Source organism: Procambarus clarkii, chromosome 8, assembly GCF_040958095.1.
Source record: "Procambarus clarkii isolate CNS0578487 chromosome 8, FALCON_Pclarkii_2.0, whole genome shotgun sequence".
Lineage (NCBI taxonomy): Eukaryota > Metazoa > Arthropoda > Malacostraca > Decapoda > Cambaridae > Procambarus > Procambarus clarkii.
The window spans coordinates 52,832,512-52,904,600 of NC_091157.1; the positions used below are offsets into that span (position 1 = coordinate 52,832,512).

A 72,089-nucleotide genomic window follows, 5' to 3' on the forward strand; every position below is an offset into this window, starting at 1 on the left:
TGCAAATTTGCCGATGATACGAAAATCGGTAGGGAAATTAATTCGGAGGAGGACTCACTATCACTTCAAGTTGATCTAGATAGGGTTTTGAAATGGTCAAAGGATTGGCAGATGCAGTTTAATGCTGATAAATGTAAAGTTCTGAGGTTAGGTAATGATGATAGAGTTACAAGATACGAGCTAGATGGTGTTGTGATTGCGAAGTCGGATTGCGAAAGGGATCTGGGAGTTATGATTAGTAAGAATTTAAAACAAAAGGATCAATGCATAAATGTTCGTAATAAGGCAAATCGGACACTTGGATTTATTAATCGCAGCGTTAGTAACAAGACACCTGGTGTGGTTCTCAAGCTATATCTTGCTCTAGTTAGGCCCCATTTAGATTATGCAGTTCAGTTTTGGTCGCCATATTATAGAATGGATATAAATTCACTTGAACGTGTCCAGCGTAGGATGACTAAGTTAATTCCCCAAATTAGAAATCTTTCATATGAAGAAAGATTAACAAAGCTTAAGTTGCATTCACTGGAAAGGCGAAGAGTTAGGGGCGACATGATAGAGGTTTACAAGTGGGTGAATGGACATAACAAGGGGGATATTAATAGGGTATTAAAAGTATCAACACAGGACAGAACACGAAACAATGGGTATAAATTGGATAAGTTTAGATTTAGGAAAGACTTGGGTAAATACTGGTTCAGTAACAGGGTTGTAGATTTGTGGAACCAATTGCCGCGTAACGTGGTGGAGGTGGGGTCCCTCGATTGTTTCAAGCGCGGGTTGGACAAGTATATGAGTGGGATTGGGTGGTTATAGAATAGGAGCTGCCTCGTATGGGCCAATAGGCCTTCTGCAGTTACCTTTGTTCTTATGTTCTTATGTTCTTATGACTCGATTACAGTCTTGATATAATCATATTTTTGGCTGGCGATCCTTATGGAACGTGCTAGTCTATAGACGTCACCTGGGTCAGTTTCGACACAGAAATGACATTTCATAAGCAGTTTTCCTAAAGGACCTTGAAGAGCTGTCAAGAATCTTGCATTCCTTTCTAAAGGATTCATTCTTGCGGTAAATTGAGCCTGATAGGGCTTATGTAGCTAGTGGTATAGCTATAGTCTTCTCCTTGATACAGAGCAGGTATAATTATTGACAGCCTGATAGGGCTTATGTAGCTAGTGGTATAGCTATAGTCTGCTCCTTAATGCAGAGCAGGTATAATTATTGACAGCCTGATGGGGCTTATGTAGCTAGTGGTATAGCTATGGTCTGCTCCTTGATGTAGAGCAGGTATAATTATTGACAGCCTGCTAGGGCTTATATAGCTAGTGGTATAGCTATAGTGTCTGCTCCTTGATGCAGAGCAAGTATAATTATTGACAGCCTAATATTTCTTGAGGCTGGTTGTAATTTACCTCATTTAGAGGTTAGCTACCTACCTAATAATAAGCAACTAAGATTTGAGTGGTACCTTGGTCTCACTACAGGTGTTCCTCAGCTTAGCTCTTCTAAATCAGCCTCGGATGGGTAGCAGACTTACAGTAACACTCAAAGACATACAAGCAATATGCAATAAAATAATTACACAATAAATGGTTAATCCCACCCTTGATAGGGTCAGCACAAAAGAATAATATATGTGTCACTAACTAGCTCAAGCCTAGTCGTGAGAATTTCTACTTGAGAAACTACAACTATATTTAGTCTGTGTTTGTGCCAGATTCAACACAATCACAGCCTAAATTGCTACCTAATGAAGGTTGGCAAAGATTATATTATGGTGCAGCAATGTGCAAATAATTGTGCTGTGTTTTTGTTTTTTTTGTATTTTATATAATATACACTTGTGTAATTATGTGTATAAGAAATTAAATGAACACAGAGGAATTAATTGTGTTTGGCAAGTATTCTACTGCCGTAAATATTATCTAACTCCTGAATGTACTCCTAATTGTGGAATAAAATGTTATCAGGGTTAGTAATGATTAACTAGTATGAGATCAGTAATTTATATTAGTATATTGGATCCCTAAATGTTAATGATCCACTGACTTGAGTGAAGCAGTAACTTTAACATGGATTCAGGCTATAATGGACAGTCTGCTGACAGCCATGTATTGAAACATTGGTATAGCCTAAATGGTTAACACTTAATTGGTGTTAGTGATTAATATAAGGTTATGAGCTGTTGCTCTTGGTGACCTAAAGATTCTACTTCAGTATGAAGTGTAGGTCTAAATGTTGTGGGTAATTGGCTATAACCCACTAAAGCTATGTATAAGGTAGCTATGTTAGTGTGATCTAGGCTAACTGATGTGTTACACTGTTAGTTGACACAATTAATTAAATAGTTAGTCTAGCTTCTATCACACAAGGATTAGTTATTAATGGTTAATATTTTAATTATAAATTTAATGCCTATCCGGTTCGAAGGACCATAATGTGGAATATTTGGGTTTGATTCTGATTAATTAATAATTAAAGTAGTAAATTAAATTACGAAGGATCACCCGCTTTTAAAGTAAAGAGGGAAACTGAGAATTTCAGATCATTAGATAAAATTCTAGAGAAAACCAGTGACTATGGATATGACTAGAAAGTATGATCATAAGAATAATTAATGGGCTGTATTATTAAAAACCAAACCTCAAACACCTACATTGGGGGTTATTACTGGAGGTCAGTACGTCCAGGAATCAGTGTGGTTCGTTCACTAATTCAATTAATAATAATCTAATCCTATAAATAATGTTGAATATAATATTATTCATACAAAGAAGAACATGAATATGAGCATAGTAATGAGTTACAGTAAATCACACATTATGTTGAACATTCTGAATGTATCAAATTGCTAAAATATAGGAAAAAGAAATAAGCCTTAGCTTGTAGTAGGTTCCTTTAGATAACTCTGGACGTCCTCTTAATCTCCAAGTTTGGCACATTGACGAATGGCACGATTAACATGGAGAAGGCAGCATGAGGAATCCGTCTCTCAAGCTGCAAGATAAATAACTACCAGTAGCAATTGATTTAACTACTCAATTCATATTCAAGATTATTGATATCTACAGATAGAATTCTAATCACCTGTTATTAGGTGTTGTCTTGCCGCGTGACGTGCAATCACCCCGCTATTAATAAACTTATAAATGATGCATCAAATAAAAAGTACTTAGCTGTGGGCACTGTGTAAGTATTAAGATTGCCGTAATTACGCATCCCAAGTTCCGGTGAACCTATCCTGGATTGATGCGTTTCAAGCTGGCTGATCACGTGTCGTCAGGAACCAAGTCTAGGGGTCCCTTATTTAACACCAGCACTAGTTGAAGATATTATCTGCAAGGTCGTTCACGCCTCACAGTGGCGGCGTTCATCTGTGGATGGACACACTTGTCCTATTTGCTGGACAATGGCGTCTTTTGTGAGTACGGTAAGCGCAGCTTTGCCTCCTTCTGGCCTTGCACGTGTCCGCTTCCCAACTGAGGATGGCGTCCCCCTACCCACGCCGAGTCGACGTTCATTACACAAATGTCTTGAACATTAATATTTCTCGCATTCGCGCTTGAAACTCTAAAGACTGGACGGGTTTATTATTGAGAGGAACGAAATATTATTATTTAACTATTTAAGGATAGTAAATATATACGGGAGAGGAATTAATGTCTCCCCATGGCATTCATTGATGACGTAACTCTATAGTGAGGTAGACGCTATGATTCTAATGCTCTATTCGGCTTTTAGTTAGAGAACAATTCGTCTGCAATCAGTTGTCATACAGAATGCTTTAATTATTAAGAATCGTATTTAATTCTCACACAAATTGAATATAATGTGTTTTACTGTAAAGAAATCTGACGCAATACTGGCGTCAGGTGACGTGAGAATTCTAGCCTAATGCACAGATGAATTATTAGAACATGAGAATTCTACGAGTTGTTAATTTCACTTACTACAATATTAATATGGTTAGTAATAAGTAATGAGAATACAACAATGCTGTATTCGATGTTGGAAATATCCAACAGGCCATCTGCAGTTGCCTTTGTTCTTATGATTAGTAAGAATTTAAAACAAAAGGATCAATGCATAAATGTTCGTAATAAGGCGAATAGGACACTGGGATTTATTTATCGAAGCATTAGTAACAAGACACCTGGTGTGGTTCTTAAGCTATATCTTGCTCTGGTTAGGCACCATTTAGATTATGTAGTTCAGTTTTGGTCGCCGTATTATAGAATGGATATAAATTCACTTGAACGTGTCCAACGTAGGATGACTAAGTTAATTCCCCAAATTAGAAATCTTTCATATGAAGAAAGATTAACAAAGCTTAAGTTGCATTCACTAGAAAGGCAAAGAGTTAGGGGTGACATGATAGAGGTTTACAAGTGGGTGAATGGACATAACAGGGGGGATATTAATAGGGTATTAAAAATATCAACACAAGACAGAACACGAAACAATGGGTATAAATTGGATAAGTTTAGATTTAGGAAAGACTTGGGTAAATACTGGTTCAGTAACAGGGTTGTTGATTTGTGGAACCAATTGCAGCGTAACGTGGTGGAGGTGGGGTCCCTCGATTGTTTCAAGCACGGGTTGGACAAGTATATGAGTGGGATTGGGTGGTTATAGATAGGAGCTGCCTCGTATGGGCCAATAGGCCTTCTGCAGTTACCTTTGTTCTTATGTTCTTATGTTTGAGTAGCAACATTTGCAAATTTGCCGATGATACGAAAATCGGTAAGGAAATTAATTCGGAGGAGGACTCACTATCACTTCAAGTTGATCTAGATAGGGTTTTGAAATGGTCAAAGGATTGGCAGATGCAACTTAATGTTGATAAATGTAAAGTTCTGAGGTTATGTAATGATGATAGGGTTACAAGATACGAGCTAGATGGTGTTGAGATTGCGAAGTCGAATTGCGAAAGGGATCTGGGAGTTATGATTAGTAAGAATTTAAAACAAAAGGATCAATGCATAAATGTTCGTAATAAGGCAAATCGGACACTTGGATTTATTAATCGCAGCGTTAGTAACAAGACACCTGGTGTGGTTCTCAAGCTATATCTTGCTCTAGTTAGGCCCCATTTAGATTATGCAGTTCAGTTTTGGTCGCCATATTATAGAATGGATATAAATTCACTTGAACGTGTCCAGCGTAGGATGACTAAATTAATTCCCCAAATTAGAAATCTTTCATATGAAGAAAGATTAACAAAGCTTAAGTTGCATTCACTGGAAAGGCGAAGAGTTAGGGGTGACATGATAGAGGTTTACAAGTGGGTGAATGGACATAACAAAGGGGATATTAAAAGGGTATTAAAAGTATCAACACAAGACAGAACACGAAACAATGGGTATAAATTGGATAAGTTTAGATTTAGGAAAGACTTGGGTAAATACTGGTTCAGTAACAGGGTTGTTGATTTGTGGAACAAATTACCGCGTAACATTGTGGAGGTGGGATCCCTCGATTGTTTCAAGCATGGGTTGGACATGTATATGAGTGGGATTGGGTGGTTATAAATAGGAGCTGCCTCGTATGGGCCAATAGGCCTTCTGCAGTTGCCTTTGTTCTTATGTTCTTAAAAGTATATGTTCGTGGGAGAAATGAATTGAACATAAGAACATAAGAACATAAGAACAAAGGTAACTGCAGAAGGCCTATTGGCCCATACGAGGCAGCTCCTATTCTATAACCACCCAATCCCACTCATATACTTGTCCAACCCGTGCTTGAAACAATCGAGGGACCCCACCTCCACAATGTTACGCGGCAATTGGTTCCACAAATCAACAACCCTGTTACTGAACCAGTATTTACCCAAGTCTTTCCTAAATCTAAACTTATCCAATTTATATCCATTGTTTCGTGTTCTGTCCTGTGTTGATACTTTTAATACCCTATTAATATCCCCCCGGTTATGTCCATTCATCCACTTGTAAACCTCTATCATGTCACCCCTAACTCTTCGCCTTTCCAGTGAATGCAACTTAAGCTTTGTTAATCTTTCTTCATATGAAAGATTTCTAATTTGGGGAATTAACTTAGTCATCCTACGCTGGACACGTTCAAGTGAATTTATATCCATTCTATAATATGGCGACCAAAACTGAACTGCATAATCTAAATGGGGCCTAACTAGAGCAAGATATAGCTTGAGAACCACACCAGGTGTCTTGTTACTAACGCTGCGATTAATAAATCCAAGTGTCCGATTTGCCTTATTACGAACATTTATGCATTGATCCTTTTGTTTTAAATTCTTACTAATCATAACTCCCAGATCCCTTTCGCAATCCGACTTCGCAATCACAACACCATCTAGCTCGTATCTTGTAACTCTATCATCATTACCTAACCTCAGAACTTTACATTTATCAGCATTAAACTGCATCTGCCAATCCTTTGACCATTTCAAAACCCTATCTAGATCAACTTGAAGTGATAGTGAGTCCTCCTCCGAATTAATTTCCCTACCGATTTTCGTATCATCGGCAAATTTGCAAATGTTGCTACTCAAACCTGAATCTAAATCATTTATATATATTATAAACAACAGAGGTCCCAGGACAGAGCCTTGAGGCACTCCACTTACAACATTTTCCCACTCTGACTTGATTCCATTTATACTAACTCTCTGTTTCCTTTGGTATAGCCATGCCCTAATCCAGCTTAATATAGCACCCCCAATACCATGAGACTCTATTTTTTTAATCAGTCTTACATGTGGCACTGTATCAAAAGCTTTGCTAAAGTCAAGGTATACAACATCGCAATCCTTACCACTATCAACTGCCTCAACAATGCTAGAATAAAAAGATAACAAATTTGTTAAACATGAACGGCCATTTATAAAACCATGTTGCGACTCAATTATTAATTTATGTTTTTCAAGATGAAGACGAATTTTATTTGCTATTATAGATTCGAGTAACTTTCCCACAATAGACGTTAGGCTAATTGGTCGATAGTTAGACGCAAGTGATCTATCTCCTTTCTTAAAAACTGGTATCACATTAGCAACTTTCCAAAACTCTGGCACTCTGCCTGACTCTATTGATTTATTAAATATGGTTGACAGTGGGTCACAAAGCTCCTCTTTGCATTCTTTAAGCACCCTAGCAAACACTTCATCCGGCCCTGGGGATTTGTTTGGTTTGAGTTTTACTATTTGTTTAAGAACATCCTCCCTGGTAACTGCTAAACTCGTCAACCTGTCCTCGTCCCCACCCACATAGACTTGTTCGGCTGAAGGCATATTGTTAAGTTCCTCTTTAGTAAATACAGATACAAAATATTTATTAAAAATACTACTCATCTCTTCATCTCTATCTGTTATTTGACCTGTCTCAGTTTTTAATGGACCTATCCTTTCCCTAGTCTTAGTACGATATAACTGAAAAAACCCTTTAGGATTTGTCTTTGCTTGCCCTGCTATGCGAACTTCATAGTTTCTTTTTGCTTTCCTTATCTCTTTTTTAACATTTCTAACTAGTTGTACGAATTCCTGTTCTAAAGTGACCTCCCCATTTTTAATCCTTTTGTACCAAGCTCTCTTTTTACCTATAAGGTTCTTCAAAATTGGCAAAATGATCAGGGAAAGGATACATAAGAACATAAGAACAAAGGCAACTGCAGAAGGCCTATTGGCCCATGAGAGGCAGCTCCTATTTATAACCACCCAATCCCACTCATATACTTTTCCAACCCGCGCTTGAAACAATCGAGGGACCCCACCTCCAGCACGTTACGCGGTAATTGGTTCCACAAATCAACAACCCTGTTACTGAACCAGTATTTACCCAAGTCTTTCCTAAATCTAAACTTATCCAATTTATATCCATTGTTTCGTGTTCTGTCTTGTGTTGATACTTTTAATACCCTATTAATATCCCCTTTGTTATGTCCATTCACCCACTTGTAAACCTCTATCATAAGAACATAAGAACATAAGAACAAAGGTAACTGCAGAAGGCCTATTGGCCCATACGAGGCAGCTCCTATTCTATAACCACCCAATCCCACTCATATACTTGTCCAACCCGTGCTTGAAACAATCGAGGGACCCCACCTCCACAATGTTACGCGGCAATTGGTTCCACAAATCAACAACCCTGTTACTGAACCAGTATTTACCCAAGTCTTTCCTAAATCTAAACTTATCCAATTTATACCCATTGTTTCGTGTTCTGTCCTGTGTTGATACTTTTAATACCCTATTAATATCCCCCCTGTTATGTCCATTCATCCACTTGTAAACCTCTATCATGTCACCCCTAACTCTTCGCCTTTCCAGTGAATGCAACTTAAGCTTTGTTAATCTTTCTTCATATGAAAGATTTCTAATTTGGGGAATTAACTTAGTCATCCTACGCTGGACACGTTCAAGTGAATTTATATCCATTCTATAATATGGCGACCAAAACTGAACTGCATAATCTAAATGGGGCCTAACTAGAGCAAGATATAGCTTGAGAACCACACCAGGTGTCTTGTTACTAACGCTGTGATTAATAAATCCAAGTGTCCGATTTGCCTTATTACGAACATTTATGCATTGATCCTTTTGTTTTAAATTCTTACTAATCATAACTCCCAGATCCCTTTCGCAATCCGACTTCGCAATCACAACACCATCTAGCTCGTATCTTGTAACTCTATCATCATTACCTAACCTCAGAACTTTACATTTATCGGCATTAAACTGCATCTGCCAATCCTTTGACCATTTCAAAACCCTATCTAGATCAACTTGAAGTGATAGTGAGTCCTCCTCCGAATTAATTTCCCTACCGATTTTCGTATCATCGGCAAATTTGCAAATGTTGCTACTCAAACCTGAATCTAAATCATTTATATATATTATAAACAACAGAGGTCCCAGGACAGAGCCTTGAGGCACTCCACTTACAACATTTTCCCACTCTGACTTGATTCCATTTATACTAACTCTCTGTTTCCTTTGGTATAGCCATGCCCTAATCCAGCTTAATATAGCACCCCCAATACCATGAGACTCTATCTTTTTAATCAGTCTTTCATGTGGCACTGTATCAAAAGCTTTGCTAAAGTCAAGGTATACAACATCGCAATCCTTACCACTATCAACTGCCTCAACAATGCTAGAATAAAAAGATAACAAATTTGTTAAACATGAACGGCCATTTATAAAACCATGTTGAGACTCAATTATTAATTTATGTTTTTCAAGATGAAGACGAATTTTATTTGCTATTATAGATTCGAGTAACTTTCCCACAATAGACGTTAGGCTAATTGGTCGATAGTTAGACGCAAGTGATCTATCTCCTTTCTTAAAAACTGGTATCACATTAGCAACTTTCCAAAACTCTGGCACTCTGCCTGACTCTATTGATTTATTAAATATGGTTGACAGTGGGTCACAAAGCTCCTCTTTGCATTCTTTAAGCACCCTGGCAAACACTTCATCCTGCCCTGGGGATTTGTTTGGTTTGAGTTTTACTATTTGTTTAAGAACATCCTCCCTGGTAACTGCTAAACTCGTCAACCTGTCCTCGTCCCCACCCACATAGACTTGTTCGGCTGAAGGCATATTGTTAAGTTCCTCTTTAGTAAATACAGATACAAAATATTTATTAAAAATACTACTCATCTCTTCATCACTATCTGTTATTTGACCTGTCTCAGTTTTTAATGGACCTATCCTTTCCCTAGTCTTAGTACGATATAACTGAAAAAACCCTTTAGGATTTGTCTTTGCTTGCCCTGCTATGCGAACTTCATAGTTTCTTTTTGCTTTCCTTATCTCTTTTTTAACATTTCTAACCAGTTGTACGAATTCCTGTTCTAAAGTGACCTCCCCATTTTTAATCCTTTTGTACCAAGCTCTCTTTTTACCTATAAGGTTCTTCAAATTCTTTGTTATCCACTTTGGGTCATTAGTATTCGATCTATTCAATTTGTATGGTATACTACGTTCCTGTGCTTTGTTTAGAATATTCTTAAATAAGTTATATATTGAATCCACATCGAAATCCCCATTTAAGTCACCTATCGCTGGGTTCATGTCTCGCTCCAAGACCGGCCCACACCCCATACCCAAGACTTTCCAATCAATTTGACCCAAAAAATTTCTTAGGCTATTAAAATCAGCTTTTCGAAAATCTGGCACTTTAACAGAATTTTCTCCTACTGGTCTATTCCATTCTATGCTAAATCTGATTTCTTTGTGATCACTGCTCCCTAGCTCACTCCCTATTTCGATGTCATTAATTTGCGTTTCCCTGTTAGTTAACACTAAATCTAAAATATTATTTTCCCGTGTTGGTTCCTTAATGTGTTGCGTAAGAAAGCAATCGTCAATTAATTCTAGAAAATCTTCTGCTTCACTATTCCCTGTTTTGTTCAACCAGTTTATTCCGCTAAAATTAAAGTCACCCATGACATAAATACTGTTAGATCTAGATGCTCTAGATATTTCATCATGTCTCCCCTAGAAAGGGGCCTCAAAATAACAGTTCACTTAGGGTATATTACACTAACAGTAGAAGTCTAAGAAATAAAATTAACGAATTAAATGCTCTTGTCTGCACAGAAAAAATAGATATTATTGCACTTACCGAAACGTGGATGAATGTAGAAAATAGAGAACTATTAGCTGAATATCAAATAAATGAATTTAAACTATTTCACACAGATAGATATATTAGACGAAGAGGGGGAGTAGCCATATATGTTCGGGACAATTTGAAATGTAGTCTCAAAGAGGGAATCAAAACTGAGCCACACACAGAAACTATTTGGATAGAATTAAACGAAAAAGCAAATAATATTATAATAGGAGTTATATATAGGCCACCAAATTTAGACAGAATGGAAGCAAAGCATCTATGGGTTGAAATATCTAGAGCATCTAGATCTAACAGTATTTATGTCATGGTTGACTTTAATTTTAGTGGAATAAACTGGGTGAACAAAACAGGGAATAGTGAAGCAGAAGATTTTCTAGAATTAATTGACGATTGCTTGTTTACGCAACTTATCAAGGAACCAACGCGGGAAAATAATATTTTAGATTTAGTGTTAACTAACAGAGAAAAACAAATTAATGACATCGAATTAGGGAGTGAGCTAGGGAACAGTGATCACAAAGTAATCAGATTTAGCATAGAATGGAATAGACCTGTAGGAGAAAATTCTGTTAAAGTGCCAGATTTTCGAAAAGCTGATTTTAATAGCCTAAGAAATTTTTGGGGTCAAATAGACTGGAAAGTCTTAGGTATGGGGTGTTGGCCGGTCTTGGAGCGAGACATGAACCCGGCGATAGGTGACGTAAAAGGGGATTTCGATGTCGATTTAATATATAACTTATTTAAGAATTTTCTAAACAAAGCATAGGAACGTAGTATACCATACAAATTGAATAGATCGAATACTAATGACCCAAAGTGGATAACAAATAATTTAAACCTTATAGGTAAAAAGAGAGCTTGGTACAAAAGGATTAAGAATGGGGAAGTCAGTTTAGAACACGAATTCATACAACTGGTTAGAAATGTTAAAAAAGAGATTAGGAAAGCAAAAAGAAACTTTGAATTTCGAACAGCAGAGCAAGCAAAGTCAAATCCTAAAGTTTTTTTTCAGTTATATAGAACTAAGACTAGGGAAAGGATAGGTCCGTTAAAATCTGAGACAGGTCAAATAACGGATAATGACAAGGAGATGAGTAGTATTTTTAACAAATATTTTATATCTGTATTTACTAGAGAAGAACTTAACAATATGCCTTCAGCCAAACAAGTCTACGTGGGTGGGGATGAGTACAGGTTGACTAGTTTAGCAGTTACCAGGGAGGATGTAATTAAATAATTAGAAAAACTAAAACCAAACAAATCCCCTGGGCCGGATGAAGTGTTTGCCAGGGTGCTTAAAGAATGCAAAGAGGAGCTTTCCGAGCCACTGTCTACCATATTTAATAAATCAATAGAGTCAGGCAGAGTGCCAGAGTCATGGAAAGTAGCTAATGTGGTACCAATTTTTAAGAAAGGAGATAGATCACTTGCGTCAAACTATCGGCCAATTAGCCTAACGTTTATTGTGGGAAAGTTACTTGAATCAATAATTGCAAATACAATTCGTCTCCATCTTGAAAAACATAAATCAATAAATGAGTCGCAACATGGTTTTACAAATGGCCGTTCATGTTTAACAAATTTGCTAACTTTTTATTCCAGCATAGTTGAGGCAGTTGATAGTGGTAAGGATTATGATCATGTGTACCTTGAGTTTAGCAAAGCTTTTCATACAGTGCCACATGAAAGACTAATTAAAAAAAATAGAATCTCATGGTATTGGGGGTGCTATATTACATTGGATTAGGGCATGGCTATTCCAAAGGAAACAGAGAGTTAGTATAAATGGGGTTAAGTCAGAGTGGGATAATGTTGTTAGTGGAGTACCTCCATGCCCCTGTCCTGGGACCTCTGTTGTTTATAATATATATATATATATGATTTAGATTCAGGTTTGAGTAGCAACATTTGCAAATTTGCCGATGATACGAAAATCGGTAGGGAAATTAATTCGGAGGAGGACTCGCTATCACTTCAAGTTGATCTAGATAGGGTTTTGAAATGGTCAAAGGATTGGCAAATGCAGTTTAATGCTGATAAATGTAAAGTTCTGAGGCTAGGTAATGATGACCGTGATCTTGTAATGAGTTACAAGATTTCATTTGACATTTTCCTTCCTTTACAAGCAGGAAATCACCCTACTTGAAGTGTGTAATATGAGCTATATTACTGGTGAACTTCCTCCCCGCGGATCATCATGCATCGTTTTGGTTTGGATCATCGTTTTGGTAGGGACACAAGTCTTATTTTCCTCGGCGTCACCCCTTTTATATGAAAGGAACCGTCGGAAATGCATCCGAGGTGCCGTGTGCTAGATGGTGTTGAGATTGTGAAGTCGGGTTGCGAAAGGGATCTGGGAGTTATGATTAATAAGAATTTAAAACAAAAGGATCAATGCATGAATGTTCGTAATAAGGCGAATAGGGCACTGGGATTTATTAATCGAAGCGTTAGTAACAAGACACCTGGTGTGGTTCTTAAGCTATATCTTGCTCTGGTTAGGCCACATTTAGATTATGCAGTTCAGTTTTGGTCGCCGTATTATAGAATGGATATAAATTCACTTGAACGTGTCCAACGTACGATGACTAAGTTAATTCCCCAAATTAGAAATCTTTCATATGAAGAAAGATTAACAAAGCTTAAGTTGCATTCACTGGAAAGGCGAAGAGTTAGGGGTGACATGATAGAGGTTTACAATGATTCCGATTGCATTGATAAATTAATTTTTCATAGACTTTGATATATTTTCATTTTGATTGAATTATTTTGTGTGACATTGCCTTGGAATTGAGCTGCGTTGTTTGCCATAGTGTTCATTTTGTGAGTATAGTTTATATGTTTCTTTTTTCATTTTTCTTATTTTTCAGTGCAATTGGTGGTGAAATTGACCTGTGGAGATTGATCGACTTTTGAATTGAAATATTTCGTTAGTATTTTTTGGTTTGGTTTTGAAAACAAGAAATTGGAAAATACGTTTATCTCACAGCTGCAAATCTGCTACAGACAGCTATGAATCCACCAGCTACAACGGTTACTGCTTTCTTCATGTTATGTCAAACCAGGGTTTTATACAACTCTCCCATGCACTCGAGTTATGTTAATAGGCCGTTCTCCCTCTTCGCCCTTACTTCATTACACACAGAAATTACAAATCACAACTCTTTTGACCATGTCGTAGCTCAGTCGATTAAGGCAGCGTCTAGTTTGCTCTCGGATGCAAGTTCGAATCCTCATCACGTCCCTTGTGGATTTGTTCATTTAATGTATCACGCAATTGTGATTTCTGTGCGTAATGAAGTAAAGGCGAAGAGGGAGAACGGCCTATTGGCATAGCTCGAGTGCATGAGGGAGTTGTATAAAACCCTGGTTTGTGCCTCGGAGAGGCTGCAGGATCCAGTAAGTTCAGTAGAACTTTGGTTTCAACTCTTTTGACCATGTCGTAGCTCAATCGATTAAGGAAGCATCTGGGATGCTCTCGGATGCAGGTTCGAATCCTCGTCACGGCCCTTGTGGATTTCTTCCTATAAGAGATTAACTTTTTTTACTTTGAGAGTATTCTTTTATGTTGATATACGACAGAGAGAGTATTCCTAATGTTTTTGAGAGTGTCATTGGCGAATAAAGATTCTTTGAAAGTATCATTTTGATGTATAAAGTCGTGTAAAAGAGTGCCAATGACAATTAAAATGAGCATGGAAGATAGTAATGATGTATAGGACTGAATTTTTAATGCATAAAGTTGTCTTAGAAAGGCGTATATATTATGTAAACATCTTTTGGATAAGTGGATAGAAACTCTGTATGTGTTTTTTTTTTTCAACATCATTTGGATAAGATGGATAGACAATTCTTGATACATATTTATTTTTGTAAACATCGTTTGGAGAAGTGGATAAAGAACTCTGGATGCGTATTTATTTTTATAAACACCACTTGGGTACGTGGATAGACAACTCTGGATGTGTATTTATTTTTGTAAACATCATTTGGATAAGTGAATAGACAACTCTTTACACACATTATTTATTTGAACAGATACATTAGGTGAAAGGAAACGGTTATCCAAATCTCGTTTTATGAGTCCATATAAATAATACACATACAATACTTTTAAACACGACACACGGACATCATCAACTAACAGACTATGAGAACAGATACATAGGAGACATGATTGGTTAAGTTAAGGAATGTATATTAAATAGTAATAATACACATACGTACTTTAAAAGATCTGAGACACTTCGTTTAAAACAATATGTAGTGTCTGACGCAGTTTCACAATTAAATTTGGGGGAATTGATATATTAAGTGCTTTGTAACTAACTAAAATATGCAATTTAAACTAGCTAATGATTAGTTACTGAAAGAAAGAAATAACAAAAAAAAAATTTGATAATGAAAATAGACTGAATTGAACATGTATTGAAAAAGTTTTGAACATGTAATAAATATAAATATCGAAATGAGGTTTTTATACTGACTAGTAATCAAGAGTGTAGTGTGTGTTGTGTATAGAGAGAGTGAGACAGAGAGAGTGTGTGTGTGTCTGTGTGTGTGTGTAGTAGTGTGTGTGTAGTGTGTGTGTGTGTGTGTGTGTGTGTGTAGTAGTGTGTGTGTGTGTGTAGTAGTGTGTGTGCAGTGTGTGTGTGTGTAGCAGTGTGTATGTGTGTGTGTGTAGTGTGTAGTGTGTGTGTGTAGTGTAGTGTGTATGTAGAGTCTAGTGCATGTAGGTAGTGTGTGTGTATGTGTAGTGAGTGTGTAGAGTGTAGTGTAGTGTGTGTATGAATTCAGTGTGTAGAGTGTAGTGAATGTGAAGTGTGTGTGTAGTGTAGAGTGTAGTGTGTGTAGAGTGTAGTGTTTATAGAGTGTAGTGTGTGAGTGTGTAGAGTGTAGTATTTAGTGTGTAGAGTGTAGAGTATTGTGTCTTTGTGTCTAGTGTGTGGAGTGTAGCGTGTGTAGTGTAGTGTGTATGTAGAGTATAGTGTGAGTGTATGTAGTGTGCAGAGTGTAGTGTGTGTGTGTAGTGCGTAGAGTATAGTGTGTGTAGTGTAGTGTGTTTATGTAGTGAGTGTGTAGAGTGTAGTGTGTGTTGAGTGTAGTATGTGTGTGTGTGGGGTCACGTGTGCAAGCCGCTGTGAGCAAATTATATACAAACCTTGATGACTGGCAGGCCTAGCTGTCGGTCCTAAAGATCTCCTTAGTGCATGCGAGACACACTAACGAAATGAAGACGCTGATTCATCCGTTGACAGATATCAACGCTCATCGTCATGCCCCTACCTATTCTTTCAGCCAACAAGAATAACACTAATATTTATTTTGTGAGTGTTATATTGAAAACCGTCTAAGACAGTCCATATTTTAAAAATGGGCGGGGGTGAAGCAAGGTGTCGAGAGGCGATGCATACCTTAATGACACGTGTCTACCTGGATAACCCAAAATGAAGAGTCATCCAATTAACCCAGCAGGGGACTTTGCCGACCCGTTAAGAAAGTAACCATATTTAATTCATTAAATACAGTGACCGGGCATTGATTGGGCATGGAGGCGCGGCATGGTGAGGGCATGTAGGAGTGGCGCGGTGCGGGCATGGAGGGGTGATCATTGAGGTGCAGCACAGTGCGGGCATGGAGACGCGGTCATGGAGGTGTGGCATGGTCATGGAGGCACGGCATGGTCATGGAGGCGCCACCCACCTGACTGTGGGAAGTGCGGTACCACCAACCCACCAAACCATCCTAGGCAAATCGTTGATGCTCAAGCACCATGAACATCTGTCATCTATCCACACAACACCCATCTCCACTGATTCAGTGAGGGAGCCTCTACAGTACATAATCAAGAGGGTTGGAGGTTGTCTGAAAACCACACATATTACCCAGGGACAACCGGAAACCATACCCCAGATTATCACTCCTCATCCATCATTTATATGTCTTCCCCATTCCACCAGTGAAGGGGACGGTTGGCAAAACAAATCTACATTTTTTTAAACATACATTTTCAATATATTTCCAATCCCTTGAGGTTAACCACTAAACACTCATCAGGACCATGTAATTAATCACACTTATTCATCGAACTTTATCTCATCCATTTCATCGTGTAGGGGGGACACTCTACACCACATAAGCTCACATTAAAAGACCATGGGGTAACCGGAAAACCACACCCGGGTCACACAATTATCAATCCTCATCCATACGTCACCTATCTCATCCATCTGCGACTTGCACTGGTCTACGAGCAAGAGTTTCTAAAATATATTAGTTACCCCCCAAAAACTCACTTCGAGAGTGAGAAGGAAATCAGGAAAATACCCCCTTGGATCAGGCGATTATCACTTCTCACTATCTCTCATCCATCTCAGAAATGGAGAAGACCCTTGTAGTTATGGACAAAACCAGCGGAAAATTCACCTGAAGCTGACTTCCCAGTCCATGAAATCGCATCCGGACAGCTGCATCTAAAGGGAAGGGAATATACATCAACGAGTGTTTAACTAGCTTTTTTATGCAGACAAGTATAGACCCAGAACTAAACCTCTTATCCACTATCTATGACAATCATCACTTTAATGATCTAAATTGCAGATATTTTGCAGCACATGATGTAAACAATGTATTAACACATAATCACAATATCTATGTAATCAACTTGAACGTTAGATCCCAAGGTAAACACTTCAATGATGTTAGTGCCTTGACTGAAACTATTGACAACAAATTCCCTTCTATTATACTTACTGAAACATGGTTGAAAGAGGATACTACTCAACTCTTTAACATGCCTAACTACTCGGCAATTCACAACTGTCGTCAAATTCAGAGAGGTGGTGGCACTGCTCTTTACTACCACCAAGAACTAACATGCTTAAAAGTAATTAGAACTAGAGACTGCTGTGGGGAGTATATCTTCGCCAGCTTCAGAGTCAAGGGTGCCGAGTCTGTCCTGTCTGTGGGTGCAGTCTATAGAATTCCTAACACTGATGTATCCGAATTCAGCTCAAACCTTAGAAATCTAATACTCGATAACAGACTGAACAAAAACCATCTAATTATCGCAGGGGACATTAATATTGACCTCTGCGAACCTGAACACCCTACTGCTGTTAGCTTCCTCAACTGTATGAATTCCTGCTTCCTCATACCCTTAATCACTAGACCTACTAGAATCACTGATAGTACATCCACGACTCTAGATCACATCTGGACAAACATAACCTCTCCGCTTACTTCAGGTATAATCACCGATAGCACTACAGACCATTACCCCACATTTCTCTTAACTAACATTAACAAACTACCTCTAGAGTCAAGAGAGTTAAGTTTTAGGCTGCACAATGAAACCGCTATAGACAATTTTATAACTGCTGCTGATAATGTCAACTGGGAGTCCGAGTTAGGTAACATAGGGGACATCAACCTAGCAGTGCAATCTTTTCTTCAAAAAACTCTTAGCCTTTATAACACCCACTATCTTATGCTTACAAAACAAGTCACAATCAAAAGGCTTAACAATCCCTGGCTTACAAAGGGAATACTTAAATCCATTAATAAAAAACATGACCTTGAAAAGAAATAAAGGTTACGAATTGTCTCCAAAGAATTCTCAAAGAATTACTCGTTATTGCTATCTAAGATAATTAGACGAGCCAAAACTTAATACTACAAAGATAAATTTACCCAAATAAAGAGCAACATTAAAAAAACTTGGAGCACAATTTCACAAATATTGGGATCAAAGAAGATTTTAAATAACAAACCAACACTCCTGTCCAATAACGATGGTCAGCTTTCAGCCTCAGATTCTGCTATGGAGTTTAATAGGTTCTTCTCTTCCATTGGGTCATCCCTTGCAAATGATATTCCATCTTCCAATACTGATGTTCAGGACTATCTTACAGGTAACTATCCACAGTCTCTGTACTTAAAGCCTATTAATTCCACTGACGTCAATGAGATAATCCTTTCCCTTAAAACCAAGTCTAGTGCGCTTGAGGAGATACCAACCTTAATTTACAAAAAAGCCTCCAGAACTTTAGCCCCTGCTATTGCATTGCTCTTTAACAAGTCACTTGAACTCCAAACCTTTCCAGATATCCTAAAAAAACGAGAGTTACCCCTGTACACAAATGTGGTGATCTCACAGATGTTAACAACTACAGACCTATATCAATCATGCCTAACTTGTCAAAAAATTTTGAAAAACTAATCTACAAGCAGCTTTACTCTTATCTAGCCAAACACAATATACTTAGCTCTTGCCAATATGACTTCAGACCCAATAAAAGCACTAATGATGCACTTATTAGTATGATTAATTTGATTCATGCAGCTCTTGATAAAAATGAGTTCCCTGTTGGGTTATTTGTGGACCTGCGTAAGGCTTTTGACACTGTCAACCACCAAAACCTTCTTCTTAAATTACATCATTATGGAGTCAGAGGACACTCCCTGCAATACCTCAAAATCCTACCTTACTGACAGGCTCCAGTATGTTTCTGTGAATAATTCAATTTTTCCCACCCTACTTATCAACATTGGTGTTTCTCAGGGCAGCATACTTGGCTCTCTCCTCTTTCTCATCTACATTAATGACCTTCCAAATGCCTCCCAACACCTCAAACCAATTCTATTTGCTGACGACACAACCTTCATTTACTCCAGTCCTGACCCCCTTGCTCTAAATGCCACAGTAAATACTGAGCTAAAGAAAGTCCATCTTTGGCTAACTGCCAACAAAGTCACCCTTAACATTGACAAAACTTTCTATATTCTGTTTGGCAATAAATCCTCTAATCAAAAAAATCTCAAAATAAACAATACCCAAATTTGTAACAAATTAGATGGAACATTCCTTGGCATTCTCATTGACCACAAGCTGAATTTCCAGGGACACATTCTAAATATATCAAAAAAAGTTTCAAAAACTGTTGGCATTCCTTTTGAGATCAGATATTATGTACGCCGCCCTGCCTTGGTGACTATTACTCCCTCATCTATCCATATCTCAACTATGGTATTTGTGCTTGGGGTTCTACTACCCAAAATCATTTACGTCCTCTAATTACTCAACACAAAGCTGCTATTAGGACAATATCCAACTCTGGCCCCAGACATCACTCGGCTCCTACTCAAATCTCTGAATATGTTAGATATTAAGTCACTGCACATTCTCTCATGTGTATTATACATATATAAAACGCTGAACTGTAATGCCAATCCTGACCTCAAAAGCTTCATAGAAGGTTGTAACAGAACCCATGAGCACCACACAAGAAATAAATACAGTTTTGATATTCCTAGAGTACGACTTAATCAAACTAGAAATGCTCTACAAATCAAGGGACCCAGAATGTGGAATGACCTTCCCAACCATGTTAAAGACTGTACCTCTCTCAACCAGTTTAAGATAAAAACGAAGCTATACCTATTAAATTCCCTGTAACCTACTTTACCCCTCTATTGTCAACCAATGTCTGTTTTTTTTTTTAATGACGCTGTTTGTCGACCGAATTGTATTTGTGCTGCTTTTCAGCCATGTTCCCCCCTTTTTATCTCTTTTTTTATTTGTTCTCAACTCATTTTATTCTTTATGCTCAATTAGTAATAAGCTTTAGTCATTTGAGTTTTTCATGCCCGAAACGCTTTGCGTAATAGTGGCTTTAGGCATTGTATGTAGTAGCCCTATATATAAATCCATCACTCTTTGTAAAATCTCTAGTATGTATGTACCTTATCTAAATAAACATTTGATTTGATTTGATTTGATTTATATATCCCCCATACCGGCTTCAAGTGTGACACCTTCAATCACGCCTCTCATACGACACCAGTTTACAGAAGGGTTTAGACACTCACTATTACAGAAGGATATCAAGAGTGAGACCTTCAGTCACACATTTCATATGACACCAGTGTGCTCTCACTATTACAGAGGCTTCAAGAGTGACACCTTCAGTCACGCCTCTCATACGACACCAGTCTGCACTCATGAAGGTTCCTCCTCTCAGGCTGTCCTTAATGGACTCTGCCATTACCAAGGGTCAAAAATTGGACCCCATTTGACACTCACACACGTCCGAGAACTAAGAGGCATGAGTTAAGAGGAAAGGCTGCAGGAAATGCACCTTTCGACACTGGAAGAAAGAAGAGTAAGGGGAGACATGATCATAACCTACAAAATCCTCAGGAGAATCGACCGGATAAACAAGGATAAACTATTCAACACTGGTGGGACGCGAACAAGGGGACAAAGGTGGAACTGAGTACCCACATGAGCCACAGGGACGATAGAAAGAACTTTTTCAGTGTCAGAGTAGTTAACGGATAGAATGCATTAGGCAGTGATGTGATGGAGGCTGACTCCAAACACAGTTTTAAATGTAGATATGATAGAGCCCAATAGGCTCAGGAATCTGTACACCAGTTGATTGACAGTTGAGAGGCGGGACCAAAGAGCCAAAGCTCAACCCCCGCAAGCACAAATAGGTGAGTACACACACACACACACACACACACACACACACACACACACACACACACACACACACACACACACACACACACACACACACACACACACACACACACACACACATACACACACACACATATATATCCATATATACACACACCATATATACACACACACCATATATACACACACACACACACCATATATATCACACACATGTATATCCCGATATACAAGAAAGGGGATAGACAGGAGGCACTGAACTACAGGCTAGTGTCCCTAACCTGCATACCATGCAAGCTGATGGAGAAGATTGTGCGAAAAAAACTAGTGGAGCATCTGGAGCGAAGGAACTTTGTAACACAGCATCAACATGGGTTCAGGGATGGCAGGTCCTGCCTCACAGGGTTACTTGAATTCTACGACCAGGCAACAAAAATAAGGCAAGAAAGAGAAGGGTGGGCAGACTGCATATTTTTGGATTGTCAGAAAGCCTTTGATACAGTGCCACACAAGAGGCTAGTGCGAAAGTTGGAGATGCAGGCTGGAGTGAGAGGGAAGGTACTCCGGTGGATAGAGGAGTACCTAAGCAACAGGAGACAACGAGTCTGTGTGAGGGGTGAGGTCTCAGATTGGCGAGACGTCACAAGTGGAGTCCCGCAGGGGTCAGTCCTTGGACCTATACTGTTTCTGGTATATGTAAATGATCTCCCAGAGGGTATAGATTCGTTCCTCCCAATGTTTGCCGACGATGCAAAAATTATGAGGAGGATTAAAACAGAGGATGATAGTAGGAGGCTACAAGATGATCTGGATAGACTGAGTGAATGGTCCAACAAATGGCTGTTGAAGTTCAACCCGAGTAAATGCAAAGTAATGAAACTAGGCAGTGGAAACAGGAGGCCAGGCACAGGATACAGAATAGGAGATGAAGTACTTAATGAAACAGACAGAGAGAAAGATCTAGGAGTTGATATCACACCAAACCTGTCTCCTGAAGCCCACATAAAGAGAATAACGTCTGCGGCATATGCAAGGCTGGCTAACATCAGAACGGCGTTCAGGAACCTGTGTAAGGAATCATTCAGAATCTTGTACACCACATATGTAAGACCAATCCTGGAGTATGCGGCCCCAGCATGGAGCCCGTACCTTGTCAAGCACAAGACGAAGCTGGAAAAAGTCCAAAGGTATGCTACTAGACTAGTCCCAGAACTAAGAGGCATGAGTTATGAGGAAAGGCTGCGGGAAATGCACCTTACGACACTGGAAGACAGAAGAGTAAGGGGGGACATGATCACAACCTACAAAATCCTCAGGGGAATCGACCGGGTAAACAAGGATGAACTATTTAACACTGGTGGGACGCGAACAAGGGGACACAGGTGGAAGCTGAGTACCCAAATGAGCCACAGAGACGTTAGAAAGAACTTTTTCAGTGTCAGAGTAGTTAGTAAATGGAATGCATTAGGAAGTGATGTGGTGGAGGCTGACTCCATACACAGCTTCAAATGTAGATATGATAGAGCCCAATAGGCTCAGGAATCTGTACACCAGTTGATTGACGGGTGAGAGGCGGGACCAAAGAGCCAGAGCTCAACCCCCGCAAGCACAATTAGGTGAGTACAATTAGGTGAGTACACACACACACAGAGGAAAGGCAAAGGGAGCTGAACATCACAACCCTGGAAAACAGAAGAGTAAGGGGAAACATGATAACCACCTACAAAATTCTCAGGGGAATTGACAGGGTGGACAAAGAGAAACTCTTTAGCACGGGTGGAACACGAACAAGGGGACACAGGTGGAAACTTAGTACCCAGATGAGCCACAGAGACGTTAGAAAGAATTTTTTCAGTGTCAGGGTAGTTAACAAGAAAAATGCATTAAGTAGTGTTGTGGTGGAGGTAGACTTCATACACAGTTTTGAGTGTAGATATGATAGAGTCCAATAGGCTCAGGAACCTGTACACTAGTTGATTGACGGTTGAGAGGCGGGACCAAAGAGCCAGAGCTCAACCCCCGCAAGCACAATTAGATGAGTACAATTAGGTGAGTACACACACACACACACACACACACACACACACACACACACACACACACACACACACACACACACACACACACACACACACACACACACACACACACACACACACACACACACACACACACTAGTGGAGTGGGAGGGGTAATCAGGCAACTTCGAAGTGAAAAAGACTATAAGTGAATGTACAAGTGAATGAAAAAACCTTGGGTTTTGACCAGAGCCATAAGGTAGTGAAGAAAAACAGTTTAATTAGCGTAATTCAAAATAGTTGAGGAAATACTGTGCAGTGTGGAAGCAGACCTCACCGACCTCTGACCGCGTGACCTCACCTCCCGGCAGCAACCCTTATACCACCACGTGGGACGACGATTGGAGATTCACTCACCTATTGTGTTAGCAGATTGTGCAAGGTATTGAGGAGCGCCTTTTTGGCTAGATTGTTACTGCAATGACTAGAAGGGGTTCAAGGTCAATCACCAGCAGGGATGAGGAGGAGGACAGATTTATAGACAAATTAATAGGGAAATTTGTAGAGAGAAGGAGTGATTGGTTGGAGGATCTAATCCAGGGGATTAAAAGTGAGGTATTTCAGCAAATACAGGATGCGGTAGAGAGGCAGAAACAAGAACTTATGCTCTATGTTCAGGAAGAGATTAGGAAGGGAAGAGAGGACTGGGAGAGGGAATGTGTTCGTATCACAAACGAATTAGGAAGGATTAGCAGCATGGCTAAGGATAGAGGATTAGTGGGGGATGGGTTAGTGACTGCGGTTGGGATGGGGAATCCCCAGGGGACAGGCTACCAGCATGACAATGAATTACTGAGGAGACGGTCTATTATAATACATGGATTATTCGAATCTAGGGCACCAACAAGACAAGAGAGAATAGAAACAGAAAAATACGAATTGCAGGAGATATTGAGGTGTATTGGAGCAGAGATGGCAGAACGCGAGGTGGATATCAATCGACGGGTTGGACCTTACAATTGTACCAAGAATAGACCTGTTCTGGTGCAATTCTCCAATGAGGAGGCAGTGGAGTACATAATGAGGACCAAGCATTTACTCAGAGGAAGTGAAACCCATTACAATGTGTTTATAGAGAGGTTTATGACGAAAGATGAGCAAACAGCCCACAAAAATAGATAGCAACAACGACATCGAACTAGCCTCTCAGGTAGTCTCACCTCCCAGGTCACATCCCAGGTCACCTCCCAGGTCACCTCCCAGGTCGCATCCTCCCCAACTCAGCCCTCCTATACATCCCCCCTGCCTCAGCCTCCCAAAACCCCCCTGTCCCTTCCACATTTGCACCTCCACAACGATTCCCCTGCCCCTGCTACATCACACTTGTCAGCGACCCCAGTGGGTCAAGCCATGCCCTCCCCAAACCCACCTTCCCATCCCCCCTCCCCAAATACCCCTTCCTACTCCCCTGCCCCTTCTACCCCATTGACTTCAATTCCATCTACTCCATCCCAGCTTCCACTGCACCCCTCTTCCACTCACCCCCAAACCCCACCCAACCCTCACCCCTCCTATGCACCTCCAGCCCACATTTAACCCCCTCACCTTGTGACCCCCTAACACCTTCCCCCATCTCCCTCTTCCCCTCTTCTACCCCAAAACCCCCACCTACCCCCGATTCCCCCCTAACTAATATACCCTCTCTTCCACTCCCAGCACCCATGCTCCATTCTCATCTCAGCTCTCCGCCCTCAGTATCCCTCTTCCCCCCAACCTCTCAACCTCTATCTGACTCTCAGTTTCACTCTATTTCTCAACCCCCCTATGCTATTCAGACCCCTAACTTTCAGACCCATTATGCCCTTCCTACCCCCCTAGATGCCCAGACCCCATTCGCCTACCAGGCACCCCCCTAGCACCCCCCCACTCACCCCCACAGCCCCCACTTGCCCCCCAGACACCCCCCAGTTCCCCCCAGACCCCTGGTGAAAGGGGGAACTCTGACACCCGAGTTTCCAAGAAGAGTCTCAAGGTTTGGTGCACCAATGCTGATGGGGAAGCCAATAAAGCAGAAGAGATAAAAGAAAGAGTTAGTGAGGCAGACCCAGACATAGTGGCAATAGTGGAAACTAAAATAAATGGCATGATCTCGGATGCAATCTTTCCAGAGGGGTACCAGGTGATAAGAAAAGAAAGGACACAGAGACAGGGAGGAGGAGTGGCACTACTAATAAAGCGGAAATGGAGGTTTGATGAGCTGGAAAATCCGGGTACCAATGAAAGCACAAGCTTCATACATGGAACTCTGACAGTGGATGGGAAGAAGAGTGTAATCTTGATACTCTACAATCCCCCACCAAACAGTAGAAGGCCCAGGCAGGAGTACGAGGACAGCAACAAGACATGTATGGATGAACTGCAGAGGGCAGCAACTTTAGCGCATAGAATGAGAGCGAAGCTGCTGGTCATGGGGGACCTAAATCACGGAGAGATAGATTGGGAAACGAGGAATCCCCATGGCGGGGAGGAGACCTGGGGAGCGAAGCTGGTAGACGTTATTGACAGGAATTTCCTAACACAGCATGTGAAAGAAGATACTAGGGAAAGAGGAGGGGATACGCCCAGCCTATTAGATCTCATTATCACTCAGAATGTAGAAAACATCGAGCAGTTGGAACATGAAATACCACTAGGAGCTAGTGACCATTGTGTCCTAGTCTTTGACTACATGATGGAGCTTAAAATTGTGACCAAAGGACAAGAGGTCCGGGAAAGGAGACTTGATTACAGAAAAGGGGACTACAGAAGGATAAGGGACTACCTGGGAGAAGTGCAGTGGGAGGAAGAACTTAGAGGAAAAACAGTGCAAGGTATGATGAACCAAGTCATATTGAAATGCAAGGAGGCTGAAGATAGATTTATTCCAACAATAAAGGAAAAAAGCAGGAGGGAATATAATAACCCATGGTTTAATAGACAGTGTCAGGAAGCAAAGGTGAGAAGCAGGAGGGAGTGGAGGAAGTACAGAAGACAAAGGACAGAGGACAACAGGATTAGATGTAACAGAGCTAAGAATGATTACATTAACATAAGACGAGTGTCGGAAAGAAATTATGAGAACGATATTGCAGTCAAAGCGAAAAAGCAACCAAAATTACTACATAGCCATATAAGAAGGAAGATGTCGGTAAATGACCAAGTGACAAGACTGAGGAAAACAGAAGGGGCATATACAGAAAGCGACAAGGAAATCTGCGAGGTACTGAATGCAAAATTCCATGGAGTGTTCACAACCGAGCCTGAGCAGCTCCCATTGTTAGAAGAGATTACCCAAGATGAAAGACTATCAGATATAGAGGTGACAGCAGAGGATGTAATGAAACAGTTGACAACACTGGATGCAAATAAAGCTGTTGGACCAGACAAAGTATCACCGTGGATACTTAAAGAGGCAGCGCAGGCTCTCAGCGTGCCTCTGGCAATGATCTTTAATGAGTCACTTATGTCGGGAGAATTGCCCAGTTGCTGGAAGGAGGCAAATGTCGTACCGATTTTCAAAAAGGGTGATAGGGAGGAGGCGCTTAACTACAGACCCGTATCACTGACAAGCATCCCCTGCAAAATACCTGAAAGAATAATTAGGCTAAGACTTGTTGAGCACCTGGAGAGCATTGGGTTTGTAAACAAGCACCAACATGGGTTCTGGACAGGGAAATCATGCCTAACAAACCTTTTAGAATTCTATGATAAAGTAACAAGGATAAGGCAGGACAGAGAAGGCTGGGCAGACTGCATATTTCTTGACTGCCAAAAGGCCTTTGATACAGTACCGCACATGAGACTGCTATACAAACTTGAGAGGCAGGCAGGAGTAAGCGGAAAGGCCCTAGTATGGGTGAAGAACTACCTAACAGGAAGGAGCCAGAGGGTAATGGTAAGGGGCGAGAAGTCGGACTGGCGAACAGTAACAAGTGGAGTACCTCAAGGATCGGTGCTGGGACCAATCCTCTTTCTAATTTACGTAAATGATATGTTTACAGGATTGGAATCATACATGTCAATGTTTGCAGATGACGCAAAATTAATGAGAAGAGTTGTGACAGACGAGGATTGTAGGATCCTCCAAGAGGACTTAAACAGGCTGCAGAGATGGTCAGGGAAATGGCTACTGGAGTTTAACACCAGTAAATGTAAAGTTATGGAAATGGGATCAGGTGACAGGAGACCAAAGGGACAGTACACAATGAAGGGGAACAGCCTACCTGTAACGATTCGAGAAAGAGACCTGGGAGTGGATGTGACACCTAATCTAACTCCTGAGGCACATATAAATAGGATAACGACAGCAGCGTACTCTACACTGGCGAAAATTAGAACTTCATTCAGAAACCTAAATGAGGAAGCTTTTAGGGCGCTTTACACTGCCTACGTGAGACCCGTCTTAGAGTATGCCGCGCCATCATGGAGCCCCCACCTGAAGAAACACATAAAGAAACTGGAGAAGGTTCAGAGGTTTGCGACGAGGCTTGTCCCAGAGCTACGAGGGATGGGATATGAAGAGCGGCTGAAGGAACTGAACCTTACGACACTAGAGAAAAGAAGGGAGAGAGGAGATATGATAGGGACATATAAAATACTCAGGGGAATTGACAAAGTGGAAATAGATGAAATGTTCACACGTAATAATAACAGAACGAGGGGACATGGGTGGAAACTGGAAACTCAGATGAGTCACAGAGATGTTAGGAAGTTTTCTTTTAGCGTGAGAGTAGTAGAAAAATGGAATGCACTTGGGGAACAGGTTGTGGAAGCAAATACTATTCATACTTTTAAAACTAGGTATGATAGGGAAATGGGACAGGAGTCATTGCTGTAAACAACCGATAGCTAGAAAGGCGGGATCCAAGAGTCAATGCTCGATCCTGCAAGCACATATAGGTGAGTACATATAGGTGAGTACACACACACACACACACACACACACGCACGCACACTCACACACGCACGCACGCACGAAAAATTAAATGCAGATGAGAAACCCATGGTTTAATCAGAGTTGTAAGCTAGCAAAGAAACTAAGTAAAAGGGCATGGAGAAACTATAGAAACAACAGAACACTAGAGAGCAGAGAAAGATACCAGAGCGCCAGGAATGAATACGTCAGGGTGAGAAGAGAGATAGAGAGGCAATATGAAAATGACATAGTGAGCAAGGCAAAGACTCAACCCAAGCTGATGCATAGCCACATCAGGAGGAAAACAACAGTGAAGGAAAAGGTAATGAAACTGAGGATAGGAGCAGAAAGATTCACTACAAACGAAGAGGAAGTGTGCGAGGAACTCATTAAGAAATTTCAGGAGGTTTTCACTTCAGAGCAAGGAGAAGTCCCAGAGATAAGGGAGGGAATACCAAACCAGATACCACTAGAGGAGTTTGTGATTACCAGTGTGGAGGTGAGGAAGCATCTGCTAGATTTGGATGTGACAAAGGCTATAGGCCCGGATGTAATCACACCATGGATTCTAAAGGAAGGAGCACAAGATCTGTGTCTGCCACTCTCCATGGTGTACAACAAATCACTGGTAACAGGTGAACTGCCAAAAATTTGGAAGACGGCTAATGTAGTCCCAATATACAAGAAGGGTGATATTGTGTTAAATACATACAAGAAGGGTGATAGGCAGGAGGCACTGAGCTACAGGCCAGTGTCCCTAACTTGCATTCCATGCAAGATGATGGAAAAGATTCTGCGAAAAAAGCTAATGGAACATCTGGAGCGGAGGAACTTTGTAACACAACATCAGCATTGGTTCAGAGATGGCAAATCATGCATTAATTGGTTTAATTGAGTTCTATGACCAGGCAACAAAAATCAGGCAAGAGAGAGAGGGCTGGGCAGACTGCATATTTCTGGACTACCAGAAAGCTTTTGACACACTACCACATAAGAGACTAGTGCACAAACTTGAGATGCAGGCAAGAGTGAAAGGGAAGGTACTCCACTGGATAAGGAAGTACCAGGACACAGCGAGTCGCAGTGAGGGGTGAGGTCTCAGAGTGGCGGGGAGTCACCAGCGGAGTCCCACAGGGATCAGTCCTTGGACCTATACTATTTCTGATATACGTAAATGATCTCACAGAAGGAATTGACTCGTTCCCCTCGATGTTTGCTGATGATGCAAAAATTATGAGGAGGATCACGACCGAGGAGGATAGTATGAGGCTACAAGAAGACCTAGACAAACTGAAGAAATGGTCCAACAAATGGGTACTAAAGTTCAACCCAAGTAAATGTTAGGTAATTAAACTAGGAGGCCAGTCACTGGATACCGAATGGGAGATGAAGTCCTTCACGAAACGGACAGAGAGAAAGATCTAAGAGCTGATATCACGCCAAACCTGTCTCCTGAAGCCCACATCAAAGGAATAATATCAGCGGCCTATGCGAGGCTGGCTAACATCAGAACTGCTCTCAGAAACCTGTGCAAGGAATCCTTCAGAACCTTGTATACCACATATGTAAGGCCAATCCTGGAGTATACAGCCCCAGAATGGAGCCCGTATCTAGTCAAACACAAGACAAAGCTGGAAAAAGTTCAGAGGTATGCCACTAGGCTAGTCCCAGAACTAAGAGGCTGACTTATGAGGACCGACTACGTGAACTGCACCTCACGTCGCTGGAAGACAGAAGAGCTAGGGTAGACATGATCACAACATACAAAATGGTCAGGGGAATTGACAAGGTGGACAAGGATGGATTATTTTAGGCGGGTGGCACACGCACAAAGGGACACATGTGGAAGCCGAGTACCCAAATGAGCCACAGAGACATTAGAAAGAACGTTTTCAGTATCAGAGTAGTTAGTAAATGAAATGCATTAGGAAGTGGTGTGGTGGAGGCTGACTCCATACACAGTTTCAAATGTAGATATGATAGTGCCCAGTAGGCTCAGGAATCTGTACATCAGTTGATTGACGGTTGAGAGGCGGGACCAAAGAGCCAGAGCTCAACCCCTATAAGCACAATTAGGTGAGTACACACACACAAGCAAGCACGCAAGAAAGCAAGCACTCAAGCAAGCACGTACCCACGCATGCACTCACGCACGCACTCATGAACGCACACACACACACACACACACACATACACATACACATACACACACACATACACATACACACACACACACACACACACACACACACACACACACACACACACACACACACACACACACACACACACACACACACACACACACACACACACACACACACACACACACACACACAGGAGGTATCACAGGAAAAGTAAAATAAACACAAATAAGACATAAATGAAAATCAAACACTCTAACATTGGAAAAATTATTGAAATGGAAATAATTTTCTTTTTCTTTTACAGAATTCTTCAAAGTTTTCATGATCATTTAATCATGGTGGTGGTTCTGGACCTAGACGACCGGGGAAAGACCATCATTAGAAACCAGGGACCTATGGCGTTTTAAGACAATCAGATTGGCTAAAACGCGGATCCTCCTTTTTGTTCTTTTAATAGCACCCTGCTGTTCCTGAGAGAGAAACAAACATTATTCTAATCTTACAGTAAACAATAATTATGTAAGTCTCGATTTAAAAAATCTTGCCCAAACGTTCATGATTGTTTTTAAGTGTACTAGGTAAGATAAGTGTCTTGCTTCACTATCATAAAACACAAGTCTTATATGTGGCATTTTGGGAGAAGCCGGAGTACAGTACTGTATAAGTCTGGTAGTTGGGGGGGGGGGGGTTGCTGCGATACAACCCCATGTAATTCCAGAGAAGACGGGCACGTATACAACCCTTACAGTCACAATTATATTTTATACAATTATAAAACAAGTGTGTGAGGATGGGTGGAGCGGACATGCAATACAGGACCAGTGTGAGATGTGGGAGGGCAAGACACAGTCCAGCAATCACTTCCGGAATCAACACAGCAAATTTACTGTTTTACCGAAATCCAGCTGAAAAACATCCTGAAGATCATGGCAGAGACCATTATCAATTGCCTACAGAAGATGAAGAACGCCTCACAACAACAGACTCAAGAAATCACTTGTGTAATAATGGACAAGATCCTGCAGCAGACCACAGTTACACAAGAAACAGAATGAGACAAGACAGAGCACAAGAGGACAAACAACGCGACATGGACATACAGACAACCAACAACAGTCGGGTAGTCAAGACGCCAGACCATAAAAATCCACAAAAACAACTGCAAGAAGTAGTGGCAACTCAAGATCAACGGAATCATTCAACACAAGAGACAGACAATAAACTTAAGTCAGTGAACCATCACTTGGCCAAGTCCCAAGTCCAAACTGGATTGGTAACTGACAAATTTAAAAAACTCTTCACAAGTCAGAGTCTTTCCTTGTGTAGCTTCTGGGGTTCAATGGCCCCTCGGCCCGCCGGTTAGTCGTATGGTCAAAAAAAGATTTTGGACGCGGCTGCTCGCAGCCTGACGTATGAATCACAGCCTGGTTGATCCGGTAATTCTTGGAGGTGTTTGTCAAGGTCTTTCTTCAATTATTTGAGCGGCCGGCTTGTTATGCTACTTACGTGTAGCTGGAGTGTGTGTCAACTTTTGAGCGGTCCCAATAATTAAGATGACTTATAGAGTGCATTCTGAAGTAGAGTTGAAGTAGAAATTCTGGTTGCAATTCTTTTAACCATGTCGTAGCTCAGTCGATTAGGGCAGCGTCTGGGAGGCTCTCGGACGTTGGTTCGAACCCTCGTTACGGCCCATATGGATTTGTTCATTTGATGCATCACGCTATTGTCATTTCTGTGTGTAATGAAGTAAGGGCGAAGAGGTAGAACGGCCTATTGACAGAGCTCGAGTGCATGGGGTAATTGCGTAAAATCATGGTTTGTGTCTCCGAGAGGCTGCAGGGTCCAAGTAAAGTCAGAAGAACTTTTGGATGCAATTCTTTTAACCTTGTAACTCAGTCGATTAAGGCAGTGTATGGGATGCTCTCGGACTTAGGTTCGAACCCTCGTCACTGCCTTTGTGGATTTGTTCATGCAGGAAATTCTGTAGTTAGTTGGAGACTCTCAAACGGGTGTTCAACTTTACAAACAGAAATGCTAGCCATTCAAAAGGCTTTGGAACATACTCTTGCTGAACACAGACAACATGTTAACATACATACAGATTCGAGAACTGCCACTGAAGCCTTCCAACAAGAACACATACGTGATAACATCCATCTGACCACAAACGTCATAGCATTAATGTAAAGATTCAAAGGTCAAGGCCGTCGGGTACTTATCAACTTGGTTCCAAGTCATGTGGGATTAATAGGGAAGGATATTGTACACAAAGTTTCAAAACTTGCAACTAAGAGAAGAAATATAGACATTTACATTTCACAGAGTCCATCACGATTTAAGTGAGTACAGTTAATTTAAATAGAGTAATTCAGAAGATGTACAGTGACCACAACAAAGCAGCAGCAACATCAGGATCTGCGGTTTTGTGCAAGAATTAAACTAACTATGAACCACTTATTTTGATAAAAGGAAGCCGTAGAACAACATAAGTACACTTATATAGCATCAAGCTTCGATACCCATGTGCATGGAAAATAGGCATACAGGTTCCAGAAGTTGGGAGGAAATGTCAGCACTGTGGAGAAATGCCCGACACACACCACTGAAACATTATCTAACACAGTGCAGTCACAAACCAAATATGATAACTATGATTCAACAGAGCAGAAGAAGTTGTCAAACACATGCAGCATATTCATACTGAAACGAACATACAAGTCATAAATACTCATACTCTGCCTAAATAAAGCAGAAACAAAAACAAGTAACACATAGTGGGCCAGCCAGAGGCTTAAGGCCTATGCCAGAATAACACTGAAACAAATAAAAATAAAAATGTGTTAGTCTACTGTACTTTGAAGAGTAGGTGTTAGTTTATTGAGCTTTGAAGGGCAGGTGTAAGTCTACCGAGCTTTGCAGGGCAGGTGTTATTCTACTGTGCTTTGAAGGTCAGGTGTTAGTCTACTGTGCTTTGAAGGTCAGATGTTAGTCTACCGAGCTTTGAAGGTCAGGTATTAGTCTACTGTGCTTTGCAGGGCAGGTATTAGTCAACTGTGCTTTGCAGGGCAGGTGTTAGTCTACTGTGCTTTGAAGGTCATGTGATATTATACTGTGCTTTGAAGGTCAGGTCTTAGTCTACTGTGCTTTGAAGGTCAGGTCTTAGTCTACTGTGCTTTGAAGGTCAGGTGCTAGTCTACTGTGCTTTGAAGGTCAGGTGCTAGTCTACTGTGCTATGAAGGTCAGGTGCTAGTCTACTGTGCTCTGAAGGTCAGGTGCTAGTCTACTGTGCTTTGAAGGGCAGATGCTAGTCTACTGTGCTCTGAAGGTCAGGTGCTAGTGTACTGTGCTTTGAAGGTCAGGTACTAGTGTACTGTGCTTTGAAGGTCAGGTGCTAGGGTACTGTGCTCTGAAGGTCAGGTGCTAGTCTACTGTGCTTTGAAGGTGAGGTATTAGTGTACTGTGCTTTGAAGGTCAGGTATTAGTGTACTGTGCTCTGAAGGTCAGGTGTTAGTATACTGTGCTTTGAAGGTCAGGTGTTAGTCTACTGTGCTTTGAAGGTCAGGCGTTAATGTACTGTGATCTGAAGGTCAGGTATTAGTGTCGTGACGCTGAACCCCGGTTCATTCCGAACACAGCGAATACACAACACATAACATCTTGCCTCAGCAACCGTTACTACCACCTATACTCCTACACACACCAGACCCTTGAGGCGTACCACTCGGTTTGTACTGGAACACAATGAATGAACATATGGAAGGTATTTAAAGGCCGTCGGGTTTTGTCATTTAATTACAAAGAATAGACTCTGACAAATAAATACATATTAACATACTATATTAGGTCAATACACTTCCAATACCCATAGACCACTTGACCTCCGCGATCACCAGCCACACTCGTAACTTCCGCCTAAGTCCCTAATACGGAATGATTACTACAACGCTCCACACCCGGTTAGTCTTTCATTCAATACTCACATACTGCAGACTTAACTTCGTCACTAAGATCACATCAGGTTCTCGCATAGCTGTCTGCTACACTTCGCTGCTGCCGCAAACGGGGATCCAGAGGACTTGCCAGTTCAACTCCCACAATCAGACAGACTTTAGCCAACCATGGCCTCAAACATTTCACCACGCCTCTCGAGGAAAGTATAATCCGATTAACCTTATCCCTAGAGCGGTAATCTCGTTCCTAGAAGCCTGACGAAGAATAATTCCTCTTTCCAGGAATTATTAATTTGGCTAAACAGCTTCGGTCTTAATCCATTGACCTTTCTTAGATATGTGATCCGTAGTCTGTCTACTTAACATGTACTTCCAATCATCATTCGTTAAGTGTTGTAGTAATGATCCTCTAGCTAATAATTCCTACTAACTTGTGGATTACAACATTAGTCTACTGTGCTTTGAAGGGCCATTGTAAATCTACGGTGCTTTGCAGGTCAGATGCAAGTCTACTGTGCTTTAAGGTCAGGTGTTAGTCTTCTAAGCTTAGAAGATCAGGTGTTAATCTTATAAACCTTGAAGGTCAGAAGTGAGCCAACTGTGCTTTGAAGGACAAGTGTTTGTCTACTAAACTTTGAGGGTCAAGTGAGAGCAAACTGTACTCTGAAGGGCTGGTGTTAATCTACTGTGCTTTGAATGGCAGGCATTAGTATATTTAGCTCTGAAGGTCACGTATTAGTGTATTGAACTTTGAAGGTAACTTATTAATCTATTGATCTTTGAAAGTCAGGTATTAGTCTACTATACTTTGAAAGTAAGTTGTTAGTCTATTGTGTTTTAATTGTTGTCTTAGTCTTCTCTGCTTAGCAAGTACGGTTTTGGCTACTAAGATTTGAAGATCATGTGTTAGTCTACTAATCTTTTGAAGTTAGGTGTTAGTCTACTAATCTTTTGAAGTTAGGTGTTAGTCTACTAAACTTTTGAAGTTAGGTGTTAGTCTACTAATCTTTTGAAGTTAGGTGTTAGTCTACAAAGCTTTGAAGGTCAGGTATTACTCTACTCTGATTTGAGGGTCTGGCGTTAATCTAATAATTTTTTTAGGTTTCGATGTGAATCTGAGATTTCAAAGGTCAGGTAATAGTCAACACAGTTTTTAAGGTCAGGTCTTAATCTTCTGATTTTGAAGGTTGTTTATTAGTCTACTGAGCTTTGAAGGTCAGGTATTAGTTTACTGAGCTTTGAAGGTCAGGCACTAGTTTACTTTGCTTTGAAGGTCAGGTATTAGTTTACTGAACTTTGACGGTCATTTAGTAGTGTAATGTGCTTTGAAAATAAGGTGTTTGTCTACTAATCTTTGAAAGATCATGGGTTAGGCACCAAAGCTTTGAACAATAGATTTCAGTCTAATGAGCTATTTAGGTCAGGAAATATTCAACTGAGCTTTAAATGTCTGCTATTAGTCTGCAGACCTTTGTAACAAAATAATTACCCATCTCATTGCGTTCTCGTTGTAGAGGGTTGATTCGTGCTGCTTCCCAGTGATCAACCTTAAGCGGGAGGCTCGAGCAAAGATTTGCATTTCAGCACCTTCTATTCCAGTGATTCTGAAACAATATTATTCATGAAGAAAAATATATGAATTTCAATAGAAGAATAAAGGTAATTAAAACATTAATATTAATGCTTTGTTAGTTGATGCACCGCTAACAACTCACACACCATTAACAGCTCAGAGCACCACCAACAACCCACAGCCTCACTAACTCACAGTACAACTAACAACTTGATGCCCAAGTAACAACTCAAAACACCACTATCAACTCACAACATCACTTAAAACTCACAGCACCACTAACATCTCACAGCACCACTAGCAACTCACAGCACCACTAACAACTCACAGCACCACTAACAACTTACAGCACCACTAACATCTCACAGCACCACTAACAACTCACAGCACCACTAACAACTCACAGCACCACTAACATCTCACAGCACCACTAACATCTCACAGCACCACTAACAACTCGCCGCACCACTAACAACTCACAGCACCACTAACAACTCACAGCACCACTAACAACTCACAGCACCACTAACAACTCATAGCACCACTAACAACTCACAGCACCACTAACAACTCACAGCACCAGTAACAACTCACAGCACCACTAACAACTCACAGCACCACTAACAACTCACAGCACCACTAACAACTCACAGCACCACTAACAACTTGATGCAGCACTAACAACTCACAGCACCACCTAACAACTTGATGCACCACTAACAACGTTATGTACAATTAACAACATAATGTCCCACTAACAACTCAAAACACCACTATCAACTCACAACATCACTTAAAACTCACTGCACCACTAACATCTCACAGCACCACTAACAACTCACAGCACCACTAACAACTCACAGCACCACTAACAACTCACAGCACCACTAACAACTCACAGCACCACTAACATCTCACAGCACCACTAACAACTCACAGCACCTCTAACATCTCACAGCACCACTAACAACTCACAGCACCACTAACAACTCACAGCACCACTAACATCTCACAGCACCACTAACAACTCACAGCACCACTAACAACTCACAGCACCACTAACAACTCACAGCACCACTAACAACTCACAGCACCACTAACATCTCACAGCACCACTAACAACTCACAGCACCACTAACAACTCACAGCACCACTAACAAATTGTTTCTCACCTGGTGAGGCTTGTGACTACTGCGTTTGTTGCACACCCGTCGCTCATATATCCTCCGGGAAACCGGTAACCTTTATCAGATATGTAGTATGACAGTGCCTAAAAATTATATACAAAATTAAGTATATTCAAGATTATGTGACATCTTTCTCCTATATAAGAAATATAATATATCATGTATCATTACTATTTTCAAGTCCGGCAATTATATATTACACAAAATTACCACTTAATATATATAATACCTTTGAACAAAAATCATGACAAGAGTTTATTAAAAAAGTGATTGCGAGGGTACCTTAATTATGAGCGGGGAGGGCGAGGGGGTGACGGGGGCGTGGCACCACAGACACACAACGCTCTCCTGGACGCTCTTCCTCGCTACTAACACGTCCAGCTCGTCATGGGCGGAAAGGAGGGCATAGAGAACCGCATTGTTGATGGTTAAGAACTTCTTGGCTCGTGTCGAGGACACATACGCCTGCCTCGACATTTCATCATTATATGCATATAAGTCATGTAAGTTGAATAATAGGTTAATAATGCCATCTGTCAATATAACCCAGTCCCAGTCAAGTCCTTTGGCCATGTGAACGGTACTGAAGCATATATCTGCCTCGGATGCCTCTGTGTTGCACCTCTGAGTAAGCAGTCACGTGATAGGGTGTCCTACTCCCACTGTAATGGAACATATTAATTTTGGAAAGTAGCTCCCGGTCTTCACACGTTTTAGCAAAGTTCGTAAGGTCGGCTATGGTTCGAACTTGGCCACTAATGGATTCTGAATATTTGCTGATTCTCTTGTGGTAAGACCCTCCTGAATTTGATTTAAATTAAATATGTCCATAACATCGTCATATCCATACTTACTCAATCCACCAGCAAATGTCATGGATGCTGCAGTGTACTCTTTATCCTCACACATCTTCGTGGCTATTCTATAAAGTTCCGTATTTGTCATAGCTATATAAGCCCTTTTGAGTTTTGAGCTTGGGTCAAAAAGTTTAGGATCTGGAGCATGGACAAATGAGTCTTTTTTTCTTGCTCCGACGACAGTCCGGTGGGGAACCAATAGGCGAGCCTCCAGAGCACATTGTGCTACATATGACACCTCCGGTCCGAACCTGAAGGACTGGCTGAGGGAAAACTTGTGAGTGGCTGTCACCTTATCCAGGGCGCTGACTGTCCCTCCGAAGAAGCGCAGCTGTTGGCATGAGTCTCCCACAAACACCTGAAACATAAACAACAACACAATTCAATGACAACTGTCACCAGATGAAAATCTGCGCACAATAGATATATATGAAATATCACCCAGTACCAAGTAAATGAAGGGTGACGGAGTATAGGGTTGATGACAGCCAGCACCACATCATAGAAGGGTGATGGAGTATAGGGTAGATGACAGCCAGCACCACATCATAGAAGGGTGATGGAGTATAGGGTAGATGACAGCCAGCTCCACGACAAGGAAGGGTGGCGGAGTATAGGGTAGAATACAACCAGCACCCGTTAAGGAAGGGTGATAGAGTATTGGGTGGATTAGAGCAAACACCACATAAAGGAAGGGTTACGTATTTTAGGGTAGATAATAGTCTGCACCACTTCAAGAAAGGGTGACGGTGTATAGGGTAGTTGACAGTCAGCACCACATAAAGGAAAGTGACAGAGTATATGGTAGATGACAGGAAGCACCGCCTAAAGGAAGGGTGACATAGAATAGGGTAGTTGGCAGCCGACACTAAGGCAAGGAAGGTCATGGAGAATAGGGTATATGACAGCCAGCACCACATCATGGAAGGGTGACGGAGTAAAGAGTAGATGACAGCCAACACCACGTCATGCAAAGGTGATGGAGTGTAGGGTAAATGACAGCCAGCACAGCGTAAACGAAGGGTGACAGAGTGTATGGTAGTCGACAGCCAGCACCACGACATGGAAGGGTGATGGATTATAAAGTAGATGACAGACAGCTCCACTTCAAGGAAGGGTGACGGAGTATAGGGAAGATGAGATCCTACACCACATAAAGGAAGGGTTATGAAGAATAGGGTAGATTGACAGTCAGCACCACTTCAAGGAAGGGTGATAGCTTACAGGGTAGATGACATCCAGCACCGGTTAAAGGAAGGATGACGGTGAAAAGGTTAGATGACAGCCGGCACCACATCAGGAAAGGTGACAGAGCATATGTTAAATGACAGGAGCTCCACGTAAAGGAAGGGTGCCAGAGAACAGGGGAGATGATTACCAACACCACGTCAAGGAAGAGTGGCAGAGTATAGGGTAGATGACAGCATGCACCACAGAAAGGAAGGGTGATGGAGTATAGGGTAGATGTCAGCCAAAACCATGTAAAGGAATAATGATGGAGTATAGGGTAAAATGATAGCTACCACAACGTAAAGGAAGGGTAACGGAGTATAAGGTACATGACAGCCAACACCACTTAAACGAAGGGTGACTAAGTGTAAGGTTGACGACAGCCTGCAACATGTCAAGGAAGGGTGGCGGATTATAGGATAGATGACAGGCAGCACCACGTCAAGAAAGGGCAACGGAGCATTGGGTAAATGTTAGCCAGCACCACGTTATGGAAGTTTAAAGGAGTATAGGGTAGAAGACTGCCATCGCCACGTCAAGGAAGGGTGACGGTGTGTTGGATAGGTGACAGCCAGCACCATGTTGGAAGGGTGACGGAATATAATGTTGATGACAAGCAAGCACCACGTCAAGGAAGGGTAATGGAGTATAGCATAGATGACAGTTAGCAATACGTCAAGGAAGGGTGACGGAGTACAGGGTAGATGACAGTCAGCACCACCAAATAAAAGGGTTAAGGAGTATACAGTAGATGACATCCAGCACACCATAAAGAAGGGTGACGTAAAGAAGTAAAGAAAGTAGATGATTGCTAGCACCCCATCAACGTTGGGTGACGGAGTATAGAGTAGATGACAGCCAACATCAACAGAATTTAATAGTCGTGAAGTATAGAGTAATGACAGCCAGCACCATGTAAAGGATGGGCGACTGATTATAAGGCAGATGACAGCCAGCACCATCTAATACAAGGGCTAAGGAGTATACAATAGATGACAAGCCAGCACCACGTAAAGGAAGGGTGACGAGTATAGGGTAGATGAAAGCCAGCACACATAAAGGAAGGGTGACGGAGTATAGGGTAGATGAAAACCAGCACAACACAACGGAAGAGTAACGGAGTATAGGGTAGATGAAAGCCAGCACAATATAATGGAAGGGTGAAGGAGTTTATAATAGATGACAGCCAGCACCACGTAGAGGGTGCTGTGTGAGAATGTAGGATAGTGGGCAGCTAGCATCACGTAGGAGAGTGTAGGGCACTGGGCAGCCAGCATCACGTAGGAGATTATAGGGCACTGGGCAGCCAGCATCACGTAGGAGAGTGTAGGGTAGTGGGCAGGCAGCATCAGGTAGGGGAGTGTAGGTAGTAGGCAGCCAGCATCACGTAGGAGAGTTTAGGGTAATGGGGAGTTAGCATCACGTAGGAGAGTTTAGGGTAGTGGGCAGCCAGCGTCACGAAAGAGGGTGTTAGAAAGTGTATGAAAATTGGAAGCCAGCATCATGTCTCCTCTCCGGCATGCCTCCTCAGACCTCTCACTCGACAATCTCTCCGATCTAAATATAACTCGCCTGCCCTCTGTCCACCCTCCTCAGCAGTTCTCCAGCTGTTTTCCTTCTCTCTACAGCGTCGTCGTCCAATGCCCTGACCCCTGACTTGTCTGCCATCCTTCTTTCACTCTCACCCGCATCCCTCCTCTCTCCTCCAGTCCTCTTCCATTCTCTCTTTTCTCACCAGGTCCCTCACTCGCATCTCCCTTCTCTCCCCAGCTGCTCTACCCATTCCCTTGTCTTCCCTGCTGTTCTTCCCTCTCCCTTATCTCTCCTGCCGCTATTCACTGTTCTCTCCCAAGATGCTCGACCCTCTTAGATCTCTCCCCTGCTGCTCTACCCTCTCCGTTCTCTCGCCTGCTGCTCTACCCTCTCCGTTCTCTCGCCTGCTGCTCTACCCTCTCTGTTCTCTCCCCCCTGCTGCTCTACCCTTTCTGTTCTCTCGCCTGCTGCTCTACCATCTCCGTTCTCTCGCTTGCTGCTCTACCCTCTCCGTTCTCTCCCACTGCTGCTCTACCCTCTCCGTTCTCCACGCGCTGCTCTACCCTCTCAGTTCTCTCCCTTTCTGCTGCTCTACCCTCTCCGTTCTCTCCCCTGCTGCTGCTCTACCCTCTCCGTTCTCTCCCACTGCTGCTCTACCCTCTCCGTTCTCCACCCGCTGCTCTACCCTCTCCGTTCTCTCCCCTTTTGCTGCTCTACCCTCTCCGTTCTCCCCCTGCTGCTCTACCCTCTCCGTTCTCTCCCTCTGCTGCTCTACCCTCTCCATTCTCTCCCCCCTGCTGCTCTACCCCTCTCCGTTCTCTCGCCTGCTGCTCTACCCTCTCCGTTCTCTCCCCCTGCTGCTCTACCCTCTCCGTTCTCTCCCCTGCTGCTCTACCCCTCTCCGTTCTCTCGCCTGCTGTTCTACCCTCTCCTTTCTCTCCCCTTCTGCTCTACCCTCTCCGTTCTCTCCCCTGCTGCTCTAACCCTATCCGTTCTCTCCCCTGCTGCTCTACCCTATCCGTTCTCTCCCCTATCCGTTCTCTCCCTTGCTGCTCTACCCTCTCCGTTCTCTCCCCTGCTGCTCTACCCTCTCCGTTCTCTCCCCTGCTGCTCTACCCTCTCCGTTCTCTCCCTTGTGGCTCTACCTTCTCCGTCTCTCCCCTGCTGCTCTTCCTCTCCGTTCTTCCCCTACTGACCTTCGCACAGTGTTGGTTGAGGAGGATATCCAAGACGGCATCATTGATGTCCTCTGCTCCGTCGACCAGCAACACGTCATAGCCCTGGATACGAGGCTTCGTTAGCTGCCAGGCCTTCACCAGTCCGTCCTGTTGACAACACACAGCCGTCACACGTGCTCGCACCACAACATTTATATAAATGGAAAAACATACCATCTGTCAGTTGGGGTAACAATGGGAAGTATGCGATCCATCAGTGTTATTAAATTGGAAAATGTCACAAAGTTTCCCAGTTTTCCAGTACACCTCTCCTGGCTGCTGATTTCCCATTTTTTTTTTTTTTGGATATATACAAGAGTTGTTACATTCTTGTACAGCCACTAGTATGCGTAGCGTTTCGGGCAAGTCCTTAATCCTATGGTCCCTGGAATACGATCCCCTGCCGCGAAGAATCGTTTTTTCATCCAAGTACACATTTTACTGTTGCGTTAAACAGAGGCTACAGTTAAGGAATTGCGCCCAGTAAATCCTCCCCGGCCAGGATACGAACCCATGACATAGCGCTCGCGAACGCCAGGCGAGTGTCTTACCACTACACCACGGAGACTGCTAAAGAAATTTCAAGAAAGTGGATTACAACACTGTCAATAACACACCTGTGTCATGGACACCTGCAGCCTGGCCGAGCACTTGTTACAACACTGTTCATAACTCACTCACCTGTGTCATGGAAATTTGCTGCCTCTCCCAGCACCTGTTCATCTCCATCCACACTGACTCGCAGTGACAGGACCTGACAATACAAAAATTCAAATATAAACACAAAGTACATCGCAGATCAGTTATCGTCACTGTAACTACAGCGGAACATAATGCAATAGTTCTGCACTTGACCTTGCATCTATATGTGAAGATACAGGAAAATATTCTCCTCTAGCGCATGAGGGCAGTATGATCATCTAGTGATTAAACTTTCCTCCCACGTGGACACAAGAGCGTGTCCGACGGGGTCCACTTTAAGTTGCCCATATTGTATTGTTGGACATATTTTTATGTCCGACGAACAAATATTTCTATAAAATTCAATCTTATCTGATCGACTTGGGGATAGTATGAACATGTTTGCCATAAAATTTACGTTTTCTTTAGTAGCCACATAGCCTATTTGGGAGATCGGCAGTGTTGTATCGTGGTAAGGCTATTGTAGATCGCCGATGTGAGGTAACAGATAACACTTCGCCCACTTCCCACACTCTTGCGGGTGGGCTGCGGTCCTCATTCTTCATTTATATGCATATGTTCGTGTAGGGAATTTATTGCGTTTTTAAAGATACTAAATTTAAACGCTGTAGGACAAGTGTGGAGTTGACAACCCTGAAAAGAATGGAAACATCTCGTCGCTGTTTGGGCTAGTGATCGACGTAGTTTTCTTTATTGGTAGTGGTTTAAATCACAGTTTGATGACATTTTATACATATGTTTTTCTAGAACATTCTATTGCGAACACATTGGTACAAAAATGAAATGTGTACATCAAAAATTAAGATCAGAACAGTGAAAAGAGTATACACTTTTCAGTGTTTCCGCTGGATCCCCCGAAACGCCAAGAGCACTTTGAGCTTAGTTTTTCCTTGTTCGCCGGGAGGCTGAAAGTGTTATATTAATTAACTTAAATTAAATTAGTTAAGAGAAACATGATTCTCTAAGGGAAGTATGTACCTCTAGGGATGTATGCTTCCCTAGCGCTTAAGGGAAATATACTCATTTGGCACTCAAGGGAAAGTATGCTACTTTGTTACTTAGGGAAAATATGCCCTCTTAGCGCCCAAAGGAAAATATGCTCATCTAGCATCCTAGGGTAAGTGTACATCACCAGTGATTCCGGGTAAGTGAAAAGTTCCCCTCCAGTGGAAAGTTGTAGCCAGTATTCCTCTCATGTGGGAAGATGCAGCCAAGATTCCTCTTAAGTAACGAGCTCCAAACCACATTCCCAGTAAGGTTGCAGCCAGCATGCCTTTTATATGAGGAGCTACAGACTACATTCACTTTAAGTGATGTTTACAGACCACATTCACTCCTCATGTAGAGAGTTGCAGCCAATATTTCCTTCAAGTGACAAGTGAAAAAATACACCAAACATTCCCCTCAAGTGCATAAATACAGCAAACATTTCCCTCAAGTGGCCAGTTGCAGCCAACATTTCCCTGAAGTGGATAAATACAGCAATCATTCCCCTCATGTGGAGAAATACAGCAGATATTCCCTCTAAGTCGGGAAATACAGCCAACATTTCCTATAAGCAGAGCTAAAGCCAATGATCTTCTCAGATTGAAAATTGCAACCAACTTTGCTCTCGTTGCACCCGACGACCTGCCATGTTCTGTAGTGTTGGTGAGAACCACAGCACCGAGGACCCTTACTCAGCCGGAGTGTGTTCCTGTTCCACATTTACTTCAAGTTGCTGGTGTTCAGATCAATAGATTCACGACAGGTGATACGGCAGGCCGATAGACGGACGACATGAGACTCTCCACTCTATTCCACAATGCTTGGGAGACCAGTGGGGAGTTTGGTGTCCTTTATCTTGGTATTGGGATTCCATTTTAGTGATTGCAAAAAGGGAACAAGAGTTGCAATGATTATTGCATTCAAGTGGGAGAGCAATAGTCCGCATTCCTTTTCAAGTGGTAGAATAAACAACATTCCCTTCAAGTCGAAAGTTATAGCCAAACTTTTCCCTTAAGGTGAGAGTTACAGTCAACAATTCACTCAGTTGGGAGAGTTACAGCCAACATTTCCCTCACGTGGAGAATTATATTCAACATTCACCTCAAATGGAGTTACCAACACAATTTCTTGTTTTGTACTTGTCTAGTAGGTCAGTGAAACAGTGAGATGAGAGTTACCTTTATACATAACGTTTCGTCGTTTAAGGGATTAATCCAGACTAACATAGCATCACGTATGTCTGCTACAACTCATACCTTCTCCCCATCTGAGGAAAAAACCTCATCTTTTCTTTGTCACATAATATTATTTCATTAAATCAACATGAGTTCGCAGTTGTCAAGGTTGTCTTTACTGTATACATTGATGCATTACTTGTACTACCGTTGTGTCTCTTTGCTACTTCCTGAATGCACTAAATGCAAAAAAAAAACAGTTGCTTTCTCTAATGTCAGTGGAGTCCTCTTGAGGTGATACCCCGTCAACAATGTGTCAACACATCTTGCCTTGACACGCACTGGACCAACACGTTAACTTACCAGCACAACACATATTGGACTAACCTCAACATGTACTGAACCTGTATTTTATATTACAAAACTCACCAACATATCGGACTAACCCTCAACATGGACTGAACCTACACACTATATATTACAGACTCAGCAACATATTAGACTAACACTCAACATGGACTGAACCTTCACATTATATTACAGACTCATCAACATTTTGGATTAACCATTTACATGGACTGAACCTACACTTTATATTACAGACTCGCCAACATATTGGACTAAACTTCTACTTAAACTGAACCTACACATTATATTACAGACTCAACAATATATTGGACTAACTTTCTACATGGACTGAACCTACACCTTATTACAGACTCAACACCACGTAGACTATCCTTCAATATGGACTGAACCTACACATTACATTACAGACTCACCAACATATTGGACAAACCATCCACATGGACTGAGCCTATACATTATTTTACAGACCCACCAACGAATTAGACTAACACTCAACATGGACTGAACCTACACATTATATTAAGGACTTATCAACAAATTGGACTAACACTCAACAGGAACTGAACCTACACATTATACTACAGACTTAACAACATATTGGACTAACACTCTACATGGATTGAACCTTCATATTATTTTACAGACTCACCAATATATTGGACTAACACTCAACATGGGCTGAGCCTACACATTATAATGCAGACTCACCAACATATTAGACTAACCATCTACATGGATTGAACCTACACATTAATTTACAGGACTCACCGATATACTGGACTTACGATCTACATGGACTGAACTTAGACATTATATTATAGGCTCACCAGCATATTGGATTAACACTTTACATGACGGAACCTACACATTATATTACAGATTCAACGACATATTAGACTAACCTTCCACATGGACTGAACCTACACATTATATTACAGACTCACCAACATATTTTACTAACACTTAACATGGACAAAACCTACACATTATATTACACACCAACAAATTGGACTACCTTATATCGACATTCGTCCGTCAGGGTCTCAATTTCCCAAATATGGCGCGTGTCGTTGGGCACGTGCTGCAGGGTGATGTACTCGTTCGAGGAACTCATGAAGCAATCAATAGTTCTTCTTACCAAGTCAAGAGTCTTAGAGCTGTAAGTTGTTGGAAAAGTGTACACACTTATTAGGGCAGTTTACACAAGTATGACAGATTGTACACAAGTTATTGGCAGAGTATTCAAAAGTTATATGAAGAGTTCACACAAGATATTGAAAGAGTGTACACATGTTATTGTAATAGTGACACAAGTTATTGGCGAATATTCAAACGTTATTAGGGAATATTCAAACGTTATTGGGGAATATTCAAACGTTATTGGAAATTTTCAAACGTTATAGGCGAGTGTACAAAAGATTTTTTTTTTTTTTTTGAGATATATACAAGAGTTGTTACATTCTTGTACAGCCACTAGTACGCGCAGCGTTTCGGGCAAGTCCTTAATCCTATGGTCCCTGGAATACGATCCCCTGCCGCGAAGAATCGTTTTTTCATCCAAGTACACATTTTACTGTTGCGTTAAACAGAGGCTACAGCTAAGGAATTGCGCCCAGTAAACCCTCCCCGCCAGGATACGAAACCCATGACAAAGCGCTCGCGGACGCCAGGCGAGTGTCTTACCACTACACCACGGAAACTGTTCACCACGGAAATATTGGAATGTGTACACAAGTTATTGGAAGTGTACACAAGTTGTTGGAAGAGTGTATACAAGTTATTGGAATAGTGCAAACAAGTTATTTATTACTGTACTGCGATTATAGCCACCAGGCAGCCCTATAGAGTAAGTGTAGCCACCAGTCATCTCAGTACTGTGATTGAAACAAGCAGGCAGCCTGTAGTGTGAGTGTAACTATCTGGCACCCTTATAGTGTGAGTGCACCCACCAGGCAGCCCTGTAGTGTGTGTGTAGCCACCAGGCAGCCCTGAAATGTGATTATAGCCACCAGTCTGCCATGCAGAGTGAGTATGACCACCAGGCCGCCCTGAAATGTGAGTGTACAATCCAGGCAGTCTTGTAGTGTGGATGTAGCCACCAAGCTGCCATGTAATGTGTAATAAAGCTGCCCTGTAGTGTGATTGTAGACCCCATGCAACTCAGTAGTGTTCTTGTAGCCACCAGGCAGCCTTGTAGTGTGACTGTAGTCACCAGGCCCACCCTGTAGTGTGAGTGTAGCCACCAGGCTGGGCTGTAGTGTGAGTGTAGCCACGAAGCTGTTCTGTAGTGTACCTTGTAGCCTCCAGACAGCCCTGAAGTATGGATGTAGCCACCAAACTGCCCTGTAGTGAGAGTCTAGCCATCAGGCAGCCCTGAAGTGTCAGTGTAGCCACCAGGAAACTTTGTAGTGAGATTGTATCCAATAGGTAGCCTTGTTCCACTAAACATTTTCCCGTTTTCAAAACGTGCTTAAAACGACATTTCATTGTTTTGGGTACGTTTTAAATTACATTTAATATACATGTTTTTAGAATTTAAAAGTACACGTATAAAACATGAGGTCATAACGTTTTAATAAATGTTTTAAATGTTATGCGATAACGTTTTGGAGCAGAAGTTTTTAAAATGATAGTTCTAATTTTTATTTATTGCAATTATTAGGAAAAATTATCTTTATTGCATTTAGAAAAATGAAGAGAGGGAGAAGAGAGAGATACAGCAAAATAGAGAAAGAGAGAGATGGAGACAGACAGATAAGAGAGAGATATAGAAGAGAGAGAGAGCTTAGAGGGAGAGAGAGAGAGAGAGAGAGACAGAGAGAGAGAGAGAGACAGAGAGAGAGAGAGAGAGAGAGAGAGAGAGAGAGAGAGAGAGAGAGAGAGAGAGAGAGAGAGAGAGAGAGAGAGAAGAGAGAGAGAGAGGAGAAGAGAGAGAGAGAGAGAGAGAGAGAGAGAGAGAGAGAGAGAGAGAGAGAGAGAGAGAGAGAGAGAGAGAGAGAGAGAGAGAGAGAGAGAGAGAGAGAGAGAGAGAGAGAGAGAGAGAGAGAGAGAGAGAGAGAGAGAGAGGAGAATCTCAAGAGAGAAGAACTTGGAGAGATAGAGAAAGAGAAAGAAAGAGAGAGAGAGAGAAGAAGAACTTGGAGAGATAGAGAAAGAGAGAGAGATAAGAGAAAGAGAGAAGAACTTGGAGAGAGAGAGAGAGAGATAAGAGAAAGAGAAGAAACTTGGAGAGAGAGAGAGACAGGGCTGCTATCGTGCTGGTCGCTAGGCTTCTGCCAGGGGTTAGCTATCCCTGTATATGATTGTTGGAGACCCCGGGCAGCATGTGGCAGAAGTCCTCTGCCAGTGTGTAGCTGGAGAGCGATAGTGGAGAATAGGCACCTCGTGATACTGTGTCGGTGGACTGGCCCACGTATAAGGTGAACTCGCTAATGTTTCTCAGTACGTGTGGACGAGGTACTAGGTGGTGGAAACACTGGGGTTGACGAATACTGCATAGTGTGCGTTTTGTGTGTCCGTGTGTGCAAGTGACACTATTGTAATAAGTATAGTAATAGTCTATTTATTCAAATATTTTATTGGTGAAAGTGTAAATATATTGGTAAAGGAAATAGTGTTTTGTTCATCCCCCTTTTCTCTATTGCACAATATAACCAATTCCTAAGAGCGTACTACTGACTTGGGGTCGGATACACTGAAAGAGGTTCTTCCATCAGGAACCCGGTTACTGGTCCTAAGTGGCTGTAACAGTGAGTGTAGCAACCAAGCAGCCCTGTAGTGGGAATGTGGACACCAGACAGCAAGAAAGAAAGCGGTTACAGCCCCGCTCCTGTGCCAGGTAAGTCCACTACGGGCTCACCATAGCCCGTGCTACTTGGTACTAGTTCTGAAAAGCTGAATCTAAAACAACAACAGCAAAAAAGTCTGAGTGTTGTCACCAGGCAGCTCTATATAGTGAGTGTAGGCTCTGCTGTTATTGTTTAAGATTCATCTGCAGGGAACAAAAAGTTCCAAGTAGCACGGATATGGTGAGCCCGTAGTGGACTAACCTAGCACAGGAACGGGGCTGTAATGTGTAGCCACTAGACAGCCCTGTAATGTGAATGAAGCCACCAGGCAGCCCCTGTAGTGTGATTGTAGCCACCAGGCGACCTTGTAGTGTGAGTGTAGTCACAATGTAGCCTTGACGTATGAGTGAAGCCAACAGGCAGCATTGTGGTGTGAGTGTTGCCAACAGGCAGCCTTATAATGTGAGTGCAGCAAACAAGGAGCACTGAAATGTGAATATAGCCTCCGGGCAGCACCTTAATGTGAGTGTAGCCACCAGGGAGCCCTGTAATATGAGTGTAGCCACCAGGGAGCCCTGTAATATGAGTGTAGCCACCGGACAGCACTGAAGTTTGTGTATAGCCACAAGGCAACCTTGATGTGTGAATATAGCTACCAGGTAGACCTGTAGTGTGAGTATAGGTACCAGGCAGACCTGTAGTGTGAGTGTGGCCACCACGCAGCCCTGTAATGCGTGTTTAGCCATCAGGCAGCTCTGGAGTGTGAGTGTAGCCACAAGGGAGCCCCTGTAGTGTGAGTGTAGCCAAATGGCAGCTCTGGAGTGAGAGTGTAGCCACAAGGGAGCCCTGTAGTGTGAGTATAGCCACGTTGCAGCTCTGGAGTGTGAGTGTAGCCACAAAGGAGACCCTGTAGTGTGAACGTAGCCGACCAGGCAGCCTTGAAGGTTGAGTGTAGCCAAAAGGGAGCCTTGTAACGTGACTGTAGCCACCAAGAACCCTTTAGTGTGAATGTTGCCACACGCAGCCTTGAAGTAAGAGTAGCCACCAGGGTGCCCTGTAGTCTGAGTGTAGCCTCTAGTAGTGCAATAATCTAGTGTATTACTCTAGTAGTGTAATAATCTAGTAGTGTATTACCCTAGTGGTATATTAACCTAATTGTGTAATAACAAAGAGGTGTAATAATCTAGTTTAATAACCTAATGTGTAATAATCTTTTTTAATAACCTAATGTGTAATATTCTAGTAGTGTAATAACATAGTGGTGTAATAATCTAGTAGTGTAATAACCTAGTGGTGAAATTATTTAGTGATGTAATATTCTAATTGTGTAATAACCTAGTGGTGTAATAATATAGTGGCTTAATAGTTATATATAATTTATAATATTTTAAATAAAATCCTAGTGCTTTAAAAACCTAGCTGTGTAATAAACAAGTAATGAAATATACTAGTAGTGAGACAACCTTGTGGTGTAATAACCTAGTGGTGAAATACCCTAGTGGTCTAAAACCGAGTTTAGTATTAACTTGGTTTTGTAATTCCCTAGTGGTATAATGCACTAGTTGGGTAATAACCCTAGTGGTGAAAGAACCTTGCGGAGAATACCCAAGCGGTGTAATAAGCTAGTAGTGTAATAACCTTGTGGAGTAATAACATAATGGTGTAATATCCTAGTGGTGAAATAATCTAGTATTGTAATAATTTAGTGGAGTAATAACCTTGAGGTGTAATAACCAAATGGAGTAGTAGTGAAATAAGCTGGTGGTATAATAACCTAGAGTAGTAATAACCTATTGGATTAATAACCTATTAATGTACTAACCTCGAAGTGCAATAACCTAATTGAGTAGTAACCTAGTGGTGTAATAGCCAAGAGGTGTAGTAAGCTGGAAGTGTAATAACCTAGTGGCATAATAACCAATTGGCGTAATAAGCTAGTTGTGTAATAGCATAGTGATGAAATAACCTAGTGGTGTAAGAACCATGTAGAGTAATAGCCTAGTGGTGTAAGAACCATGTAGAGTAATAGCCTAGTGGTGTAAGAACCATGTAGAGTAATAGCCTAGTGGTGTAAGAACCATGTAGAGTAATAGCCTAGTGGAGTAAGAACCATGTAGAGTAATAACCTAGTGGTGTAAGAATCATGTAGAGTAATAACCTAGTGGTCACACACAGAGATCACACTAACGTGATGCATCAAATGAACAAATCCACAAGGGCAGTGACGAGGATTCGAACCTGCGTCTGGGAGCATCTCAGACACTGCCTTAATCGACTGAGCTACGACAGGGTAAAATGGGTTGAAACCGAAGTTGTACTGAACTTACTGGATCCCGTAGCCTTTCCGAGGCACAAACCAGGCTTTTACACAATCCCCCCCCCCCCTGCACCCGAGCAGAATGGATTTGTTCAACCTAGTGGTGTAATAATCTATTGGTGTAAAATCCTGCTGGTGTAGTAACCTTGTGGTGTAATACCCTAGTGGTGTAATAATCTATTTGCTTAATAACCTAGTGGTTTAAAACCTACTTTTGTAATAAACCAGTGGTGAAATACCCTAGTGGTCTAAAAAACGAGTTTAGTATTATCTTGGTTTTGTGGTATAGTGGTATATATAGTATTATACCCTAGTGGTATAATACACTAGTTGTGTAAGGGTGAGAGGGTGTGTTAGCCGGAGCTCCTAAGTGTAGTTATATTATCATAGCAATATGGAAGTTGTAGTGAGGGACCTGATGACTCTAGTTGGAGCCCTGAAGACAGAGTTGGACTCTTTACGGGAGGAGGTACTACAGCTGAAACGACAACAAGAAGAAACGAAGGAGACCAGTAGTAAAAAGATCTCGTCTTGGAAAGTTGTAAAGTTCAGGGGAAGAAGAAGACTTTGATAAAGCCGCCTACAGACACCCTAAGAACTTCTAATTCATTTGTCATATTGGAGGACGAGTGCTGTGGTGAGACTGCAGATCACGCGAAAGGGAAAGCAATGAAACGCAGGCCCCTCAGAGAGTAAAGGAAGTACCTAAGCGAACTTTAGTTGTGGGAGATTCCCAGATATGATATTTGGATAGAACGTTTTGTGCTAAAGATTGTGAATATCAAATAAATGTATTAAAACTATTTCACACAGATAGATATATTAGACGAGGAGGGGAGTAGCCATATATGTTAGGGACAATTTGAAATGTAGTCTCAAAGAAAGTTTTCAAAACTGAGCCACATACAGAAACTATTTGGATGGAATTAAACGAAAAAGCAAATAATATTATAATAGGAGTTATATATAGGCCACCAAATTTAGACAGAATGGAAGCAAAGCATCTATGGGATGAAATATCTAGAGCATCTATATCTAACAGTATTTATGTCATGGGTGACTCTAATTTTAGTGGAATAAACTGGTTAAACAAAACAGGGAATAATGAAGCAGAAGATTTTCTAGAATTAATTGACGATTGCTTCTTGCGCAACACATTAAGGAACCAACGCGGGGAAATAATATTTAGATTTAGTGTAAACTAACAGGGAAACACAAATTAAGGACATCGAAATAGGGAGTGAGCTAGGGAACAGTGATCATGAAGAAATCAGGTTTAGCATTGAATGGAATATATCTGTAGGAGAAAATTCTGTTAGTGCCTCACTTTCGAAAAGCTGATTTCAATAGCCTAAGAAATTTTTTGGGTCAAATAGATTGGAAAGTTTTGGGAATAGGGTGTGGGCCTGTCTTGGAGCAAGACGTGAACCCAGCGATAGGTGACGTAAAATGGGTTTCGATGTGGATTCAAATATATAACCTATTTAAAAATATTCTAAGCAAAGCCCAGGAATGTAGTATACCATATAAATTGAATAGATTGAATACTAATAATCCAAAGTGGATAACAAAGGATCTGAGGAACCTTATAGGTAAAAAGAGAGCGTGGTACAAAAAGGATTAAGAATTGGGAAGTCAGTTTAGAACAGGAATTCGTACAACTGGTTAGAAATACTAAAAAAGAGATAAAGAAAGCAAAAAGAAACTTTGAAGTTCGCATAGCAGAGCAAGCGAAGACAAATCCTAAAGGGTTTTTCCAGCTATACCGGTTGTATAGCTGGTTTTTCCAGCTATACCGGTTGTATAGCTGGAAAGGGTTTTTCCAGCTATACATGTTGTGTGTCACTATTAAGCTGTACAAGCAGCTGTCATACATGCTGGACATGCAGTGTATCACAGTTAAGCCGTACAAGCAGCTGTTATTCATGCAGAACATACAGTGTCACTGTTAAGCCGTAAAAGCAGGTATCATACATGCTGGACATGCAGTGATTCCCTGCATGTATGACAGTAGATGTCATAAATGCAGGAAATGCAGTGTATAACTGTTAAGCTGTACATGCAGCTGCCATACATGCTCGACATGCAGTGTATCACTGCTAAGCCGTACAAGCAGGTGTCATAAGTGCAGGACATACAGTGTGTCACTGTTAAGCCGTACAAGCAGGTGTCATACAAGCAGGACATACAGTGTGTCACTGTTAAGCCGTACAAGCAGCTATCATACATGCAGTGTGTCACTGTGAAGCTGTCATACATGCAGTATATCGTTAAGCTGTATATGCAAGATATACAGTGTGCCACTATTAAGCTGTAATAGCAGCTGTCATTCATGTAGGACAAACAGTACGTGTGTCCCTATTAAGCTGTACAATCAGCTACTATACATACAGGAGAGGCAGTGTTTCACTCATAAGCTATACAGATAGCTGTCATACATACAGATAATTAATTCCAAGGGAGTTAAGTGTCCAATGACTTAAATGATCAACATGAAACATAATATTATACCAGACTTTCACACATCAATTCTCTAATGTTTGTGATGACATTTAAATTAGACATTGAGAAAATAATGTAGTAATTTAGTGACCATATTTCAACACATCCTACTGTTCATTGCCTTTGCTGGTCTTACCTGGTTTTTGACTGGTTACATAAGTCGATGAACTTAGATATATCAATCAGACCAAATGTGTCCTCCAATTTATTAATTGACGAAAACCTGAAAAACAAAAGAACAAAACATTATTGAATAATAATTTCTTCCAAACCAACCATAAAGATTTGTTGCTCTTTTGAAATCCCTAATCCAAACACTGTAATGTCATATTTCTTGAAATATTAAGATAAATTTGTTTTGTCCATCACATTGATGAAGACTGGTGCGGGCGAATAGTTTCCTCATGAACCTGGAGAACAGCAGGAAGTTGCTTTAGTACAACTGCCATCAACTGTAGATCAGTCAGGTTCGTATATGACTATTACATTTCCAAGGCCAAGAAGAGAGACGGAGTTAAGATCAAACACGCGACAACAGCACTGCCAAGTGTTAGGTTCAGATAATCTTAAACCAGCACCAGAGCTTTAGTTTGAGGCTCTAGTGTGCGTGTAGCCACCAGGCAGCCCTATAGTGTGAGTGAAGCCGCCAGGCAGCCCTATAGTGTGAGTGTAACCACCAGGCAGCCCTATAGTGTGAGTGTAACCACCAGGCAGCCCTGTAATGTGAGTGTAGCCGCCAGGCAGCCCTATAGTGTGGGTGTAGCCACCAGGCAGCCCTATAGTATGAGTGCAGCAACCAAGCAGCCCTGTAATGTGAGTGTAGCCACCAGGCAGCCCAATAGTGTGAGTGTAACCACCAGGCAGTCCTGTAATGTGAGTGTAGCCACCCGGCAGCCCTGTAGTGTGAGTGTGGCCACCAGACAGCCCTGTAATGTGAGTGTAGCCACCAGGCAGCCCTGCAGTGAGAGTGTAGCCAACAGGCAGCACTATAGTGTGAGTTTAGCCACCAGGTAGCCCTATAGTGTGAGTGTAGCCACCAGGCAGCCCTATAGTGTGAGTGTAGCTATCAGGCAGCCCCTATAGTGTGAGTGTAGCTACCAGGCAGCACTATAGTGTGAGTGTAACCACCAGGCAGCCCTATAATGTGCGTGTAGCCACCAGGCAGCCCTATAGTGTGGGTGTAGCCGCCAGGCTGCCCTATAGTGTAAGTGTAGCCACCAGGCAGCCCAATACTGTGCGTGTAGTCACCAGGCAGCCCTATAGTCTGCGTGTAGCCGCCAGGCAGCCCTGTAATGTGAGTGTAGCCACCAGGCAGCCCTATAGTGTGAGTGTAGCCACCAGGCAGCCCTGTAATGTGAGTGTAGCCAACAGGCAGCCCAATAGTGTGAGTGTAACCACCAAGCAGCCCTGTAATGTGAGTGTAGCCACCCGGCAGCCCTGTAGTGTGAGAGTAGCTACCAGGCAGCCCTGTAGTGTGAGTGTAGCCACCAGGCAGCCCTGTAATGTGAGTGTAGCCACCAGGCAGCCCTGTAGTGAGAGTGTAGCCACCAGGCAGCCCTATAGTGTGAGTGTAGCCACCAGGGAGCCCTATAGTGTGAGTGTAGCCACCAGGCAGCCCTATAGTGTGAGTGTAGCCATCGGGCAGCCCCTATAGTGTGAGTGTAGCCACCAGGCAGCCCTGTAGTGTGAGTGTAGCCACCAGGCTGCCTTGTAATGTGAGTGTAGCCACCAGGCACCCTGTAGTGTGAATGTAGCCACCACACAGCCCTGTAGTGTGATTGTAGCCACCAGGCAGCCCTGTAGTGTGAATGTAGCAACCAGGCAGCCCTGTAGTGTGATTGTAGCCACCATGCACCCTGTAGTGTGAATGTAGCCACCGGATAGCCAAATAGTATGATTGTAACCAGCATGCTCAACTTACTTTGTTCCAATTTGTGCTAAAGCCATAGACTGAGCAGTGTTCACCGTAACATTGATGGGGAATGTTTGTGAACATTGTTCTTCGAGTGACTTAGTGGGGACAAGCAGGAGAAACCTTGTGTGTGGTCGCTCTTGGCACAACTTCCGCAGGGTTGTAGTCTTGCCTGCTCCTGCAAAGGCGTCGATCTTCACAACCTGGACAATAATTATAACATTATTCACAAACTGGACAACCATCTTTAATGTCATTGACAATTAGCATATCTATTATTCTAGGTTTCAGACCCTAGACAACAAATTAAAAATATAATTCATAACCTGAACCACCAGTTATAACATAATTCACAGCCTTACAACAATTATAACATCCTCAAAGTTCAGGCAATTATTATATCATCATTCACAACCTTGACAACAATAATACAGTCATTCACAACATGGACGGGAAATATAACATCCATTGAAACCTGGACAACAATTATGACATCATTCACAACATGACAATTATTTTAGCATCATTCATAACCTGACAACAATTATCTGCTTGATTATAATATTACCTGCTTGCAGGCGATGAGTCACAATAACGTGGCTGAAGTATGTTGACCAGACCACACACTAGAAGATGAAGGGACGACGACGTTTCGGTCCGTCCTGGACCATTCTCAATCGACTTGAGAATGGTCCAGAACGGACCGAAACGTCGTCGTCCCTTCAACTTCTAGTGTGTGGTCTGGTCAACATTACCTGCTTGAATTATATCATTCTTCACAATCTGGACAACAATTATAACATTCTTCTCAACCCGGTACTGTAACTGTACAACCCGGTGTTTACTGTAAGTACACACGTAGTGACGTTACTTATATGACTGTCTTCTGTAAGTTCACAAGTAGTAACGTTACTTATATGACCGACAGTAAAACACACATTGCGAAGTTACTTACATGACTAGCTGTAGGAACACACATTGCGAAGTTACTTTCATGAATGGATCTAAGTACACACGGAATGATGCTACTTACTTGAATGGCTTTTGTAAGTGCACACGTAGTGACGTTACTTACATGACTGGCTGTAAGTACATACATTATGGCGTTACTTACATGACTGTCTTCAGTAAGTACACACACATTGTTACGTTACTTACATTACTGGCAGAAAGTGCAAACTAAAGGACGTTACTTACATGATTAGCTTTTATTTTATGATTGATGATTCTTAGTTGTTCTTGAGTAAGATGAAGAGTCTCGCTGTGGATGACCTTCTGTGTTCTATGTTGACCTGACGCCACCTGCTGCCGCTGTTGACCCACAGACACCTGCTGCCGCTGTTGACCCACAGACACCCGCTGCCGCTGTTGACCCACATACACCTGCTGCCCCTGTTGACCCACAGACACCTGCTGCCGCTGTTGACCCACAGACACCTGCTGCCGCTGTTGACCCTCAGACACCTGCTGCCGCTGTTGACCCACAGACACCTGCTGCCGCTGTTGACCCACAGACACCCGCTGCCGCTGTTGACCCACATACACCTGCTGCCCCTGTTGACCCACAGACACCTGCTGCCGCTGTTGACCCACAGACACCCGCTGCCGCTGTTGACCCACAGACACCTGCTGCCGCTGTTGACCCTCAGACACCTGCTGCCCCTGTTGACCCTCAGACACCTGCTGCCGCTGTTGACCCTCAGACACCTGCTGCCCTGTTGACCCTCAGACACCTGCTGCCGCTGTTGACCCACAGACACCTGCTGCCGCTGTTGACCCTCAGACACCTGCCGCTGTTGACCCACAGACACCTGCTGCCGCTGTTGACCCACAGACACCTGCCGCTGTTGACCTACAGACACCTGCTGCCACTGTTGACCCAGACACCTGCTGCCGCTGTTGACCCTCAGACACCCGCTGCCGCTTTTGACCCACAGACACCTGCTGGAGCTGTCGACCTTCAGACACCCGCTGCCGCTTTTGACCCACAGGAACCTGCTGCTGCTGTTGACCCACAGACACCTGCTGGAGCTGTTGACCCCAGACACCTGCTGCCGCTGTTGATCCTCAGACACCTGCTGCTGCTGTTGACCCTCAGACACCTGCTGCCTCTGTTGACCCACAGGCACCTGCTGGAACTGTTGACCCACAGACACCTGCTGGAGCTGGTGACCCTCAGACACCTGCTGCAGCTGTTGACCCACAGACACCTGCTGCAGCTGTTGACCCACAGGCACCTGCTGGAGCAGGTGACCCTCAGACACCTGCTGCCACTGTTGACCCACAGACACCTGCTGCAGCTGTTGACCCCCAATCACCTGCTGTAGGTCTTCGTGATAATTTATTCCTGCAGTTCTTCATCTGTTCTCATACAGGTGTAGTGTATAATTCACCATGTAGTAGTACCTGTAAGTAAATCATAGAGGTAGTATATAATACACCATGTGGTAGTTCCTCTAAGATTATCATAGAGAAATTGTATAATACAACAGGTTGAAGTAGCTCTAATGTTATCATAGTGAAAGAGAATAATACACCTGGTGGTGGAACCTGTATGGCTTTTCATAGTGGTAGTGCATAATGCACTAGGTGGTAGTACTTGTAATGTTATCAAAGAGGTAGTGTATAATACACCATACAGAAGTTAGTACCTGTAAGGCTATCATAGCGGTAGCGTATAATACACTAGGTTGTAGTACCTGTAAGTTATCATAGAGGTAGAGTTTAATACTCCAGGTGGTGGTACTTATCGGAAAAACAACCCCATTTATTAACTTTCAATACATTTGACAAATATTCTTCCTGTTTATTTACTACTAACAAGATAACTCAAAGAAAACGAGATTGCCGTGGATTTTTCCCTCAGAAGAACACGAGGAAATCATTGCAATATGTCACCATTAACCTCACCAGCTAATAATATCGTGAATTCTTCTTAAAACATCAGTCTCTGGACTGTAAACATCATAAAAATATTTCCCTTGAACGAACTTAAATTAACTATAATTACTAAAATTGATTAATTATTAACCCTCTTTCTACTTCTTGATAAAACACCATCTGATGTTCACACCAATGTGGAAGACTCACTGCTATGACGCTACTTGTTACAAAAGTCCCTAGACTCTACTTTGTCGGACACTCAACCTGTTAGAACTGTCCCAAGTCCGGACCTGTTACAACTTATTCCATCTGTTACGTCAGATTTCTGTGACGCTCAACTTGACACGTCAGGTCGTTCTGATGTTACACTCTGTACGTCAGGTAACTGTGACGCTACACTTCGTACGTCTGGTTATTTTGACGCAACACTTGGTACATCAGGTATATGTGACGCTACACTTCGAACTTGAGGTCACTTTGACGCTACACTTGGTACGTCAGGTCATTTTGACGCAACAATTGGTACGTCAGGTCATTGTGACGCAACAATTAGTACGTTAGGTCATTGTGACGCAACACTTGGTACGTCAGGTCATTGTGACACTACATTGGTACATAAGGCCATTGTGACGATACACATGGTACGTCAGGTCACTGTGACGCTACACTTGGTACGTCATGTCATTGTGACACTACACTTGGTACGTCATGTCATTGTGACACTACACTTGGTACGTCAGGTCATTGTGACACTACACTTGGAACGTCAGGTCACTGTGACGCTACACTTGGTACGTCATGTCATAGTGACACTACACTTCGTACGTCAGGTCATTGTGACACTACACTTGGTACGTCAGGTCATTGTGACACTACACTTGGTACGTCAGGTCATTGTGACACTACGCTTGGTACGTCAGGTCACTGTGACGTTACACTTAGTACGTCAGGACATTGTGACGATACACTTGGTACGTCAGGTCATTGTGACATTACATTGGTACGTCAGGTCACTGTGACGCTACACTTCGAACGTCAGGTAACTGTGACGCTACACTTGGTACGTCAGGTCAATGTGACGCAACACCTGGAACGTCAGGTCATTGTGAAACGACAATTTGTCAGGTAACTGTGACGCTACACTGGGTGCATCAGGTCACTCTGACACCTGACGTTGTGTGATAGGTCATTGGTTCGTCAGGTCACTGTGACGCTACTCTTCGTACGTCAGATTACTGTGACACTACACATTGTACTTCAGGTTTCTTTGACACTAACCAAGTACGCATATCTACCCAGTGCCCAGATCATCCCGGTTCCCAGACTAACCCAGTGACCAGATCAACACAGTGCTCAGATCATCCCGGTTCCCAGTCTAACTCAGTACCCAGATCAACACAGTGCTCAGATCATCCTGGTTTCCAGACTAACCCAATGCTAAGACAACCCAGTGCCAAGACAATCCAGTGCCAAGATCAACCCAAGACCCCAGATCAGCCCAGTGCCCAGATCAACCCAGTGCTCAGAGTAACTCAATGCCCATATCAACCCATTGCTCATATCAACCCAATTCCGATATCAACCTAGTACCCAAATTAGCCCAGTTCCCTAATCAAACCAGCACCTAGATCAACCTGGTGCCCGGATCGATCAAGTGCCCAGATCAACCTGGTACCCGGATCAACCAAGTGCTTGGTAAGACGGGCATCATTAATCTAATGTCGATACATCCGTGCTGGATCCCAGCCTATGTCAACACAACCTGGAAACATGCCTGGGAATTGAATATTTTACGTCATTAACATAGTGCCAGAGTTTCCACCAACTTGATGGTGGTGACAATGGGAGCGACCACTTTATAGTTAGATAATAAAGCAGACCCAATCCGACTGTGTTGGACATATACACCTCGGTAATCACTTTACAAAACTGGGTGAGGCTATGCAAGCGTATTGCCTTTGACATTGGACAGACATCTCTCTCTTTTTTGTATTTAGATTACAAAGGTCACATAATAGTGGAATTCCAGAGACTCTTCTGGTCCCATACCACCAAGTTCGTGAGGGTCACCTTGCTATCTGACATTCTTTTAAAGGGGCAATTCGACAAACCTCATTGCATCTATATAACGTTTCTTATATATTATCCAGAAGAGATTACTATTGTTGCTACTATTGTGATCATTTATACTTTTTATCGTGAAACTTCTCACCACAAGAATGACCCGAACATAATATTAATAGTTAACTCACCTTGTTGGAAAACAGAAGTGATCTGTGCAGTAAATCAGAAGGGAAGCTAAGCAGTAGAAGGCCTCTGTGACATTAACATAAGTGAGGGGAGAGTGAGGGTGAAGCAGCAGGTGGACCGCCCCCTCCACGTCCCACACGTCCTCCGACACTGCCAATATCAAATCATTGCTAATACACTTCCCTCACATTATACGGAATAGGTGAATTATGGAGTATATTTCCTTGTCGATATTCAATTAACATTTCCACCTGTATAACATTTATTGTTGCTTATCAGCAAGGATGAGTAAACAGCCTGGCTGTGGAAAGTATTGGCTATCTAAAAACAATAAAAAAAGCATCTTCCTACTTGGCCCATACGTGACACCTCCTATTTATACTCAACCTAACTCAGTTCGATACATACAGAAATCACTATTCCGTGATATATCAAATGAATAAATTTGATCATAATTATAATGGGTACCACAATCCACAATCAAGGTAAGGATAACACGATCAATGGGATGAGAACGCGAACTAAGGGCAGGAAAACATGATCAAGAGGAGGATATCATGATCAATGGGATGAGAACACGTGCTAAGGGAAGGAGAACACGATCAAGGGGAGGGTAACACGTGCTATGGGTTTAGAACACAATCATGGGGAGGATAACACGATCAATGGAATGAGAACGCGAAATAGGGGGAGGAGAACACGATCAAGTGGAGGGGAACACGATCTATGGGATTAAAACACGAGCTAGGGGGTGAAGACCAAGAGGAAATGGAGGAAAGCCGGATCAAGAGAAGGAGAACAGGATCGGATCAAAGGGAACTTTGGCAATGAGAGGTGAAGCCTAAGCAGTAGAAGGCCTCTGTGACATCAACATAAGTGAGGGGAGAGTGAGGGTGAAGCAGCAGGTGGACCGCCCCCTCCACGTCCCACACGTCCTCCGACACTGCCAATATCAAATCATTGCTAATACACTTCCCTCACATTATACGGAATAGGTGAATTATGGAGTATATTTCCTTGTCGATATTCAATTAACATTTCCACCTGTATAACATTTATTGTTGCTTATCAGCAAGGATGAGTAAACAGCCTGGCTGTGGAAAGTATTGGCTATCTAAAAACAATAAAAAAAAGCATCTTCCTACTTGGCCCATACGTGACACCTCCTATTTATACTCAACCTAACTCAGTTCGATACATACAGAAATCACTATTCCGTGATATATCAAATGAATAAATTTGATCATAATTATAATGGGTACCACAATCCACAATCAAGGTAAGGATAACACGATCAATGGGATGAGAACGCGAACTAAGGGCAGGAAAACATGATCAAGAGGAGGATATCATGATCAATGGGATGAGAACACGTGCTAAGGGAAGGAGAACACGATCAAGGGGAGGGTAACACGTGCTATGGGGTTTAGAACACAATCATGGGGAGGATAACACGATCAATGGAATGAGAACGCGAAATAGGGGGAGGAGAACACGATCAAGTGGAGGGGAACACGATCTATGGGATTAAAACACGAGCTAGGGGGTGAAGACCAAGAGGAAATGGAGGAAAGCCGGATCAAGAGAAGGAGAACAGGATCGGATCAAAGGGAACTTTGGCAATGAGAGGTGAAGCTAAGCAGTAGAAGGCCTCTGTGACATCAACATAAGTGAGGGGAGAGTGAGGGTGAAGCAGCAGGTGGACCGCCCCCTCACGTCCACGTCCTCCGACACTGCCAACATCAAATCATTGCTAATACACTTCCCTCACATTATACGGAATAGGTGAATTATGGAGTATATTTCCTTGTCGATATTCAATTAACATTTCCACCTGTATAACATTTATTGTTGCTTATCAGCAAGGATGAGTAAACAGCCTGGCTGTGGAAAGTATTGGCTATCTAAAAACAATAAAAAAAGCATCTTCCTACTTGGCCCATACGTGACTCCTCCTATTTATACTCAACCTAACTCAGTTCGATACATACAGAAATCACTATTCCGTGATATATCAAATGAATAAATTTGACCATAATTATAATGGATACCACAATCCACAATCAAGGTAAGGATAACACGATCAATGGGATGAGAACGCGAACTAAGGGCAGGAAAACATGATCAAGAGGAGGATATCATGATCAATGGGATGAGAACACGTGCTAAGGGAAGGAGAACACGATCAAGGGGAGGGTAACACGTGCTATGGGGTTTAGAACACAATCATGGGGAGGATAACACGATCAATGGAATGAGAACGCGAAATAGGGGGAGGAGAACACGATCAAGTGGAGGGGAACACGATCTATGGGATTAAAACACGAGCTAGGGGGTGAAGACCAAGAGGAAATGGAGGAAAGCCGGATCAAGAGAAGGAGAACAGGATCGGATCAAAGGGAACTTTGGCAATGAGAGGTGAACAAGAGCAAGAGGAAGAGTACAGTATCAGTGCTACGAGAACCGGAAGAAGAGGAGGAGAACTGCAGAAAGGAAAGGCGAACTGGAGAATGGGGAGGAGAACAGAAGCAAGGGGAGGAAAACAGATGCAAGGGAAATAGAACAGAAACGGAACAACTAGAACTGGGGCAACGGGAGGAGAACAAGAGGAAATGTAGGAAATCCGGAGCCAGGGAAGGAGAACAGGATCAGGACAACGAGAAGGTGAGCTGAGAGGAGGGCAATGAGAGATGAACAAGAGCAAAGGAGGAGAACAGTATTAGTACGAGAACGGGAGAAAGAAAAGGACAACAGAAGAAAGGAGAGGAGAACAGAAGCTAAGGGAGGAAATCAGAAGCAAGGGAAGGAGAACGGAAGCAATGGATAGTGAACAGAACAGCTAAAACAGAAAAATGGGAGTAGAACAGGAACAGGTGGAGTATAGCAATAGCATAGGAGGAGAAGAATAACAGTTGGAGGAGAACAGAAGAAAGGGAAGGAGAGCAGGACATAGTGGGAGGGAGAACAGAAGGAAGGGAAGGAGAACAGGAGAAAGGGGAGGAAAACATGAGCAATTGAAGGTGAACACGAGCTATGGAAGAACAGGATAAAAGTGAGAACACGAAACTAGAGGAGAACTGCAGACTTGGGAAGGAGGAGGAAAGAGAACAGGACCAAGTGGAGGAGAACAGGAGCGAGGCAGGAAAATAAATACAATGAGAGGAGAACATGAGCATGGAACACCTACGGAACACAATGAGGGTAGCGACGTGCCAGAGGTTGAAGGGTCTGGGCATGAGCGCCTCCTCCATGTTCTCCAGAGTATCACTTGCCAAGGTGTACAGTCTGTGTCTCTCAAGGACCAACTTGGTGGCTGCTCCAGCGCCTGGCCCCTGCCTGCTTCCCATCATCCTGCAATATTCACAATACTGTTAGTGATCCTTTACCCTTTCTTCTGGCACCTGCCTGCTGCCCGTCATCCTCCAATATCCACAACACCGTTAGTGATGCTCTATCATGCTGCTAATGTTGTCTCTTACATCTACATCTGTTACATCTAGAAAGGGCAGCTTCCCAGCATTCTCCCTCTCCTACATGAAACTAACACAGAATTCTGCTCGAAAGCCTCCTTCAGCTGCTGCAGACCTCTGACATCAGGTTCCTGCATTGAATGAAGGAGGCATTCGAGAAGAATTCTGTATTGAGTTTCACGTACGAGATGGAGAATCATGGGACGCTACCCTTCCTAGATGTAACAGCCATGGAAATGAGAACAGGCTTCCACACTGCAGTCTACACTAAGGAAACTAACATAGAAATGTTCCTCAGTGCCAATAGTGACTGCCCAGACAGGTACAAGAGAAGTGTTGTCAATGATTACTTCGACTGTGCTCTCAGCCACAGCTCAGGATGGAAGGTGAAGTCGATGAAGAACACTGTAGGGTAAGGCAGGTCCTAGTCAACAATGGCTACTCTAACGGTTTTGCTGAAGACGTCATAAAAAGAAAAGTGAAACACCATGCAACCTCTGAAGAGTCAAACACAACACAACACTTGTACCACCTATTAGACTATTTTACAGGAACTTCTTTTCGAAGGCTCATAAAACAGAGGAAAGAGTCCTGAGAGTTATTGTTGATAGGAACGTTAGCCCAACAAACAAAAATAAGAAAATACAATTGATAATTTACTATAAAACCAAAAAAAAACCCAATCCCACTCATATACATGTCCAACCCGCGCTTGAAACATTCGAGGGACCCCACCTCCACCACGTTACACGGTAATTGGTTCCACAAATCAACAACCCTGTTACCGAACCAGTATTTACCCAAGTCTTTCCTAAATCTAAATTTATCCAATTAATACCCATTGTTTCGTGTTCTGTCTTGTGTTGATACTTTTAATAGCCCATTAATATCCCCTTTGTTGTGTCCATTCATCCACTTGTAAACCTCTATTATGTCACCCCTAACTCTTCGCCTTTCCAGTAATTGCAACTTAAGCTTTGTTAATCTTTCTTCATATGAAAGATTTCTAATTTGGGGAATTAACTTAGTCATCCTACGCTGGACACGTTCAAGTGAAAATCCATTCTAGTACGGCGACCAAAACTGAGTTCCATAATCTAAATGGGGCCTAACCAGAGCAAGATATAACTGAAGAACCTCACCAAAGGATCTATCCTTTCCCTAATCTTTATTTGATATAACTGATAAAACCCTGTAGGATTTGTTTTTGCGTGCCCTGCAATACGATCTCATGGTCTCTTTTTGCCATCCTTATCTCTATTTAAACTTTTCTAACCAATGGAATGAATTCTTGTTCTAAACTGCCTTCTCTATTTTAAGTCCTTTTGTAACAAGCTCTCTTTCTTCCTGTAAGGTTCTTCAGGTCATTTACTATCCATTTCGGGTCATTATTATTCGATCTATTGAATTTGTATTGTGTACTACGTTCCTGTGCTTTCTTATAATATTTGTATGTAAGTTATAATTTGATTCCACATCGAAATTCCCTTTTAACATCACCCATTGCAATGTTCACCTCTCGCTCCAGGACCAGCCCAATAGATTTTCCAATCTATTTCATCCAAAAAATTCCTAAGGCCATTTAAGTAAGCTTTATGGAATTTTATAAGGATAGTTTTAAGAAGCCGCATCCTGCTGCCAGTCTGGAATTTTATATAGGTAGCATGATTAAAGTGGATGATTTAAGGGATATCAATTAGGTATTTATTCAATAATCGGAGAGACGTTGGTGTGTGTGCGTGTGTATTCATCTAGTTTCACCTAGTTTTGCTTGCGGGGATTGAGCTCTGCTCTTTCGGCCCGCCTCTCAACTGTCAATAAACTGTTTCCACTAATTTCTTTTCTTTCTTTTTACCACACCACACACACGCAGCCCAGGAAGCAGCCCGTGACAGCTGACTAACTCCCAGGTACCTATTTACTGCTAGGTAACAGGGGCATAGGGTGAAAGAGCATTGTGCTTTTTTCTTGCTTCTTGTGGAGAGGCCTTCTGCAGTTTATTTAAATTTTTAGTGTCAGTTAATGACTGACTTGACATGGGGGGGGGAATAAATGTGTTTCAGGTTTAACTAATCTATAAGTAGCTATTTGGTATAAACAAGCAATCTTTGAAAATGGTAATACACATGCGATCACTGAAAATATGATTTAATTATAAATAATTGAAAATGGGTATAAATAAATAATCAATGGAATGGGATTTATAATAAATATTTATTATAAATCCCATTTTCATTGATTTTCATTACATTTTCAAAAACTGGACCATTTGAAAGATGATTAAAACTGGCTGATTATGTCACTCATCTAAAATTAGGGATGACTGGAACCGCGCATCACCGAGGTAACTAAAAATGCCCTGTGTTACAACTGTGCATTGTAGGGGTAACTAAAAAGGGCCCGGACTATGACCGTGTGTCACCACGTAACTTAAAACGACCCAGACTACAATCCTGCCATGAGAAAGCTAAAATGAACTGTTATAGTCTTGGTATCCACTACTGTTATCTTACACTACTACATGACACTACTTATACAGTCTTTCATGGTATTATCCTACTTGATGACACTGGTGATATAGTCTCTCATGGTGTTATCTCACCTGCTGGCACTGGTGATTCAGTCTATCATGGTGTTATCTAAACTGATAACACAGGTGATATAGTCTCTCATGCTGTTATTTTACCTGATGAAATTGGGAATACAACTTCTCGTGATGTTATCTTACCTGATGACACTGGGATACAGTTTCTCATGGTGTTATTTAACTGATAACACTGGTGATACAGTCTATCATGGTGTTATCTTACCTTATGACACTGGTAATACAGTCTCTCATGGTGTTATCCTACCTGATGACACTTGGGATTCAGTCTCTCGTGGTGATATATTACCTGATGATACAGTCTATCGTTGTGTTATCTTACCTGATGACACTGGGGATACAGTCTCTCACGGAAGTAAAACCGTGGCGCTGACAGTGGGTAGACATGATGTGAGTGGTTGGCACCATGTCACTCCTGCAAGTGTGGAAGAGCGGTAAGCTGGATGGTACTCTCCATGGCGCCAGTTTCAGTCTATGGTGAATTTTTATCCAGGGGATAAACTGAAATAGTTCAATAGAGAATTAAGACAAACGAATTAACAGTATGACATTATGTAATTACATAACAGTACGTACATTACGTATGTACATTAATGTATCAGTACGAACATTACGTTAATTACGAAAATTTCACATTCTGAATGCAGCAATTTTCCATACTTACATATAATTTCGAAATTCATTTCCTACATAACATGAAAACTTCAATGCACAATTTATGTAATATTTAATTCAGTGTTGTATTACTCACTGTAGGTTTATATTACTCACCACTATAATGTATTACTCAGTGAACGATTACATATATCAACATTATGTTTTATTACTAACTGAAGGGTTGAATTACTCACTGCAGGGTTCTACTACTCACTGCAGGGTTGCATTACTCACTGTAGGGTTGCATTACTCACCGCAGGTTAAGTATAACTGTGTACCAGTAGCGGCAGACAGTTGCATCGACAGTCAACAGATGTACTATAGGCACATGTGCAAACACCAGCTCCAGCACCTCTGTGGGCAGGCTGAAATACACACTTCCGAACACATCCTGCAATAGTTATATGTTTACCGTTTCTGAACACATCCTGCAATAGTTACATGTTCATTACTTTGGAACACATCTGGCAAGATTACATACTGCATCACAAACACTTACCCAGAGGTAGCAAAAACTACTACAACATGTATATTGACAGATACATGACAAAAGAGGAACAGATAGCCCACAGGCGAGGAAACCTCCACTATACAACTCTTCCATTTGAGCGTCAGACCAAATCAGCCCTCCCTCCTCCTTCTTATCTCCCCAACACCTCCCCTGACACCATCGCATTCAAATCCATCTGCTTCATCCCACATTCCAAGGGTCTCCTCATCCCCTCAACCCCCAAAACTCTCCCAGCCCTCATCCTCTCAACCCCCAAAACCTGCCCAGCCATCACCCCTCCTCATTCCTTCTCCTGCCATGTGACCCCCCTACCCTTGCGAGAGGGGGGGGGACATGGTCCCCCCATGGGGGATGGGGGGACCCTACACCTCTTCCTCCATTTCCCTTTTCCCTCCCTTCTTCCCTAATGACCACTCCTACCCTGAGTTCCCCCTGACTAATAACACCTCCCCCCCTCTCTCACTATCTATGATCCATCCGCCCCTCTTCCCCCCCCCCTACCCCCTCTATCCTTCTCCCCCTAACCTCTCAACCTCTATCTGACTCTCAACCATACGCTACCTCTCAACCCCTCTATGCCTCTCAGACCCTTCCTAATCTTCAGACCCAGTATTCCCTTCCTACTCCAAACCTACCTAACCAGGCCCTACCCCCAGACCTTCCTACCTACCTCCCTAGATGCCCAGCCCCCATTCGCCCCCCAAGCACCCCCCTCAGACCCCCATTCACCCCCCAGATACTTCTCGGATCCCCCCAGCCCACATTCACCCCCCCCCCCAAACACCCCTCCAGGAACGCCAGGCGATGATGATGAAGATTAAGCCACCCAAAAGGATGCACGGGCATGAATAGCCCGTAAGTGGTGGCCCTTTTAAGCCATTACCAGTATCAAGAGCTGATACTGGAGATCTGTGGAGGTGCGAATGCACCCTGCATGATGGGAGATGTCTCCCTTGTGAATGTGTTAAGATGAAGATGAAGCACCCAAAGGTGGCACGGGCATAATAGTAAGTGGTGGCTTTTGCCATCACCAGTATCAAGAGCTGATACTGAGATCTGTGGAGGTGCAATGCACCTGCGTGACATGTCTCCCTGAATGTGTCGATGACGATGAAGCCACCAAAAGGTGGCACGGGCATGAATAGCCGTAAGTGGTGGCCCTTTTGAACCATTACCAGTATCAAGAGCTGATACTGGAGATCTGTGGAGGCGACTGCACCCTGCGTGACGGGAGATGTCTCCCAGGAGCACCAACACGATTGATTGATAAGATTAAGCCTATTACATAGGCATATTATATATATTAACCAGTATTAAAAAGACCTCGTCTTGGCAAGTTGTAAAGGACAGGGGTCTTAAGAAGACCTTGGCAAAACCGACACCTAATAGCCTAAGGACTTCTAACTCCTCCTCCTTGAACCTGTAGTTCAAGGAGGAGGCAAAGGCAAAGCAACGAGGAGTATTGAAGCGCAGGTAAACTGACGTTCCTGATTGGAACGAAGCGAACTTTGGTTGTGGGAGATTCCCAGGTGAGGTATTTAGACAGAACGTTTTGTGCCAGAGATAAGGGGAAACAGGTTAAGGATTTGCTATCCGGGAGCTGGTATTGGTGATATTGTTGGAAACATGAAAGATATCATGACAGGAAATGATTGATTGATTGATGAAGATTAAGCCACCCAAGAGGTGGCACGGGCATGAATAGCCCGTAAGTGGTGGCCCTTTCGAGCCATTACCAGTATCAAAAGATGATACTGGAGATCTGTGGAGGCGCAACTGCACCCTGCGTGACGGAAGATGCCTTCCGTGATTTAAACAGATTGAATTTGATTGCTGAAGATGAAGCCATCCAAAAGGTGGCACGGGCATGAATAGCTCGTAAGTGGTGGCCCTTTTGACCCATTTACCAGTATCAAGAGCTGATACTGGAGACCTGTGGAGGCGCGACTGCACCCTGCGTGACGGGAGATGTCTCCCTTGTGAATGTGTTAAGATGAAGATGAAGCAACCCAAAAGGTGGCACGGGCATAAATAGCCCGTATGTGGTGGCCATTTTAAGCCGTTACCAGTATCAATAGCTGATACTGGAGATCTGTGGAGGTACGAATGCACCCTGCATGATGGGAGATGTCTCCCTTGTGAATGTGTTAAGATGAATGAAGCCGCCCAAAAGGTGGCACGGGCATGAATAGCTCGTAAGTGGTGGCCCTTTTGAGCCATCACCAGTATCAATAGATGATACTGGAGACCTGTGGAGGTGCGACTGCACCCAGCGTGACGGGAGATGTCTCGGGAATTGATCAGAAGAAGATGAAGATGAAGATTAAGCCGCCCAAAAGGTGGCACGGGCATGAATAGCCCGTAAGTGGTGGCCATTTTAAGCCATTACCAGTATCAAGAGCTGATACTGGAGATCTGTGGAGGTGCGAATGCACCCTGCGTGACGGGAGATCTCCCGTGGTTCCTAAATCTAAACTTATCCAATTTATACCCATTGTTTCGTGTTCTGTCTTGAGTTTACTTTTAATACCCTATTAATATCCCCTTTGTTATGTCCATTCATTCACTTGTAAACTTCTATCATGGCACCCCTAACTCTTCGTCTTTCCAGTGAATGCAATTTAAGCTTTATTAATCTTTCTTCATATGAAAGACTTCTAATAATTGGTTCCACGAATCAACAACCTTGTTACCGAACCAGTATTTGCCCAAGTCTTTCCTATATCTATACTTATCCAATTTATACCCATTGTTTCGTGTTCTGTCTTGTGTTGATACTTTTAATACCATATGACCATAAGAACAAAGGTAACTGCAGAAGGCGTATTGGCCCATACGACGCAGCTCCTATTTATAACCACACAATCCTACTCATATACATGTCCAACCCAAGCTTGAAACAATCGAGGGACCCCACCTCCACCATGTTACGCGGCAATTGGATCCACAAATCAACAACCCTGTTACCCAACCAGTATTTACCCAAGTTTTCCCTAAATCTAAAGTTATCCAATTTATATCCATTGTTTCGTGTTCTGTGTTGTGTCGATACTTTTAATACCTTATTAATATCCCCTTTGTTATATCCATTCGTCCACTTGTAAACCTCTATCATGTCACCCCTAACTTCGCCTTTCCAGTGAATGCAACTTAAGCTTTGTTAATCTTTCTTCATATGAAAGATTTCTAATTTGGTGAATTAACTTAGGCATCCTACGCTGGACACGTTCAAGTGAATTTATATCAATTCTATAATACGGCGACCAAAACTGAACTGCATAATCTAAATGGGGCCTAACCAGAGCATGATATAGAAATAATGGAAGGATCATATGTGGCATAGGATCCCAATCATATGTGGCATTCTTTCAAGAAAGGGAGTTGGAAATGAATGGATGTCGAGGGCACTTGGTGTCAATTGCCGGCTGGAAAGATATTGCAAATTTAATGCAATATCTTTCATAGACAACTGGGGACACTTCTATGGAAGAAATGAAATGTATGCTCGGGATGGGGTGCATCTATCGAGGGCTGGGGTTGTTGCTGTTGCGAACTCGTTGGAACCATTTATTAGATGCATTTGTTTGGGTTTAAACTGTTAGTAGATAGTGGTATGGGAATTTATAGGGAGGAAGGAGGTAATAAAAGTATGTGTTTGAGGGAGAAAGGAATTGTCAAAATGATCAGGGAAAGAGAAGGCTCTCAAAATAACAATTCACTTAGGGTATATTACACTAACAGTAGAAGTCTAAGAAATAAAATAAACGAATTAAATGCCCTTGTCTGCACAGAAAAAATAGATATTATCGCGCTTACCGAAACGTGGATGAATGTAGAAAATAAAGAACTATTAGCTGGATATCAAAAAATGGATTTAAACTATTTAAGAACATAAGAACAAAGGTAACTGCAGAAGGCCTATTGGCCCATACGAGGCAGCTCCTATCTATAACCCCCCAATCCCACTCATATACTTGTCCAACCCCCGCTTGAAACAATAGAGGGACCCCACCTCCACCACGTTAGACGGTAATTGGTTCCACAAATCAACCTCCCTGTTACCGAACCAGTATTTACCCAAGTCTTTCCTAAATCTAAACTTATCCAATTTATACCCATTGTTTCGTGTTCTGTCTTGTGTTGATACTTTTATTACCCTATTAATATCTCCTTTGTTATGT

General features: G+C 42.3%; 1 protein-coding gene across 1 annotated transcript; it reads right to left on the reverse strand.

The window, feature by feature from the left end:
* Positions 1-37,678: 37,678 nt before the first annotated feature.
* LOC138361528 (F-box DNA helicase 1-like) lies at positions 37,679-55,777 on the reverse strand. The gene is made up of 6 exons (XM_069320813.1): positions 55,542-55,777; positions 53,757-53,843; positions 46,029-46,170; positions 42,462-42,534; positions 41,760-41,917; positions 37,679-38,158 (listed from the first exon to the last, which is right to left on the reverse strand). Exons 1-6 carry the CDS (start codon positions 55,775-55,777, stop codon positions 37,679-37,681), a joined length of 1,176 nt encoding a protein of 391 aa, XP_069176914.1.
* Between the last annotated feature and the right edge of the window lie 16,312 nt (positions 55,778-72,089).

Excerpts from the sequence above, each read along its gene's own strand:
- LOC138361528 (XM_069320813.1), bottom strand. The coding sequence starts at position 55,777 with ATGGTTGTCCAGTTTGTGAATAATGTTATAATTATTGTCCAGGTTGTG. Across the intron at positions 41,918-42,461 it reads AGCAAATTTCCATGACACAG|CACGTGTGACGGCTGTGTGT; the intron begins GTGAGTGAGTTA and ends TTGTGGTGCGAG. Across the intron at positions 38,159-41,759 it reads TCAACCAACACTGTGCGAAG|GTGTTTGTGGGAGACTCATG; the intron begins GTCAGTAGGGGA and ends TTTATGTTTCAG.